The 53,416-nt window shown below is 33.8% G+C and overlaps 1 protein-coding gene across 2 annotated transcripts; it reads right to left on the reverse strand.

Annotated features, from left to right (window-relative positions):
* Positions 1–318: 318 nt before the first annotated feature.
* Positions 319–52,645, reverse strand: LOC128857968 (heat shock protein beta-1). Of its 2 annotated transcripts, XM_054093833.1 has the most exons (5): positions 52,243–52,645; positions 21,215–21,253; positions 13,912–13,984; positions 8,303–8,398; positions 319–1,021 (listed from the first exon to the last, which is right to left on the reverse strand). In XM_054093833.1, the coding sequence occupies exons 1-5, from the start codon at positions 52,419–52,421 to the stop codon at positions 827–829; spliced, it is 582 nt and encodes a 193-aa protein (XP_053949808.1). In that variant the 5' UTR covers positions 52,422–52,645; the 3' UTR covers positions 319–826. The 2 variants fall into 2 exon arrangements, with proteins under 2 accessions (XP_053949808.1, XP_053949810.1); XM_054093835.1 differs by lacking the exon at positions 21,215–21,253 and having other exon boundaries at positions 321–1,021.
* Positions 52,646–53,416: the final 771 nt, after the last annotated feature.

Genomic DNA, 53,416 nt, shown 5'->3' on the forward strand with positions numbered 1-53,416 from the left:
AATGCACCAAAATATTGTATTAACTCAAGCAATGTAAAAAAAATCAAATAAATTATGAAAATCGAAATAAAATAAATTTTTTTTTTTCATTTTGTAATTCAATGTCCTTTAACCAAAAAAAAATTTTTTTGTGTAATTTATATTCTTTAACACAACAAAAAATTTTTTTCTTACTACTTTTTTCTTTTTCACTTATTATCTTCTTCTAAAATTTAAATACACCAAAATATTTACTCTAGCAAAGTGAAAAAAATGCAAATAAACGCAATTAAAAATTATATTATATAAATTATGAAATTCAAAATAAAACACAAAACATTTTTTTTTCATTGTGTAATTTAATATCAATTTAAATACAAAAACAGTTTAGATTTTTCACTTCATTTTTCTTTTTCCTTTTTGTCATCGGGTTTAATACATTATAAAGTTCTTCATTATCAGTATTTGAGAATTGTTTCATACTTGCGCAAAGTAAACTAACAAATTCAAAATAACGTAAAAATTAGCGAAAATAATTATGTAATTTATAAGAAAAATTAATTAAAATATTTTTTTTTTGTTTTTAATTTAAGTAGTTAAAAGTAGTGTCCAAGCATCTTTTTTCTATTTTTTTGTTTTTCTGTGCTTCTGTTTTTGTTTGCTGCAATGACTGTTATTGTTGTTACTTGTCAGCTGCTTGCTTGCTCGGACATCTGCAAAAACAACTGCTTCGTCCGCTGTGATTATTGCTCGTTGTCGTTTTTATTACTATTATTATTGTTGTTGTAGTTGTTTTTGCTTGAGACAGTTGCTGCTACATAATCATTTCGTTGATTTCTTTGTTAATTTACTTATGTGCAATGGGGATCATAGTTTCGCCAGATGTGATGGCGGGCAGTGGCGCTTCCACAGTCAAAACGCCATCCTTGCTGAGCGACGAGCGAATCGATTCCGGATTAACGCCTTTGGGCAAGAGGAACTCACGGTTGTACTCCCTGTACACGCTCTTCGTGTCCGATTTCTCTTCATGTTTGGCATGCACCTGTGCAAAATGACGAAGAAATACAAGAAAAAGATAGAAAGAAAAAAACGTACAAAAACAAAAACCGATTAGTGAAAGTTTCAAGTAGGCGAAAATCAATAAAAGTCGTGTTCTTAAAAAATGTGTCAACATGTGTGAGAGAGAGTGTACGTGTATGCGTGTGTGTGTGTGTTTCTAAGTGAGTGGCGATAAGTTTTGCAATCACAATCATTGCAGACGTTGTATTTTATCTGTGACTACATGACAGCGTGTGGGTCATACTTGTGGCGCACATTAATTCATTTGGAACTCAAGTGTGTGTGCGTGTGTTAGTTATTTCGCCAACAAAATTGTTACAAGCAAACTTCCAACACTCACTTTGGGGATAATTGAATGGAGCGTATAGTTAGATAGGCAGAATAAAAAATACTTTATCTGTCAAATGAGAATAAGGGGAGGCGTTTTGGTCAAAGCAGATATATTTGTATGCGCATATTTACATACATACATACTATGTATACATCTGTATTAAGGCGCATAGCGGTAAAATTTATTAAGGCTTGGTGTGAAAGACAAGGAGGTTGAATCAAAATGAATAAAATTAAAGAGTAGAAAGAGAAATAAAAGAAAATTTCATTATTTTCAGTTGCACTGAAAACAAAGCTCGTTATGTGTAAAATCATTGAATTCGCTTCTGGCCAGGTACGTTCACGGCAGTTGCTTGATTCAAATTTAGACAGAATTTTAGCCCTGTTAAGGGGTTATGGGTAATCAGAATTTTCAAAAAATTGGACTTTTTCTACATTTTTCTTAAAAAATAGTGTGTGAAAATTTGAAGTGAATCCAAATACTTTTCGAGTTATTCAACAATTAACAAAGGGCGCTCAGGCGCTCCGGAGCGTTCGTATGCTGAAAAAATGGATGCTAACACTAGAGAATGTAATGGGTGGTAAAGTTTCAAGGGTCGGTGTTGATTTTAAATAAAATACAATTTTTTTAGGAAATTATTGTCATTTCTCTTTATTATGATAATATTGGTATGTATAAATTACGTGTGGAACAAAATATCGGCCAAATGGCTACCGCGGCCTCGGCGACACACCTCCATCCGATGGTCCAAATTTTCGAAGACGCTGAGGCATAATTGAGGTTCTATGCCGGTAATGTGCCGAATTATCTCATCATTTAGCTCTTGAGTTGTTGTTGGCTTATCGACCTACAACTTTTCTTTCAAATAACCCCAAAGAAAGAAGTCCAACGGTGTCGTTGACGTTTAGGTGTGGTTCACATTCAATATCGGCCCTTGAAATTTAACCACCCTTTAGAATGATAAGTGAGCAACAGCAAATCGGTAGATGACTCAGTGTAAGTTATTAAATAATCCGTATAACTCTACATAAATGGATAGCAAACTTTAACTGCGTTTTTCTCAAAACTATGTTTTTTGAACTGGTGTAACTTAGAAACCGCTTGGCAGATTTCAATACAATTAATACTGCTTTCGAAAAACATAAAAAACTTGTGCCTGATCGAAGGAGTTTTTTTTTATTTCTATTTTTTTTTCTCGAAAATCGGAAAAATATTTCTTGACGCCGCCATATTGTTAATTTTGAAAAAAAAGCTTATATGTTTGGCCATATTCATTATTATCCTCTTTTCTGAGCAAATGTGTATATTAATTAGCAAAATTATCGCAGTTGAAATGAGAACAATGCTCACGAAGCTTTTGAGACTCCATTAAATCCCGAAATGGTCACCTTTTGTTGTGGCTTACACGCCGGAGAAGTTCACAGGTCAGTTCTAATATCTAAATACTAAGTTGTGTGAGCAAGTCCTTTATTTATGTATGTATACACTTTTCTTTAATTTGCAACTTAAATTGCATTCAATTTCTTCTCTTCGCGTATGTAAATGGATAATTTTGCTACCCGAATTCGCAAACGCAATTTTTATGAATTTATTTATTTTTGGCAAAAAAATAGCAAACAATCGAATAGGAAAGAATAATACATATATACATGCATGCATACACAGGCACACTCTCATACACATGTACATTTATATTTACTCTGTTGCCAAAGCGAAATTGCTTTTATTTGCTAAATGTAAATATTCGCCAAATTCTAATGTAAATATCGGATTTTATTAGCTTAATTTTTCAGCTAAGCTCATATCCAAAGGTGTGGACTTTGGCATACGTAAATGTATGTGTATACATATGTATTGGAGCAAAACATATCCCCATTCTGTTTTCTGAAAATTTATTTTTCACGCAGCAATTGAGGTGTGAAGATTCACTTGGCTCATGACCAGCTTTTCACCATTAGCGAATTATGCTGCACGGTCTGGGATGCATCTGTGCGCTTTACATGTGTGAAGGTGTGTATATATGTATGTATGTACATAGCTTAAATATCACTTAAACAACTCTTCAACAATCGGCATATTGGAGGCTGTGCTGTGCACGCAGCTGAAAGAGAGCTCTTAAACCAAGAAAATCCAACATCTGGAAGTCAGCCAACGGCCGATAAGCCACATATGTAGGTCGCATTACGCCGATTTCTGATTAGGGAAAAATGGTCGAAACGTCTTCTAAAAGTAAAGACTTGAAGATGAAGGTCACTAATTGGGGGAGCGTTTTTTAAGTAGAAATTGCTTGTAGCGGCAGAGTTGTGTTGTGCAGATAGGTTTCCGGTTATAACAATGTTGAGAGAGATAACATCGTGGATGAGATGACCGTAATGCTAGTCCGGGAGGCAGATAAGTCTACCAACTGTTTTGCGATTAATTTATTAAAAATGTCACAAAAAAGCTATACCCCTAGCGAATGGCCTATGAGCCGACCACAGCGATTCTGAGGTATTTAAGTCCACGAGTAAACCCCAAGTAGCACTAAAGTGCCTTTTTGATATCATAATATAGACCACTATCTACCAAAAATTTTACAATTCAAAAGAAGAAAAACCATCTAGTGCTGTTGATACAGTGGCGGAGAGAAAAGGGGTCTAGGTTGGAGAACTGCCCCAGCCTATCCCCGGAAGGTACACTAAGGAACCTCAAACGCCTAGCCGCCTGACTCAGACATTTGTAAAGAAAGTGTTTCTTTCTCTCAGCGTTTGCAATGGGGATTTGCAAGTTTCTCCGCATGAGTTCCGATCGCCCAGTGACTGGAAAACACCGCTATGAGTTTGGAAATTGAATGGCGGGGGATCCCCAGCACTTTAAGCGTTTTGAGATAGCACTCGACTAGATAGAATTCCAGCTGTCTTGCGCTTTTTAAGAAAGAAATTGTGTAGTTTCTCTTTAACACGTTGACTGCCGAGCGAAATTTGCTGGTTATCACACAGCGCCGCAAGTGTGCATCACATATTTATATTTGAATTGTCATACATTATATATATATATCCTGTTATATGTTTTCAATTTTAAAATCAAACGACAGAAAATATAATTGACGCAATATTACACCAAAAACAATGCGCCGGCACCCATTGCCCGGCGCGGCAGTACAATGCGCCGGCACCCATTGCCCGGCGCGGCGCCATTGAAAAGCCATGCGCCGGGCAATGGGTGCCGGCGCGGCAGTCAACGTGTTAATAACGATCAAGAAGACACCGATTTCTGAGATGGAGACAATTAAAACCGGTTCTGTCGACCGTTTCCTGGTCAGCTCATCGACAATATCATTTCTCTCTATGTTCCTATGCCCTCGAACCCAGATAAGTGAAATGTTTGCTGCACATTCGATACGTTTTGGCCCATTTTTCTTTGAAAATGCTGATGTAAGCCATTTCCGTGAACTGTGGGCGCCCCAGAGACATATTGAAGAAAGATTCTTTGTGACCGGAAATCGGAGGCTTCGATTCTATTTATTACGCGTTAAGTTCGGTAATCGTATTATTTGCCATTTCGGCGATGTCAATTGGCTACCTCAAAACTGCCGTGAAGGACCGATCCTATGTTGCGCGAACAATCCATTAACAATTCAATTGGTTAAGACGAATATCGCGCAAGCCATTCGTGAGATTGAAGCAGAAACTGTCACCATAGTCTGGGAAAACTGGGTTAACTGGATGCGCTACTTACTATGAAGCCAGCCGGGGACAAGCACATGAATGAAATGAAATTGTTTGCTCTTTCGAAATAACCAATAATACGTCGAAGGAAATGGTTTTTATTAATTTTGTTGATAGTTTAAATGAAACGACTATATGAGTCACCCTATATGTATATACTTACATACATTCAAATACTATACAATACAAATTGTGAACAAATGATAAATCAGGGCGCGTAGACAATACTCGTACGAGCAGCATTCGCAGAATATTTGCAAAATAAAAATAAATGCGCTTGACAGGAGAATATTTCTGTTGCGATGTGAAGAGGATCCAATGATTTACGTGCGTACGTACGTATGTAAATACATAAGTTTGAAATAAATCGAGAAAAATCTTGAAAAATAGAAAATTCCTAACAACCGTATGCGACGGTCTGCTGGTCGGCTTGTTTACTTGAAAAATGTTTATGAGCGTGTTTGGTTTTCGACGGCCGTGAGTCATTTTCCAAAAATATACATGCCATGAACTCACAGAACACCCTGAATGTGTAGGGACAGCAGGCAAGGAAAATATGTATTGAAATCTGAATTTACGAGCGAAATAATATAACAAAACACTTGAGATCTGCACGAAATAGTCGATAGGCAAGAAGAAGAAAAAACAGAAGTCGTACGTGCATATGAATGTATGTACATATTTTTGATGAACTGTCAGCGCGAAGGCGACGGCTGCCAACGCGATCTTTCTGAAATTGTAGCAGAATAATATATGTATGTATGTATATATGTACAGTCACTCACACCTTATTTGAAACAGATACGATTTTTTTATAAAGTGTTCTATATTTCATAATAATTTGCGAAAATGGAAAAACAGAGGAGGCAGACATTTCATTTATTTTGTTTTATAATATTTTTAAAATACAATAAAGTGTTTACTCATTTCATTGTAATGCAAAAAAAAAACATACAAAGAATTCACGCCGCAGCTTAAATGATGTAATTCAAAACACAACAACTAATTATTTATAATTTTTAAAATTTTAACGCATTTAGTACTTTTTTGGGTATCCTGTATTATCAATTACAGTTTGAAGTCTACGTGACATGGAGTCCACCAAGTTTTTTGTGTTTTCTGGACTAATTTAGTTCCACTCTTGAAGTATCACCCTTTTAAGATCAGATTTGTTATGGATGACAAATTTTCTTATATTTGTCTTCAAAGCCGAACACAAATTTTCGATGACGTTCAATTCCGGTGTGAGTTTCAACAATGTGTGGACATTTAAATACTAACCATTTTTGTAATATTTAACTAGTGCTTAGGGTCGTTATCCTGATAAAACCGAAAGTCATCTTCAATTTGTAATTTTCTAGCTCTTTAAACCAAACTGTCTTGCAGAAGTTTTAAATAAATATATAAATATTTGTAAATATCTGTTCATTGTTTCTTCGATAAAGCTCAAATTCCCAACTTCATTTGATGGCGTCATGCATGCTCAAATCATTCACCGTCGTGTTTTACAGTAGCTCGCACGGGGTTTGAGCTCCGTATTGGCCTCGCGCCATGTAAAAGTCTGTCATCTGGGATGAATAAGTTTATTTTTGTCTCGTCTGCAAAAAATACGTCCGCGTCCTCCAAAATGCTGGGGTTCTATTTAGATGGTCACGCGCAAACTGCAATCTCTTACTTCTACTCCTTGCACTTACGAAAGGTTTATTACGGGCTATTTTACCATTTAAATTTGCTTCCCTCAGTAATCTCCGAACACTTTCTGGATGGCAATTCTTACCTAAGTCCTTTTTCGTCATTTCAGTTAACTTTGAAGCGCTTGTTGCTGGCTTTTTCTTCACTTTCTCTGTGAAAGTTTTATTTGGCGCCTGTCGTCCCTTATTTCCCACACGATTTTCATTCATAAGACTTTCAATAAGGTGCAGAACAGTGACGAACTTAAATATACAATTTCAGCTATTTTACGATGCGGCATTCCTTTTTTTAAATGCTTCAAAACTAACTCACGTTTTTCTATCGAAATACGCGGCCCCATGGTTAAAAAAAACGCAAGCGTACATAAAATTTAGTATTGCTTTATGTGAAACTCACTCGAATAGCGGCACTTTTAACTATATCATTTAAGGTGCGGCGTGAATTCTCTCTATATTTTTTTGCATTACAATGAAATGAGTGGACACTATTTTGTATTTTATGTTGAGAAATTAAATAAAATAAAATATCTCCATACTCTGCTTTTCCATTTTCGCAATGTATGAAGGTATGTTCATGAAGCAAATAATTTGAAACAACTGTTATCAAGTTTTGGTGTTCATGTATCCAAAAACTTTGCAAAGCAGGGGAAAGTGAGAGAACAAAATGACATTTCAAATTGAGGGGAAGTTGCAAGTATTCATGTGGAAATAAAATAGTGTGATGCTAAGCTCGTTATTTTGCATTATATTTACTTATTTTTTTTTTTTAATTTAATAAGAGGCAGTTTAATTGAAATTTTTTTTAATTTTTGTGATTTTTCCCGCCAACAAATGCCAAATTGCAAATTGTTACTGGTTTTGCGTTCTTGTACTTTTTATTTTAATATTTTTCTCTTTGACGAATTCTCGGAAATTAAGTTACTGGCAGGTTACTGGATAATTTTTACATGAACAGACCTATTGTGTAATATATGTTGTAGCAGTAACTAATCACCGGTCGTCTTCGTCTAGCTCATCTAACGGTAGGCCCAGGAAACATGCTATTTCGACAGGTTGGGCCCAGACGGAGAGGGGTGTTAGATGAGTGGGTTTGATGGGCCATGTGAAAAGGTGGTAAGTGTCGTGCGGGGTGTCTTCACATGCCATGCGTAATATATGTAGAGCACTTTACTATTGTAAAAAAATGGTGTCTGCATCAAATAAGGTCTGCGTGACTGTATGCACGTACACTTTATGCTATTTGATTTTTTGTTTTTGCAATTTGGTTTTTAAGTTCTGTTGTTTCAAGTGTCAACAACTTATCAAAGAAGCTTTCGTTGTGCGCAATTTGGCTTTATTGTTTTTTTCTAGCTATGCTGCTAATGCCATTGTATTCGCTGTGGCTGGTCAAACGTTAATTATAATTTCGGGTATTTGTCAGTTGTTCTATGAATAATCATATATGGATGTTTTTATGCGATTATCTCAATGATATTTGATTTTTTTATATATCTATGTGTGCGTGTGTGTGATTTTGCTAATTCAATGCCACTTACCATCAATTTCTGATCGACAGTCTTGACAACGATTTCTTCGGGGGAGTATTGGCTCACATCGAAACGCAACTTCAGCATTTTGTTATCGCCATCATCCTACGAAAAGAATAAACAGATAAAAATAACGTAATTTAGTAGAAATACCAAACAAAAACCAGTAATTGATCAATGATCTATTTTTTTTATTTATCCAAAAATTCCTACTTGATTATGAGCACACACACTGTATGAGTGGGCGTAATAGCTAGTTGGCGCTACAAAACAAAAACAAAACCACTTGATCGCGTCATTGTTACAATTAAACTATGATAAAAACAGCAACAAGCCAATTTTTTTGTTTTTATTTCTTCTCCAACTTCATGTTGTGTAGGTCGTTGCTTTTTACAACGCAAAAAGATATTTTAATATTGCGATAATAAAATTAATAGCAGAAAACTAACCCATCGTGATCGTCATTCACTCAATTATTTGTCTAATTTAATTCATGGCTATCGAATGATGCGATCACGCTTCAGATGACTAGTGCACCACTTTTTCGAGGTAATGTACAGTTTTGGTACCACTTTGGTGAAGGGCTAACTGTATTCACCTAAATACTGGACTTGTTTAAAAATAAATATGATTGGAATTTGCAAATTTCTTCTCTCCTGAATATCACAATGCGTATTTGGGACCACCGCGTAACGTCTTATACCGCGTTCATACGATCAAATTTTCCAAATTTAATAAGCTTCCGCCAATGCGTGCTGTTAATGGGAAGATAAAAAAAAAATATACCTGCTTTGGTGATTTGAAAGTTTACGTCTGAATTTTTTTTCAGAGAGGAGGTCACCCTACAGTGGCTTTCACCCTTTTGCACATTCGTGTGGTAAAATGTGGAATCCCTACATTCACTGCTGAACACAACTATGAAAAAACTCCGAACAGCCGATGGTTTTTTACAAGGGGTTTTTTCATGGGAGAAATACTCTGGTAAGCCGAGGGACGAACACCTTTTTCTATCATTTGGTGTTTCGTGATCGGAGATTCGAACTGCCGAATGGTGGTCGAGCTCCAATTCATTCGGCACCATAGCCAAGAATATAGGGGTTTAAAATAGACAACAAAAATATTTGTCATAAAATAGTACTCAGTCTCCTAATGAACCAAGACTTAAAATTCAACAAAAACGTCGAAAAATAGTCAAAACGGAAGACCCAAACCCATATGGTAAAGCATTCAAATAATTTTGCTTTTTAAGTTAAAATTTGTTATGGTAACATTTAGTTTGCAATTTCTTACCTGAGTGAAAAAAAGTTTAAAATTCATATAAAAATTTTAATATGCAACAACTTTTTTATGTCCTAATTTAAAGGGGACCCGGTGGTTTAGAAATTTCAAAAAATCATTTTTTTTTGTTTTTTCGATATTTCGAAAGTATAGTATCTTAAGAATATACTGTGGAATTTTCATGCGGAAATTCACAATATTATATATTAGCTTCTACAGCCCTTTAACTAGGTAGAGAGCAGTCCGCGCGTACCTGTAACTAAAGCTTTAAGCTCATTTATCTCGAAACGACTTCTTTCGGCCTGGTGTTGTAAAAAACAAAACTATTCAACCGAATCGTCTGAAATTTTAATATGTTGTTCACAACAACAGTGGCTATCTCCCGTACTAGAATCATATTATTATTTCAATTATTTCGTTATTTTTTTATTAAAAAACTGAAACCCCCGATTTTAAGAGTGTCAAATTCAAAAAAGCGCCATCAATTTTTTTGTTTTTGTTTTTTATTCTAGTAGCTGGACATAGCTACAGTCATACTGATTAATAATTTTTCTGGTTTTTGTGTTTCAGATAAATAGAAGAGCCAAAATGGACAACATCGTCCGGGTCCAATTTTTCGGGAGGGTCAACTTCAGCGCCATTTTTTAAATTATTAAAATAAAAATTTTTTTTCTTAATTTTTCTTGTAAAAAAAGTGAAATAAAAACCTCTAAAAATTTTAAAATCGTTTTTCATTTTTTTTTATTGTATAAAAAAATTTGGAAAATGCCCTAAATTGTCGAGTACTAGACCACCGGCACCTCTTAATAGCATTTACATTTTAGTATGAGGAACATATATTTTTTTTTTTTTTTTGTCTTTGAACTGTTTAGTTATTTATATACAGATTTTTTTCTGAGAATAAATTGAAATTTTCCGGTGAATAATTCTCTACGAAAGTTTTTAACCCTCTTGCAACTTTCCAAATGCCTTCATTTTAAAGGGGTCTATATGATCATTTCGTTAGAGAGATAACGGACTAAACTACTCTGCAAATTTATTACTCGCGAAATTTTACCAAATGTACCTAAACTACAGCCCATATTTCGCTCCGATTTGAATTTAAACCCCTTTTCTCCACTCAATCTAAAAATACTCAGGTAACAAATTGTAAATTTAATATGGCCTTAAAAACATTGTATCTGAGAATGCAAAACGATTTGGAGGTTTTACTATATGGGTATAAATATATTAAGACTTTCATCCTAAGTTGAAATCATCAAAGCTACACAAGTTAAGATTTTAAAACTATTTCATAGGTGAAAAATGGTGTAGAAAACAGGCATGATTTCATACTGCGAGTCAGGAGATCAACCTCAAACCAAGGCGATCAAATGGCATACAGTTATATAAAGTCCTAAATTAGCTCTTAGATGTTTTTATAATAAATATATTACTATATATTATATATATTATACATACAGACACTTCTGCATTTTGAGAAGCAAGTAAAAAGCAAATAAGTATGTGTGACCTTCTATCTACTAGCCAATACTATTAACAACAGTGCTGGAACCGTATAATAGTAGTAAATAAAATATATATTTATTTGCACTCAATTAAAATAATGCAAAATATTATAAATGTAAATATTTATTACAAAGCTGTGCCCATAAAATTCCATAAAAAGCTATACAGAGTGAAATATTTCAAACGTTGCATTCTTGAATATGTGATTATAATAATAAAAAACAATTAAAAAAATTGCTTTTCTCTTTTTGCAATATTTTTACTAAAAAAAATATACGAATTTGTTTATTAGAAAAATTCAACAAAGAAAAAATTTAAAATTGAAATCAATTACCGCACTCAACCGGGTTCCAAGCACATAATATTGTTTAGTTAAGAAATCCTTAAGTATTGGCATTAGAAGTGGAAAATAAAATAAAAACAAAAAAATATATGTACATTCGTTAAATACTTCATTATAAATGTGGCTGAATTTCATAACCGGACAGGCGCGTTATTTATTTAAATTTTATTTAAAACACAAAGCGCTATTGCCAAACAGGAAGCACTACTTAGTACTCAGTATTTTGTGCCTCACTAACAATTTTCTAAATAAACATTTGGCTGAAGATGGAATAAAGTTAGTAATCGAAAAATTCTGGGTAAAAGGTAATACTCGAAATAAAGTTATTAAACGGAAATCGAGCATATGCACACGGATAGGGATAGTACAGTATTCGATATTCAAAAATTGACTGTACACTAAAAACTAACAATTGCAAGGTGTGTGCACACATTGTGCCTGCTTTCACGTCACGCATGTAAAACTTGCCCCAGTGCTGCCCTGAATGCCCTTTTGCAATTACTTCCCATCGACTTTTCCGTCATTTCCATCGCAGCACACAGTGCAATCAGGTTAAAGGAGATTGGCCTCTGGAGACAATCTCTCAAGGGACATGGTAGCATTTTCGGGCAGTTAACACCGTACTTTTCCATACTTCAAACAGATCGCTCTATCCGCAAACTAGAGTTTGAGGGTCGTGCTAGAGCAATCTTTACAAATAGGCAGGATTGGATCGAGGAGAAAATCTGCACCGAAGCTTGCACCTCTGTCTTCATTGACGGTTCCAAGATAGAATCGGGAGTCGGAGCGGGGGTTTTCTCTAAATCAGCCAATTTATCTATCTCCTTTAAACTGGGAAACACTGCTAATGTTTTTCAAGCAGAAGACTTTGCGATCTTGCAGGCATGCAAAATGCGTTTTTTTCCTTATGTTGGTAGATACACATCTGTCACTATTTAACCGTTTTGAAGCGTTACCGAGCCCAAATTGTGCTGGATTATTTGACCAAACACCAAGTAAATACCATCGTGCAAGTACCGTATTCACCTAAAATGGCCCCGTGCGACTTCTTTTTGTTTCCCAAATTGAGGAGATCAAAGATAATGCGACGAAGGAGCTGAAGGCCATCTCTTCGTCGGCCTACCAGGGGTGCATGGAGTACTGGGTTAAACGTTGGCACATGTGTGTTGTTTCAGACAGGTCATATTTTGAAGGAGATAAAATAAATTTTGCCTGAAATTTAACTCTGATTTGTTTTATTTAAACATTCATTTTTTTTTTTTTGAATACAGTGCATTGAAATAACGGAATTGGCTGATTTTTTATCTAACCTTTTTTGTTTTTATGCTCTATAACATTGGAATGCGCAATTTTGCATTTATCTGTCACATTAAACACCCCTTTCAATTCACACAAAATAACTAAATTACTTTCGTACGTCTTTGTCACAAATTTTTAATTATAAAATTTGGTTAAATTTCAAGGACCGATGTTGAATGTGAAGCACACCTAAACGTCAAGTTTTTTTCTGCATTTCATTTGACATTTCTCAATTTCAGACTAACTCAATTTGAACTTTGGAAAGAGCAATGCGTTAAAGTTATTCAGGTTTATTATGAAAACGGGCATTCGAAGAAAATCATCTTCAGTGATGAGGCACATTTTCACCTCTGTGGATTCGTCAATAAGCAGAATTTCCGCATTTGGGCGAATGATAATCCAAGAGTGATTGCCGAAAACCCCACAAAAAGTGACTGGTTTGGGCCGTATTTTTTCCAAAACGAGGCCGGTCAGGCAGTTACTGTGAATAGTGTTCGCTATCGTGAGATGATAACGAACTTTTTATGGGACGGTATGTGGTTTCAACAGGACGGTGCCACTTGTCACACAGCTAACGAAACAATGGCTCTTTTGCGCGAAAAATTTGATGGCCGAATAATCTCACGTCGCGGCGATGTCAATTGGCCGCCAAGATCATGTGATTTGACACCGTTGGACTTCTTTCTTTGGGGTTATTTGTAAGAAAAGGTGTACATCGATAAGCCAGCAACAATTCAAGAGCTAAAGGATGAGATAATTCGGCACATTAACGGCATAGAACCTCAATTATGCCTCAGTGTCATCGAAAATTTGGACCATCGGATGGAGATGTGCCGCCGAGGCCGCGGCGGCTATTAGGCCAATATTTTGTTCCATACGTAATTGAGCCATACCAATATTATCATAATAAAGAGAAATGACAATAATTTCTTAAAAAAATTGTATTTTATTCAAAATCAACACCGGCCTTTAAAACTTTACCACCCTTTATTTTAATATTTAATTCTCCAAAAAATGTCTTATACGTTCTTTTCTTCTTTCTTTTTTAAATTTAACTCTAAGTACTTCTTTTAAGGCGGAAAAGTCAAAAATTCACGTTTCTCCTACAGATCTGCGCGCGTTATTTATTACAAAAACTTAGCAGTTCAATTGAAGCTGAGTTTAAAACAAATCAAATAAAAAATCTTACCTGAATGAGTGGTGAACTGATGTCAGAGATGTAGTTCTGTCTTGGTGCTGGACGGGAGAGCGAGTTTTGTGCGCTAGAACAAACAAAAAATATTGATATAAAAATTATGAGTAAAATTATAAATATTATTTGAGTAAAAAAACACACGGACAAATATATTTAAAACCACAAAAAATGTTGAAAAAGACACGCAAAATCTTAATACGAAAAAAATTAAAAATGAATGTGAAATATGCATATACATACATACATACAGGTATGTGGGCTTAGTAGCAACATGCAGCACGAAAATTAATTACAAATGGGATTTATAAAATTATTAGACATGCATACCTACGAGTATATAATTAAATACATTTTCGTGTTACTAAGTTTGCTTGCCATTTACACACGTAAAAGTATGCGCACAAATCAATTCGAAAACTAACAACAATTTCAGTATATTTATATGTAATTTATAATATTTTATTAATTAAATTTACCCAGTGCTGTGTGTGCGTGTATGCGTTTCATATGTGCGCGTGTAGGAATGCATAGCGAATCACAGTTGCGGCTATCAAATTATATTAACTGAATTTAAATTTACAAATCAAAAGCAGAAAAATCGCCAATTTATGCCAAATATGTATTTATGTGTGTAGAAAGAAAAATCATAAACACTCTGCCGCACTACGTTTACTATTCGGTACTGACACCAAATACTAGCATTTCTCAAACATTTATAGCTCAGCTCGAATTTGCTGCCTCACTCCACTTTTATCGTGTCTGATGTAAAAAACAAAAATAGAAATCACTGAAGAAGAAGACACCCCCAAATACGTGTGGCTCTTTGATTGTCGACTGCTGGCACTTCCGTTTCCGGCGTCACGTGAAATGCGTTGCCGCGTTAAATAAAATACCGTTTGTGATACTCATGTATGCATTTATTTCTATAACTTTCTATAGTGCTAAGCAAAGACAGACAGTTAACGACCCGCTCTGGTTCAATGAGCCATTGCCACACGTGTTGAAAAACACAAGCCGTCAAACTTTAGCAGCATCGTTGAGAGAAGAAGAAGTGGAAGTGAAAAGCTAGAAAGCAATGCAATGAAGCAAGCAGCTGTCAACAGTCGAAGGGAGAGTGAAGTACAAACATTAGCACCCTGCAGCAAAAATCTGCGAAAATAATATGAAATTCTAGTTTACTCCCGCTGCAAATATGGACAATGAAAATTAGTATGGTGGCGAGATAAATTTCTCCAATTGAGAAGATGCATTTGAGTGCAGTGAAGTATGCGATTTTTCAATAAGAGATTTATTTTTTTATTATTATGAACTTCACATATCGGGTGTTTTTAGCTGCATGAGAACTATCGATACCTATAACTATGGTTTGACAGCTGAGAAGAGCACACTGTGTAGACATTTCTGTTCAGTAATGCAGTAAGGTTTGGTTCATCATGAATCGTTAACGCCAGAAAAAAAGCTTCCAAATTGTAAAAATTTACTTTGAAAAAAAAAAAGAAATAAATCGCAAAAATTCATAGAGCGCTGGCGGCATCATCGGTTCTTATTTCTTTCGAAAGGAGCTGCAGTTACGATGGATAGCGAGATCTACGAGCCATACTGGCTGAATTTTTGTGTCCAAACAACGACAACAATCAATTTATTGAAGTATTCAAGCCACTATTGACGCCATACGGGCAGATTTAACATGTTCCCTGTCCGCTGAGCCACATATGGTTCAGTAAACGTGCGCCTGATAAGCACCACACGTGTTTCATGAACGTGCAGAAGCAAAAATGTCCCTCTACGCTCATGTACCATATGTGTTTCAGGTAGAAATACCCTACATCCGTTTTTTTTTTTTAATTATTATTATTACTAAATCTATCCTATGACTACAAAAAAACAAATTATTCAAAAAACCCTATTGGACTTGTCGGTCAATTTTCCATTTTTGTATTGGGACAGGGAACGTGTTAATGGAAAAAGTATACGGATATTGGACGGATGCAGTGAACAAAATATATATCTGTTTTGTAGTTTCATTTTAAGTTCTTAAGCTCTTAAAGAACACCCGATATAAAACGCGAAATATTGATTCAATAACTGAAGAGAACCCAACTCAAATTGAAAACTTAAATGTATGGTTTTTACTGCGCGATCGCAACTCAACCACGAAAATATAGTACGGCTCTACAAGGTCATCCCCATGACAGTACACGTTGCGCTGACCGCGAGTACCTCTAACATTAAAATCCTCCAAAGATAACAAACCATGGCCTTAAGAAGCATTGTAGGTACTCCTTAATATGTGAGCGACATCGAAATGCATAAACACTTAAATGTACATTATGATAAATATTAAATCAGCGAAGTAATTCGCAGATACCAAAATAGTCAGTCTAACCATGAAAATTTACTGACCATAAATTTACTAGACATTAGACGCCTGAAAAAATCTACCATTTTGAGCCGTTCAAATAGATTTGAGGAAGTGACAGCTGACACAAAAATTGCAACTAGCGGATCATGCCTAACCTGCTGCCTAAACCTAGACAAAAAGGGCTTCAGATTAATCTGTGGAGTACTTTCAGGGCACTTTGCCTGTAATAAACATTTCAATACAATAGGACTATCTAGTACTAGTTTATGTAGGTTCCGTTGTGATGAAGAGGAGTACAAGGAACACTTGATCACCAATTGTGAAGCATTAAGGGGCTTAATGAGCCATCCTCGTAGATATATGATTAAAAAAAAAACAAAAACAATTCAAAAAATGTATTGCATATTTGTGTACTATCTCTCTGTGACTTAATCTAACACAAAAAATGTATTCTGGTGACCAATTATTGGAAAAGGACACTAGGATGATCAAGACTACACAAATGATTAAACGGTGGTTGATGTAAGAGTGGTTATTTAATTGCAATAGAAAGACACCAACTAAATTTCCCATGGGGTATACAGGCATTCATTCACAACTCCCACGGGAGCACGCACCAAGTATGTAACAAATATTCAAATGCTTTAATCGGCGCCTTATTGACATTTCAATTTGTTTACCTCAGAACACGAAAAACATATACATATAAAATACAAATATTCATATGTATGTATGTATGCAGGCAGTGGGGTGGATGTCAATGTTTAGTTTTCTTTCCGTTAATTTTACATTACCACAGCTGCCAAACATTTGTTGCATGCAACTGCGACGAGTCATGCACTTGATGCTAAAAATAGCGCCTAAATATGTAGATGTGTATTTAGTGTTATGTTAGCCCCCCAAGGCATTGGCGCTTAACGGTATATAATATACAGATACGAGTGTGCACACAAGTCAAGGGGAAAATGCTAGAGGGGAGCGAACCAAAGTGGAAGCGGACGAGAGAGGACTATGCAGAATTATTGATGTAAAATAGTGTGGCATAAATTGTACGAAGCGCAGCAGATATTGCAACGAAGATTGAAAGTTGTATTAACCAACAAATTTTGCTACATATTATTTACAATCTCTCACACTACATTTTCCCCTCCTATTTTTCTCCGCCAGCTTCGACAGCTGTTGCCAAGCATTCGTTTGCTTGCGATGAAACGTGAAAATATTTTTCTTTATTATTTTTAGACTAAATTAATGTGAATTTCTTGAACAAAATTTGCTAACAAAAATATGCTTGTCATAGTTAGAGAAAGTATCTAGAATGTAATTAATGATACGCATATGACAAATAATTTAAATTCAAATAGTGAAATGTGCAAAATAATCATAAATTTGTTTAAAAAAATTGGGTCATGTTGATTAAATTGTACCTATAAGAAAATTTAAGTGGTTTGCAAGTGTAAGAGTTTAGCGTAAAATGTGTTGTATTGCAAAAATTCATCCAGCTACTTTATCTTTACATGGGCCATGGAAAATATGACACATTGGATTCAGTAAGACGTGCGATGATAATCTAAAGTAAATGAACTTACTATCTGTACCCTGCAGACTTTTTTAATTTTTTTGTTTTTGTATTCGTCTATTTATTTATTTTTGTTTTTTGATTGAAATTTAGGAGTGATTATACAAAAAAATTATAATGGATTTGAACACAAATATTTATGTATTTTCTTTTTTTTTTAATACATTTTCCACACGTGCGACTGCGACTTTGAGCACCAGCGGCGCATATTTTTTAAATTAGTTTTTATTTTATTTTTTATAATAAAAACTCAAAAACTAAGAACAGCGGGTAATCAAACTCATTTAAGCGATTGTGCTTACAGGCAAAGGAAATTCTGCCTGTAGATATGTTTGGCACTGTCTGGATACGACGACCCCGAAATTTTTGCATACTATTATAAAACGGTGAATCATTGGAAGTGATTATAAAAAAGAATGCGAAACGAATTTTATTTGAAAAGATCTGATTTTATTTGAATTTGTTTGTTGTTTTATCAGAGAATACTTTTTTTATTAAAATCCACATTTGCATTTTCGACAGGTTACGCAAATTTTCTTTAGTTTATTTCAAATTTCATTGTTTTCTGTTTTCGTTTTGTCTTTTTTCTTTGTACGACAGACAATACACAATTTGGTAAAATGGAATTTGGCAAAGCTGCCAAATTCTTGTTGGTTGTGCTCCGACTAATACCCGAAATTTCTTTTATTATTGTGCCATAGATGAGAAAGTGTATAATTGCTTTTAGTAAATGGATATTTAGAAAAAAATTTGGATTTCTAGAAATTGCTAATAAATGTCTAGCCCTCTAGAAATGGCAAATTAAAATTGTTTAAAGTGCATTTCAAATTATAAAGGTTAAATTAAGTGGAAACTAAAAGTTAGAAAACAAAAGTAAAAGTTTACATTAAAAACATTTATTTTAGTGCTTAAAAATACAAATTTGTATGAATATTAATGCTGTCTTCATGCGGACAATGTATGGAAGGTGCACAGTGAGGCAAAGTAGGGTTGACAAAGTGAATTTTTGTTTGCAATATTTGAAATGCTTTTTATGCCAATTTTTTCGTTAATTTTATATAAAATTTGTTTATTAAATTATTTCATTTTTATATATAAAAATGAATGTTTGTCTGTATGTCCTCGATGAACTCATAAACTACTGGACCGATTATTATAAAAATTGGTATATATGTGTATTTTTCCACGGAGAAGGTTTGTAGAATATGCTCATTGCTGCCACTCGTCATCAGGTGGCGCTGCAGAGTAGCAACTTCAACAAAATCAATAAAATGGTTTAGAATGAATTGAATATTTGTGTACTAATTTTTCTTTAAAGTTATTTTTCTTAAATTTATTTTAGTTGTTGGCGTAGCAATGCGCGCCGGGTACTGCTAGTTTTATATAAAAATTGTTTTTTGTTCATTTCGTACTTAAATAATTGAATAAAAACATTTTATATAAAATTTGAATGTTTTCGTTAATTTTATATAATTTTAATTAATTTAATTAATTTTATAACGAATCGAAAATTAACGAAAAAAATCGAATTTTATAACGAATCGAAAATTAACAAAAAAAAGTTGAATTTTATATAAAATTAAGTAATTAAATAAAATAATTGTATATAATATTAACTAAAAAATTCAAATTTTATATACATTTTTTTTTTTCAATTATTTAATTACGAAATTAATGAAAAAAAAAAATAAATAAAATGAAATAATTTAATAAACAAATTTTATATAGTTTATACTACAAAAAAGGTACTTTATAGTTTCAAACTTTATACAACTTTGAAAAAAAAGCTTCGAATTTTGTACTTTTTACTCAGAATTTAATGTTTTTATGCAATTTATAGACCATTTAATACTGGTGTGACAAGGTGCAAAGACAAGTTGAAAATTTCAGTAGTTTTAATATATTTTTTTTTGTCTCGCAAAATAGACAAATCTATCAGAGCGAATGAGGCAAGGTTCCAAATTGATTCTTCTAATAGAAAAAACGCTCAAACAAAAAGTAAATTATCGTTAAGAAAAGAAAAGTCTAAAAAAAGTCTAGAAACTAAAGGAGATTTTTCTAGTTTGAAGTTACATAAATAGATATGTATGTATATTTGAGAGTCAGTGCTGTCATTTCAACATTTTGTGACTAAATTTAACTTTAAAGGCTAGTACTAACTTGCCGTGAAAATTCGCAAATAAATCATAGTACTAGTTCGCATTTCACGTGAAATAGCTGTCAAAATCCATACAAATTGCATTGCCGGGAAATATGCGTGAAATCACTTATGTATCTCATGCCAGAGTAGTACTCAGTTCACGCCCTGAATACATCGCGCAACATGCCAGCAACATTTTTTTGCACCTATTAAAGTGCACATGCCATTTAAAATTGAGCGAAAACTGACAGTTCGTTTGCGATTCGAATACTCCGAAGACATCGCATTTTTAGGTGAAACGTCTTCGCAATCTTCTTTATATATATATTTTTTTTTCAATATATTTATGTGTTAATTTGAATATTATAGAACATTTTGAAGCATGGACAGTCTAGAAGCAGTTACCAGCTTCGACGAAAGTTTCGATCACCTCGGCTTGAATTATGTAAGATTTAGTATAAGCTTCGACATTTTTTAACATAAACAATATTACTATATTATGTTTAAAGCACTTTTCTTAACAAAATACACCAATTGTTTGCTTTTTTACATTTCTTCATTTTTCATTTGCCGTTTCTTTTCATTTGACAATCAATAATGCTAGCAACATTTCACGGCACGCCAAATTCACGTTGTTGAACTTAGTACAAGCCTGAAAGGCTTAAAGTTAAATTTAGTCAAAAAAAGTTCAAATGACAGCACTGTCTCTCAAATATATAAATGTATGTATGTATACTAATTGTGAGGAGCTCGGCCAAGCACCTAACAGAAGTATATGCGCCAATTATTTCTTCTTTATGTATACTAAACCCAAACGTTTTCTAGGTTTGCTGGCATATTTTTGGTATACCTATATAAGTAGATGTGTGTGCACTTAAGCACTCAAATACAAATTTGCATAACATGAAAGGTGTTTGACATCCATTGCATAGTCAGTCTAATTCTAGTGAAATTCCACAGTATCCAATTGATTTGAAAAATGAAAATTTGAATGACAAATTGAGTAATGGTACTGTTTTTTATTTTATATATTTTTTGTTTGTTTTGCTTTTGCGTGCAAAACAAGAAATAACTTTTTAAAAAATATGCGGTTTTTTAAAGGTAGCCACTTAAAATACGCATGCAAGTTGTGCCATCTGTTTAGTAAATTTATGACAAGCAGAAAGTTAAAGAAACAATTAAATAAATTATTATAGCCAAAATATTCGCTAGTATGTACCTGCTGCTGCTGGTTTTGGTTGTTGTCTTTTTAGTAGAACTGTTTTTATTTTATTTTTTGTTTTTTTGGGGAGAACGTAAATAAGCATTAAAAAAGCAATAGTTGAAAGAATAGTTTTTGTATAGATTTTTTTTTATTATTATTATTTTTTTTTTTGTAGAATAAAGCATATTTTATGCAAGTCGTAGTTCCGTTATTATTAATTTTGTAAGCATGTAAAAAGAGCAGAGAGGAAGAGAGAAAACGTTAGTTTAATATGAAATGTAAATATTTATATGCATATATATGTATATAATACTAAATTTACAATAACCTTTTGTATATATGTACATATGTAAAATAATATATTATGAATTATTTAAGTAATTTCTTTTTTATTTCAGCTCTACGTGTTTTAGAAAATTAAATATTTTTACAATGAGGGCGAGCTAATACATATATTAGTTTAGAGAAAAAGATATCCATTATTTTCTCGGTAGATGGCTGTAGTGACCGATATCTCGTAAATTATAGAACAAACAATAGGCCTTTTCCTCCCGCCAAGACTTAGCAAGTGGCGAATAGTTGAAGCAACTGGTACAAATGAAGATATGTCGGCAAGGCGGGAAGAAAGCTGTCTTAAATTACATGTGTTGGTAAGGCAGTGCGGCCTAATGACTATGCCCATACTCGCTAGCTAACTAGATAACTTTGTTGTTGCTTTCACATGCAAATTTTTCGTCAAGTTAATCGAGCATAGAGATTGCGAGCGGGGAAATGGCGAATAGAAGGGACCTAATTTAAAGTTTATGCTCGTTGGCAAGGTGACATTTCACACTAAAAAAAATTCGTTTGCTGTTTTTTGTTTGTTCCATTTAGTTGTGATTCACAAGGTGTTAACTATGCAAGTAAATAAAGAGAATTTTTGGTACATTTTACAGTTTTTCTTTGATAAAGGCCAAAATGCGAAAATGCAAGCCAAGGACGCTAAAATTGTGAATGGTATTGGTGCCGATACTGTAACAGCTAATTATGTGCAATTTGGTTTCGTTGATTCCTTTGAGATGTTAAAGAAAATGTCCATAAAATCAGAGAAATAATCGAAGTTGACCGACATGTTATTGGTCATAGCATCGCACGGGGAGCTAAAGATCGACTATAAAACAGTTTTAAACTCTTTGCCCAAAAATAATGGATTTTTTCTTCCCCAAACTAATATGTATTTATGCTACAAATAAAAAAAAAAAACAATACATTTTGCGGAAGAAAATTCCATCACACTTAGTAATATAACATAAGACCACTTTTGCTTCTCTAATTCCGGCTCGGGCTGCTGCGCCCTTTTAGTACTGCTAGCGCTGTTAAATTTCCTATGAGAGCAGCTCAATTGAGTTAACTCCCATCTGAAAGTGAACTAACATACTTTTGTACAACAACAATGTAATGGCAACTTATACCTTTAAAGCGCATTTTTAACTGTAGTTTAATCTAAGCTGCATTTAAAGCTCGATGGAAATAGGCTGTAAGATTATTTTCAATTTCACTGCAAAGATGTAGCAAATGTGGGAATGCCCTCGTTTTTAATAAACATATATACAACTGTTTATACACCTCCCCGCAACCCAAAGCCTTTTTTCTAAAACAAAGCATTCATTTATCGGCTACTTATTACTTGGTTTTTGTTTTCGCAATATTCCTATTAAATATTAATAAATTTGCGGAACGAAAAAGGTCGTTGCGCCTATAGCTGCTAGTACCTAGGATTTAAGTTGGCTTATATAATTTATTTTAAAACAAAAACTGATAATAATAATAAAAATAATTGTGCAGCGAAAGGCATAACAGAGTTCCCCTTTCGTTTGGTTTCTCGAATATCCATATGGTGTAATACATTGTCGTTTATATTAGTAGGGGAAACTGTCGTCCATCTCACTGATTGTAACGAAAGCAATACTAAAGATGCTCCAAAATACCTTCTATATAACTGTCTTGATTCTGAGGTCTTCGCTTTCCTTGAAGGATAATGTGGACCAGTAACCCATTCTGGTGTATATGAGATTAGCGTTGATCAACCGAACTAAGCAAACCTAACCTAAAAATACGGGGTTTATTTCAAAAGTAAGGCTTGCGAGTTTTACTCAGTGTTCCAAGCCAAAGTAAAAGCACTCAGAAAGAGCCAAACGCTATGTTGGGAAAAATACGAATTTATGTACGCGTTGCGTGTCTGTAGTAGCAGTCAAACTGACCGAAAACATTCAGCATACCTTCCAACTACTTCAAATCTGGCAATGAACTTGTTTTATACTGGGCGCTGGGCCACCATCTACTCATAAATTCATCAGTCTAAGTTCCAACCTACTTTAGACATTTTCAACTTATATCTTTTTACATAATTACTTCACTTAATTATAGTAGTAATAATAATAATAATTGGCGCGTACACTTCTGTTAGGCGTTTGGCCGAGCTCCTCCTCCTATTTGTGGTGTGCGTGTAGATGTTGTTCCACAAATGGAGGGACCTACAGTTTCAAGCCGACTCCGAACGGCAGATATTTTTATGAGGAGCTTTTTCATGGCAGAAATACACTCGGAGGTTTGCCATTGCCTGCCGAGGGGCGACCGCTATTAGAAAAATGTTTTTTTATTAATTTTGCTTTCACCGAGATTCGAACCGACGTCTCTCTGTGAATTCCGAATGGTAATCACGCACCAACCCATTCGGCTACGGCGGCCGAATGTAGTAGTGCCTTTAAGTTATTTTACTTGTCGCTAATGACAGTCAGTCGAAATGTGAAATTCATAAAATTGACGTCTAACTGGTTTTCAGGTTTTCAATAATTCTACGACAGTGATGTAATAACTGGCCTGCGTGATAAAAAGTGTTAAAGCAACTTAAGCTTAATGCATACAATTATCATTTAATACGTCAGTATATATACACACATACATACATATGTATATATACGTATGTAATTACATACGAGGTAACTAAAGCGCAAATATCTGGAGCAAAAAGAATGAATATTTTCAAAAATGTACTTAAGTGAGGAAACCAAGCTGAACAAAGGGCTAATTATGAGCAACATAATTATCATTTTTACCAACAAAGAAGTATTGAGCAAGCCCGAGTAGTCTAGAAAATTGTATGTGAGCCATGACAACACAAATGCGTAATAAAAAAATCATGAAAACTCGAGTTATTAAGTTACGCTTTCAGAAAAAGCAGGAATAGCTAAGCTTTTGCTGCTCATCCAAGATATGCCAGATTTTACTGATATATGTTTTTTTTATTCTTAATTTTTTTTTGTTTGTTTATTAGAAATTTATGAAATAACTCAGCTATTAAATTTAATTTTTTTGTCGGTGCATATGTAGATCGCATACTAATTACCTAATTCTTTAATGGCTGCATACAAATGTTTGTATTGTATTAAGACGTAATCGCATAAGCTACGTTTATGGCATTTTTTTGTGCAAATTTTTTTAGTCATGTTTCGGTTTATGATTAAGTCATACTTGAAAAATTTACGAGTGTATATGTTTGTATTTAAACACTATTGAAAATTAAAATAAAACAAAATTCCCTAACATTCTGAAGTAAAAGTTTGCATACTCGTCGTGTGTGTGGGTGAAAATCGTACAGTTATGTTATCTCTCTGCAAAGTTTCCCATGTTAAATCCTAAACTGTTAATAGTAGCCACTTTAGGCATCCATAGTAGTCTGGTCAAATACTCATTTTTTATAGATATTTTTTAGAAATTTTTTTTTGAGGAAATAAAATGCGATCGTTTTGATTTTATAGTATGTTATTATTGGCATCAAATAGTATACAAAAAAAAAATTGTTTACCTATTTTTTTGTAGTAGGTGGCACCAAAGTAAGCATCTTAAAAAAAGATAGGTGGCTGGTCAACAGGATATTATATTAAAACTTAATGAGCTAGAAGATTTTATGACTGAAAAAAAAACGCCAAAAACTCTGATCGAAATTTTTGAAATTTTTAATAAATTTTTTGTAAGTTCTGCATACTCGAACAAATTCTAAAAAAAATGTTATAAATCTTGTTTTTGAAATGAATTAAAATTTTTTTATAAAATTTGTTCGCTACGGTTTTAATTGACATCATTTTTAATATAAAAAAATTTGAATGAGCTACAAGATTGCATACAGGAAAAACTCCAAAAACTCTGATTGAAATTTTTAATGAAATTTTTTAAGTTCTGCATACTCAAATAAATTTGAAAAAAAATTTATAAATTTATGAAAAAAAATTTATAAATGTTTGAAAAAATTTTATTAGTTTTGTTTTTTAAATTTTAGTCAATTAAAAACTAAGTTGAATTTTTGATAAAATTGTGTCGCTACTTTTTTAAGTTAAAAAATAACTAATAATAAAGTAGCTTCATTTTACTACGAAATTGAATGAACTAAGCGCCGAACCGAAAAAATTTCAAAAATCTACCTCCATTATTAGAAATTTCGGTTGCAATTTTTTTTTTAAGTTTCTTATTTGAAACTACATACGCGAAAAAATTCTAAAAACAATTATAACTATTTTTTTCTATTAAGATTACATAATCGAAAAAACTCTGGAAACTGATAGATTGATGAAATTTTTTTAGATATTTTTTTAAGTTTGTATTTTCAAGTGTACTAAAATCTATTATGTATATATTGTACTAAAATTTAATAGCTGCAAAACTGCATGCGCGTATAAGTTGTAAAAAAAATGTACATATATCTTAAAAAATTATTTCCTACTAAACTTATAATTTCTCTTTTAATTTCAAACAAATTTTGTCGATCTTTTGCACATTATTTTTAAGTGGCATCATTTTTAGATATTATAGAAAATTTGAATTAGCTAGACGATTTCATAACTAAAACAGCACCAAAAACTCTGGCTTAAAATGAACTTTTTAATGAAATTGTTTTTAGTTATTTTTTAAATCTTTTTTTTTCAAAGTGATATTATATTATATCAAAATTCAGGGAGCTACCAAATTACGTTAAATTTTAAATTTTTTTTTTTTTTTTAATTTTTTTTTTAAATTGTAATGGAACTTTGTCAAAACATTTTTTTTTTGAACTGACACCAAATTGTTTTTAAATTAAATGAGCTGCAAAACTGCATGCAAAAAAATAAAACAAAAAAAACAGGTGTCCCTTTTTTTACATTAATTGATATTTTGTCCATCCCTCCAACATTCCCAAAAATTTGTTTCTTTGATCTAATACAGTTTTTATACAGAATATAAACACTATAAACTAGAAAAATGCAAGTATTGCCAACCACGAACTGTACGAATTTCAGTGACACTCACTGTACCTAAATAAAACAAAATTGAATTTATGATTTGTAGAGAAGACAACTATTAATTAAGTGCGCGCGAAATGGAATTAAAAATAAATTTTAATAATCTTGCTTGAGCATTTGAAAATAATTTAGTTTTTAAACTTTTAAAAATGCCAATCACAAAGAAGAAACGACAACAAACTAATTAGCATGAAAATTCCAACCGATAAAAGATGAAAATGAGGCCTTATTGCCTTTTGCGAAGCCCATACAGAATTGAGAGCCAAATTCTTAAACGCAAACATTGAAAAAGATTACTAATTCACACATACAAATAAAAATATGCATACACATATGCAGTGAGTAGTACGTATACGTACTCACATAAGTAGACACAGAGCTAAGTACTTAACCCATTAAAAGTTGTTAATAAATTACGCTTTCCTCACAGCAGAAATTAAAATTGGAATTCTGTGTCACGACAGCATTCAAAAAAAAAGGAAATGTGTAAGAAAAAACAGCTTACCATAAGCAATTCAAATATCATTGTTACACATTGCTTTACAAAGCACACAAAGCAAAAAAAAGTAAAAAAAAAATACAAAAAAAAACTACCAACCAGTCGTCAGACAACGGTCGCCAGCCAATTCAAACTCGGCGTAGGAGTAGACAAGCATTCCTTCCTCTAATCAAAGATGCAACAGTTTGCCTCGAAATAAGAGAAAGAAAACACCAATAACGGTGAATGGTGAACACAGATGTGTCCAATGAAAGATTATAGTAACGGCGCTGACATACTTTCATGCTTATTGCGAAATTATTTTATTTTTTCTTCTTACATTCCACGGCAAAGTTAAATTTGTTACTATTGCAATAATTTCTGACTTTTTATAGTCATTTGGAGAAATTTGTAGAGGAACCGCTTGATAGTTGCTGCACGATAAGACATTCACTTCCTCCGCATCTAGTAAGTAGTGCGCTAAGAGAAGGCATCATAAAGTTGTAGACACGAAAGAAAGGGCAGTGGCAGCATGAAAATATGTAGATATGTTCGTTGTTGATGTAGGCTCGATTTTAGTTGGTTGTGCTAATTTCAGAGAAAACTTCTTAAGAAGTATTTTTTTCTTATTAGTATTTTTTTTGTCTCCAGCTTTTTTTAACGAGTAATAGATACCTCAAACTTTGATCTTCGAACGGTATTGAATTGTTTGAAAAGTAATAAAACTGATCATAGCGGATGAGTGATAAATTGGCTAATGATTTAAATAGGCTGGGTATGCCTTTGCAAGAGCTTTAAAAATTACCAAGAGTATGTCATTTTTTTCAACGCCTACTTAACTGCGTTGTGCAAAAGCAGGCTGCAGTAGCAGAGTTTACCATTTCTAGACGGCTTAAATTAGGTAATGGATAACGGTTTGTTTTGCTTCATGAGGCTTGCAAGACAGAAAACAAGATAAATAAAGCTAACCTGTGGTGCCACAATAGGCCTTCATTTTTGCCCTTTAAGCCGCCGGGAGAACTTCTCCTTATTTCTTCTTAAATTAGTGTGAACTTTTCAAACATTTTAGCCGAATCGTGATTTCCACAGTACTGACGTATTCCAACTCATTAAAAAAATTGTCTACCTAAAATGGTGAATCAACGTCTGGATAGAGCAGGACAGTGGCATAAAAAGTTTGAGATCTTCTCTTCCTCCTCCTCATTTAAACAGCATCTGGACGTGTGTCGTGCCCCGTTATAACGAAAATCAGTGTGCTAAGATTACGCCTATTTTGGCTTAGCAGAGATTCGGTGCGTTTGGCATTAAGAATCGGCCACAATTGTCGGGCGATTTTGCAGGTGGGTTCAATATGCCATCTCCCATTCGCTGCACTTTCAATTTTCTCATAAATATGTAGCTCAGAAAACTGTCAGCAGTCAACTTGGCGCCAAGTCTCGCTAGTTCATTGGCCCTGCAGTTCTCCTCAATGTCACAATGGCTAGAAACCCATGTTACCTTTGGGTGAAATGACTCAGCCATTTCGTTAAGAAATGTGCAGCATTTCATGGCTACCTTTATGGTTATCGACTGTTTTGTGAGAAGTTTTATCGCCGAATGGCTATCAGTGAAGAGTAAAGAGATGTAGGGCATTTCATGGCTACCTTCTTGAAGGTTGTCGACTGTTTTGCTATTAGTGAAAATGTAGATATCACCTCCCGGTATGACATCACACTGTACTTCTATTATTGCCATCAATGCAGCCTGAATGACACTACAGTACTCTGGAAGCCGAAAACCTAAAGGAGATTGCCAGATGTTCGGAATATGGTATACACCTCCGTCCACTCTACCTCGAGCTTTGAGCTATCTGTGTCTATAGGGGTGGACTCGCCTTGTCTTGTCTTATATCGTCCCGCTCCCACCTTTCCCTTAAGGGTAGGAGGGTCGTAAAAATTGTAATGGCAATTGTAGGTGGCAGTGCATCCTACCTCAATTTTTTTTTTAATTTCTGAACAAGATTAATGATTGTCAGGTGTTACTGAAGTGGGGGGATTTCCCCCCTCGCCTGAGGTGTGTTGAAAAGAGTTATTAGCGAATAAAAAATGTAAACTTAATTTCAATATTACTTCAGCTGATTCTATTAAATTCACTATGAATGGACTAGCGGCACCATGAGAGAGATAGAGAGAGAATGCAGGAAGGCATTGGTGCTACGAAGTACTCGAATGAAATCAGGTGCGATTCTTAGCTGACATTCTCTATAGCCAACCCTTATGGCTTTTCTAATTGCTATATTCTTACATAATTTTTAATAAAACAGAGTGTGCAAAAAACATTTTTTCGAAAGTGGAATAAAAGTAATTTGCGTGCAAGTCTTTGGGAGCGCCTCTGTAGTACTATGTTTACGAAAAGGTTTTCCAGCTGTCATATTTCGGAAAAGAGTAATACTAGTATTTGTTTGCATCTTTAGATTAGTAGCTACCAATATTTACTTAAAAAATTGTAAAACTGCAAGAATTTAAATATTTTCTACATCAAATGTAAGGGGTTCCTGCCTTGTCACTTTATATGATTTGCGAATTTCGCTAATATTTTTAACTTTTTCTTAACTCAACCTTTTTTCGAGAACTAAAACTTATTTCGGCAGTGATTTGATTTTAAATGTTTTTGGATCTATATCAATTCGAACTAACATTCCCACGTCGGTATACAAACTAAGTTTTGTATAGTATTTTTTCTGAGGTGTATAAATGTGCATATATATAGACGTATATTTATTAGCTACAGTTCTAATCTATGCTTATCATTGCCGTTTCCGAAAAACTACTTTCACATATGTATGCATGTACATATCGTACAATATTTAGTATATACCTGGAAATTTCCTAAAACCATCAGCAATTAACCGCTTCAAAATTATATATTTATAGTAGTAATTTCCACTTAATGTGAAATTTGTTTGTGATTCCAGTAGTTAAAAAAACAAAAAAAAAAAAAAAAAAAAAAAATAAGCAAATGTTGTAATTAACACCTTTGAAATAGCACCTACGGTAACAAGGCAATGCAGACATACCCGCGCTTATACACAAAACAATGTACTTATGTATGCTAGGGTGCGGAGCTCTCCATTCTAAACAAAAGTAATATTTTCCCTTCGGAATTATAAAACTTATTATAAACTATTTTAAAAATGGGGTTTACATGTGCTAGACCGATTTGGAAGTATCGCCAAAAAATCGAGATTTTTTATAAATAATATAATACATAAAACTTCAAAAATAATATTCTTTTAAATCACCCCTATTGATACAAAAATGCTTAAAAATTGTATCAAATTACAAAAAATAAAGAAAACATCGATTTTTGTAGTTATCTTCAATTCGGTGCAGCTCCCGAAATTTACATATTTTTCGGAAATATATTTTGACGAAAGTCTTAAAACATAATACATATTATAATTCCTTGAAAAACTGCACCTTTTTCCGAATTATTTTGACAGTAGTCTTAGAATATAATAAATTTTATAATTCCATGGAAAATGTGCAACTTTTTTCGCGGAGGCACCCTAATATACGCACGCGTGTACATGAACACACACACAGAATTATCAAATCTACGTGTATATGTATGCAATTATAGTATGTATGAATGTGTGAAGACGCACAAAAATCTAATCACCTAAAAGACATCCACGTACCACAACTCTTTGCCATAATACGATTACGTATGTGTAGGTGCTCCACAAATTCTTGGTTGCCAACTCATTTCACATGGGCGTTCTGTGCGTTGGTGATTCGGTGCAACCACGCTGTCGTCATGTCTCTGATTTTCGCCTGCACAGAGACAATCGGACACACACACAGCTACTCACTTATTCACTTATGGGGAACGAAAGTCTAAATCGTACACATGGCCGGAACATTATTTGATATTTTGCCTACTCTCAACACCAAAAGACACTCGAGCAACGTGTGGACCACTTAATTCTGTCACCAGCAGAGTCGGCGATTGCTGCTTTTGCTTGCTGGCATATCTACATATTATTCATTTTTACGCTTATTTCAGGTAGCGCAACGGTTATTTGTTCTTGTTTATTTTTTAACTTCCAATTGTCCAACCGTTCTTTACATTTTCGTTTACTTGATTTGTTTGTTGAACTTCAGTACCATTCAAATTTCAAATTTCCTCATCGCATATTTTATTTTCTTTGCTATTCTAAGGTTTCGGTCGTGGTTGGTTATATTGTGCTTTTATGTGCGTATTTTTTTGTATGAGCTTTGTTGTTTTGCTACCTTTTGGCGCTTTACGCCACAGCCGGTGGCATTACCACCATCCCTTTTCGAAATGTACAAAGCTATACGTTCGCATGTTTATACGTATGAGTGTGTGTATGTGTGCAAGTATTTATGTATGTACATATATTTTTATACTTGTATTTCGTGCTCAGACTGTTACGCTCTCTTGCGCTCTCTTGACTTGATTTTCTTCCATTGCTACTCTTTCGACGATGATGTCATCGCATTTTTAGTTTAAATATAAATTCAAATAATAAACTTTCTTGCCTTGGCAGCTACTGCGGCATATCTGTATGTATTGTTTTTGTTATTGTTATCGCAATATTAACAGGCACTTTTGCGCCATGTACCGAGAATTCTTCTTGCATACATATTTATGTACTCGTATGCATGTCGTGCCTACGTAGGTGCCTTATAGGAAATCGCAGTCGTACTGGTCTATTCAAAATTAATTTCATACGATTGCTTGAGGCTGTACCATACAATAGTATCTATTATAGCCGTAATATACATACATACTTACATACCTACAGCGATATTCAGAATACTGAGCGTAAAAATATCAATAGAAGCTGAGCTTCTCATTTAAATTTCTTGTGCTATGTTTTTGTTGTAGTATTGCTTAACTGTGAATTGCCGAAATTGTCAACTATCGAGGTCGTCTAACGACAGATCCAAGAAAATTATAATTTGGAGCCAGACTGTGTAGACATTAAATGTCTCTAAAATGAGGAAAAAAATCGCGAGCAAATTGAGTGTGAAATTTGAAAGTGGGGAGAAGCACCGAATAGATTTCTTTAGGATACTCATAATAAATATATACATATGTAATTTCATGACCCATATATAGTAATCCTGCTGTACTAATTCTAACGTTTACTGCCAATTCTACCGAAACGACCCGGATTTATATTCGGCCAAGGACTGCCCCTCCAACAGCATTACCCATACTTGGATGGGGAATGTTTATGCTACAACAACAACCACACAGTGAGTTCATTCGATCTGCAGATATAGCCATTTACTTCCATGTACAAAAGTTGTGGAACGTTTTGTATGGAAAAAATTTAAAAAAATGTCAAAAATCAACGGTTTTTAGTAGTTCTTTGCAACTTTTTTGCACTGAAATTGAATGGACTATGAAACTGCATGCCAAAAATTATTCTGAAAATTCTGGTTAACAATTGAATGTTTGCAGAATTTTCATAATTTTTGCACAAAGTTTGGACAAACGATTTATATTTTTTATTTATATGTAGAGTTAAATAAGAGTTAAGTTATTTTATATAGCTAACCTTTTTTAAAAAATTATTAGCTCTAAATAAACAAAGTAGCCAAAACTGGTAAAACTGTCGCACAACTATTTTATTGTCCATACATATGTACATATGTAGGTACATATGTATAATTCTCGGTTCCACATGCATGTATGTATGTACTGTACTTTTCATCAGTTTAAGCCGACTGTACTAATTCCGACTTTTACTACCGGGTATGATCACACATTGAATTCGATTCAAAGATGTATATATATATGTATGATGAAGATGTATATATATATATGTGGAAATATGGAAAATGTTTATTTAATTGAAATAAAAAAGACAATTAGAAATCTCAATGAAAGATTTATGCAAATTTCTGGCGAAAATATTCTTTTCCAAATGGAATTGAAAAATTGTGTATTTCGTTTTTTATGTTTGTTGGCAATATAAACATGTGTAAAGAAACATGTGCAAGTACATAAATGAATGTAACACGAGCTCATAAATACATTCGCACACGCACATACATATATGAGTTTTTACCACTCTCTCGCGCATGCCAATACGGGAGTATTTACATTTTCATTTCGCGCCACTGTTCGATGTTATCTACGCCAAACTTTGGGTTCGACCCAGTGTTCCACAATTAATCAATTAGTAAAAAATGTATATGTATGTAGGTACATACATACATATATATATACATATATATTATATACATATATGCACAAACGTATGCATAATTCGATGCTTGAAGTTCATTATTTAAACGAAACTTGTTTTTCCACTCTCCTTCGTAGTGTATTTATTTACTTTTTCGCAAATTGGATAATAGAGTGTTTATCTGTATGATCTCATCACTGACGTGCAAATATCGTATATTGAATAGGTCTATAAATAATTTAACGATAAGCTTTGACTTATTGCTATTTCGCTGTCAATGCTTGTAGGTGTGTAGCGTCGAACTATGTAGGGTTAACAGTTGATGAGTTAGCAACACTACGCAAAATTGAGCCATTCAATCTTAATAGGCAGCAGACTATTCATACGTACAAACGCTCTGTAGCTTTGCAAAGCCAGCGCATTCGCAACTCTCCTAAATTAGGTAGCTACCTGCGAAGAAGTAACATTTCTTTGTAGACATTTAATATCAGCTTGCCTGCCAGAGTAAAAATATATTGCCACAGTGCCTTAACTTTAGTTTACATTTGACTATCACATTTAAGTGTCAAAATTTCCATGATAATTGTTATTGTGCCTGCATCTGAACGCAATTACTGCAAATTTACGGGCCCTAACATAATATGTTATGTTAACAGTGATAGGTGTATTGCGACTGTAAGGTTAACATGCAGACATCTCTGGTAGCCAGCAGTTGAAAGCAAGCCGCAAATGTAAATAAGATTAGCTTTTTGAGTTAACCCTATTGCGGAGGAAACGCTTGAAATAAATGAACCTCAGCATAGCTCTTAACTTGGTGAAAGTAAGCTATAAGTGTGATTGTAATATATGTACATACATCCATATATGTGACTTCAAAGCCTGTGATGCCTCCCCCAAGAAGCAGGCAATATTTTCTACATACGAGTTGAGCTACAGAGCTAGAGACACATGATACTTGCAGAGGTAAGCCCTGCACCAGATCTTATCTGGACTACAGGTCGAGAAATAGATCATGGGAATTGTCATTGAACTATTTCTCAATGCACCATGCGACAAAAATCGACTTTTTCTGTTATCCAAGAAATATTTTATACTAGCTTTAACCCGCGGCCCCGCTCGCGTAGGAGTAGTTTTGAGGGATTTAGGATATGTAGTATACTCGTATAAAAGAATGACAAACAATAGTTTCATATAAAATATTTTTTTATTAATAACCATAATATTACAATACCCGGCATCCGTTGCTATGCCTCGTTGAATAAAATCAAAACAACCAATCAGAAAAATATCAAGCAAAATTATTTTTATTAATTTTCTATCTCAAACCGTTTTTGAACTTTGCATTTGGGTCATAGTTGAACAGCTTATGCGGATTATAAAGTCTAGAGTGTGCTATAAATAGTGGGAAATAGGAAAAACTAAGATTTTTTAGATTAAATTTAAACAAATATTCGATTATTAGTGACGAATGAGAGTGATGGCGCGGCCTGGGGGCTGTGGGAAGGGAGTTCTATCATAAAAACATGCCTATAACCTTCATTGGGTGAAAATATGAATGTATAAAAATGTTTACGTCATTTGGTGTTGTCGTTTCGTAGTGATGCGCGGACAACGTACAGACATTCACCTTTATAGTATAGATGCACGTGGAATTTTGTCATCAGTTTTAAAAGAACAAATTTTCGAAAAATTGTTTTAAATACTTATGACTCACTCTATAATATTAATATGGAAATTGAACGAAAGAGAATCTATCCAGCTATTAGAAAAAATTGTTTCTTTATTTTTCACCAGCATAAATATAGACTTTTTATAGCATCCATTGCGTATACTTTATTTCATAGGAGAAAAGTTCAACTGTTTTTAACATTTTAATAGAGCAGCAAAAAGAACGAAGTTATGAAAGTATTCCATATATGTATATGTGCCGGCGTTTGTATATGCGCATACGTCACGCTTTCAAGTGAACATTAGAAATATTCTTAAATGACACCACCTTTACTAGTGTATTCACCTGATCAAAGCGCAAGTAGGAGCACTTCAGCCCGAAAGCTACTGTAATGGCTATTTTTGTGCTATTCTATGCGCTCACAATGATTTCATTCAAAGTAATATACATACATACATATGTATGCACCTACAAGCATACCTGGTCATAATTGATGGTAATAACTGCAATGCATATTGGTTATACTGAATTAGGCAATACCTGCCATGAATGAATGAGTAAGTGAATGAATGAGCCAAGCACTTCCAAAGGCAATTCGCCATTTATGGTATTGCCAATTGTAATAAACAAGCTGGAGGAGAATAAATACTGTACATTTGAATTTATATATACTGAATGCGACTTGCATGACTTATAGCAATAAGTATTAATTAACATGTTGCATATTTAATTGAAATTTACAAAACAAATAACCAAATGTATGCACTTTGCATAAGTAATGGGCCAAAGTGGTTGCTTAAATGCAAACAAATTTTACACTATTAGACCGTATGCGATTGTCAACACTTCGAAAGCGTCTAAACTTGAACTGAATTGCCAGTTGTTACAGTTAATCGAAATCGCTTTGAAGTTGTTACTTTGTTGCCGCCGGTGCAGTGAATTTGCAACAGGCGACAGAAGAAAAATATAAACTCAAAACCCAGACAGATATTCGTTTGTATAGAAATTTGCAATGTACACATCTAAGCGCACATGCATGCATGCACACTCACACACATATGTATGTACATGCAAAACGTTTCGATTTGCATAAATGTGAGCTTATGACGATGGGTGCTATTTTTAGACACTGTCTATTCACATTTTACTGAATTTCGCTCAATCTGCCTTTCCACTCTTTCGACCACAGTCACATATGTACATATGTAGGTATGTACATGAACCTAGGTATGCATGTATGCATACAGCAATACCTCTATGTAGTCACGCAGATGTCATTGCGTTTTCGGGCTCGTAAATCAAATTGGTACGCGCGGGCGTATGAGTATTGCGTATAATTTGCAAATCGCATTACGGCAAATATGGCTGGCGATTATCGCAACTGTTTCGCATGCAGTCACAGCTTCCATTAGCGCATGATGCACGCAAATATGAGTACAGCAGCTTGTCAATGCGATTTTATTAGCTGTGACGAATGGAAACAATTTCAAATTTCAATTATTGAAAAATGTACAAAAAGAAAGTGGTGATGGGCTAAAATTGCTAATTTCGTTAATTTTATTTAAAATTAAGTTTTTTTTTATAAAATGATAAATATGCATATCAGTTATTAATACTTTAAATGGAAATGGTGCAATTGGTTGGGACTGTCTTGTTTGGTATATCACTGATGCTTTGAAATATAGAAGTTTAATTGTAAATGAATGCTGTTCAAGGTAAAAACAAACAATTTGTATGTATACATATATGTATGTCTCAATTTGTTGTATATTTTTCCTACAGACGACCACAGAGTCATTGTAGTGAGTTCTTAATTATTATTGTTTTATTATAATCATTGTTAGCGTCAAATCAAAAGAAAATAAAGAGTATATCTCGCTATCTATCTTTGTCTATCTATCTAATAAATAAATAATTAACGTAAACTGCAAAAAAAAAATTAATTACATCAGCTGTGGATTTTTTTCACACGTTAAGAGCTTCACGAAGTATATCAAAGAAATTTCATACGCTTTAAAGTGAATTCGTAGATTAGCAAATGTTCTAACTCAAATATTATCAAATATCATTTAAATTTAAAAATTAGTATGCCATAAATTAATTAACTATATCAAAAATGGGATTTAAAATATTTTACTTAGAATTTCGTAGAGTATAATAATGATAATAATCATTCCTGCCGAACGCAGCTAAATTAAAGTTTTGCAAAATTTAAACCTTTTTCCCTAATTTTTCATATGTTTTGAGTTTCCCAAAATGAAAACTTTTAAAAATTTTGAAATTTTCAAGATTATTATTATTAAATTTGGGTGCCAAATAAGCAAATGTTCAAAATTTTTGTAATTTTCTAATTTATTCAATAATTTCTGAACTTATTTGAAGGGGTATGCTTTCCCCCTGGCGGCCGCCGTAGCCGAATGGGTTGGTGCGTGACTACCATTCGGAATTCAGAGAGAACGCAGGTTCGAATCTCGGTGAAACACCAAAATTAAGAAAAAAAAATGTCTAATAGCGGTCACCTCTCGGCAGGCAATGGCAAACCTCCGAATATATTTCTGCCATGAAAAAGTTCCTCATAAAAATATCTGCCGTTCGGAATCGGCTTGAAACTGTAGGTCCCTCCATTTGAGAAACAACATCAAGACGCACGCCACATGCTTTCCGTAAAATCTGATATGTAGGAATGATATACATTTTTCAACTACTCAACTAGGGAACTTAACTAAGAAAGAAATTTTAAAATATTTGGTTTGAAAAAAAAAGAGAAATAATAATAAAAATGTGGAAAGTAAAAATCAGGTGAAAAAAAAAAAATTTTTGGAAAAAGATATTAAAAAAATTAGTTAAAATTGTTTTTGGTTTTTTCTTTGTTTTTTTTTTATTTTTTAATTGTTTACTAATATATAAAATTTTGCATTACATAATTTTATTTTAATTTCTCATTTCCTTTGTAAATATGTCAAAGCTAATGGCACACAGATTTATATTTCATTAGACACAAAACACAAAAAGTCCAAAGCCTAAAGAAATCGCAGATGTAAAACGAATTTACCCTTCAAATAAGCCTCGGTCATACAAATTTAAAAAGGGGTGTATACATACATACATTCATTTTCCAATCCAAAAACACCTAGCTGAAAATGGCAAATGATAAAAAAAGTTTTGTATTTTTCGCCTCATTCAGTTATGGGTCATATAATAGCCTAAAAATCTTGCATAACCCTAGCTTTTTCATTCTCAACTTAAAAGGAAATTCATTTACCTTTCATTTACTTTCCTGTTCATACTAAAAATAGTTCCTACTGTGCTAATGTCTATGATTCAGATTAAATTAAAAATCCGCAGATTCAGTACTCATCAAATCGTTGACAGCTCTCGATTCCATTCCTCATATGGTTTCCATTTTGTGAGCGGGTTTAACCTCAAAATACGGTCCCCAGGTTTTAATTGCCACTCGTTTATATCATTATGTATATATGTAAATATTTATATACATATGGCCACATCACAGACTTAAATAAATCAATCAGTTTATGTGCGTTAAGACATTTATTTTAGGTTTTTAGTGTAGCTCATCGAAACGTGCCTTGATTTCAAACAGAATCTACTTGTAACTTCCTACAAATTTCGAGTCAAAAGCGTCATCACAACAACCAACCACCTAATAACCAAATTAGTTGTTTGTAGAGTAGCGTCACAATAACCTTGACATGCATACATGCATAAGTATATACTTATAATGAGCAGACACACGCACACACCCACCCAACTTGCACTTGACATATTTGCTTCGTGGACACAACAAATTGACCTGTAATTCCAGCAAACTTTCAAATGAGTCACCTACACAATTCCTGCCGCTCTCTAAGTATGGACACACACTCATGCATATCTATGCATGTTTGTATATCTTGCAAAAATTCTAATGAAAATTATCGTTGACACATAACTCTCACGACCTATGACCCACTGCGCTGGCACAGGATGCGTCATGCGTCTGCAGAGGTCAAGTGATACTTATATTATATACATAATAGAAAATACTATCTACATACATGCATACATACATATGTATGCATGTTTGTGTCATTTTAATAAACATAAGTATGCTTATGTAGATTCCGGTGAAACTGTCTGTACACCAGAGTTAGTCATATCTTTAGTTTTATAATGAATTTCTTCTGTCAAATCTGGATGTGATGACGTTACATAAAGCGCAAATAATTTTCCTTCACAAAATAGGGCTGATCTGTTGATAATTACCAATTATAATTGGTCGATTATGGCATTGTACGAAGCCCAAAAAGGTAATTTAATACCAGATTTTTGATTAACTTTTTTATTAAATGAAAACAATTATTTTGATGGAAAGCTTTATTTTGACCTATATTCGCTCCATTGATTGTCTGTTTGTATACTGCAGCTGTGTCAAATAGTGGCTTATATCGAAAAACAACTGAATTTGAATATTACAAAGTGTTCAAAAAAGAAATGTGTTCGATTAAAACATCGGAGTTTATATTTTCAACTTTAGCTTACTAATTACATTGCGTTAACCGCGTCAAGCTGCTGATGAAATTCAGCCGGCACGCAGGTGTAGCCAGAAAGTGAGAGCACAGATGTCTAAATCTTAGATGCCTCATGGATACCTAACGGACAATGCCAAGTAAGGACGCCGACCAAATTCGAGAAAGCTGCGGCTTTGTTAGCCTCAGAAGTTCCCTCGAGCGTCCCCGATAACCCAGCGCTCGCTGAATTGACACGAGGCCCAACCTTCCAGGAGCAGACCACCGGTTCTCAAGGGTACACCAATCCTCTAATTTTACGGCGTAACTATCCCGAGGGTCCACTGCTTACCACACAGAAGCAATGAACTCAGGGAAGTAAGCAATCAGCAGAGGTAAGCAATCAATCCAATGCCGCAGTTAAAGACTACCTCCACTTGAAAAACACCACAGTGGTTCGGTAGCCTAAATTTGAGCTTGATGCGGAGCTCTTCGCAGAATACTACAAAAAAACTTAGTAATGAGTCAATTTAAACCTCAGTTTCAACAATGAAGAAATTTGTACGAAGGTCTTGTTGAGATTACTTGACGTTAGCTGTCCGTTTCCAATGGGGTTCATACAGTGGTTTCGCATCAACGCTTGCTATCTTAACCACTGTGGGCGTACACATTTCGACTGTCTAAAACTTTTCAGCTGTTTACGCGTTTGCATGGAAATTTAGGTCAATTTTGTTTATCCTAACCAAACAGAATCGATTGTATGCGCCGACAGTTGGTACATACTTTACTTGCATGAAAGCACATATGCATACACACATAAGTGCGCACAAAAATACTCCCCAGAAACATAGAAACTACATAAGAGGCTTTTCCAACTACAAAGTGCTTGAGTGAATTTATGGAACAGAGTTGATTGGCAGATTCTACCACCACAGAAGTTTAGGATATTGGCAATAATTGTTTAAGCTAATATACATAGTATGTGCATACATAAGTATATAAGCGTTCCATTCGACTAAATTTGCAGAGCTGGAAAATTTTTAATTTCATATCTTAGAAATTGATATTTTAAGAAAAACATATAAATACTCTTGATCACTCCTAAATTTCTGCTCAATTCAAAACTGAATCCAAACATGAGCTGAATTAACTAAACATTTCTCTGGAGATTTGAGCTATAGTAGTAATGTTTATTTTTTGGTTCTAAACTCTAACTTATAGTTTTTCCGAAAACAATTGTTTGAGCTTAGCCTACATTTCTAGAAAGTTTTTTGCAAATAGTGGAAATTTTTTTTAAGATGTTACATGAGATCTCACGCTATATTACAACCATAACTTTTCCGCTCAAATCGAAATATTTTGGTATTATTTGGTATAGATATGAATTGTGAATAAAATGCAGATACCAACTTTTTCACAGTTTTAAGCTTCATCTTCTCTTTAGTGTACACACAACTTAGCCTAAATTAGTGACCCCTATTATGCCAAACGAGCAGGTTGAAAATGTTCACTCTTTCCCCTTCTTTGAATTTTAGAAGAAGAAACGTCAGCTAAGGCTCAATATTGCGCATTCATGAGAACTGAGTAGACACAAAACGTAATGACTGTAAGCAAACAGCTTTGTAATGAAGTTTTTCAAGTCTATTTACCATCAATCTAATAGTTACCAAAGTGTAATAGCAGCAGTCAAGCATGACCTTGTCGCTCATTTCATGAATAAGTGGGGCGGCTCTCAGAGCTGTATATGCATTACCGTTGTTTATTTAGTATTGAGTTGTACTCGAATAGGAAGTGGGCGAGTAACACTGGAAGCATTTTGGAAATATGTACATATGTACATACACACTCATTCAGTGCAGCTAGCATAATATAATGCCGTTGCTTGGAGCATGTTAAATAAAATTTATTGCTGGCCATAACACACGCAATTGGTGTTGCTACAAATGATGTGAAAACTATGCAAGGATACGCGAAGTATTGGCACATTAAAATGTGCAGGTTTGTATGTACGTATGTATGTGCAAAGCTTCGAATAGTTAGAAAACTGCATTGCTGAACAAAAACTGAAATTGCTCTAACTTTTTAAAACTTTAACCAAGCAAACAGTGGAAACTGATGAAACGTAACAATAAACTCGAATTAGACGAAAAGGGAGAATTAGCCCTTCATTGCTCGAACCTAAAGCGCTGAAAATTGAAAGTACATATTTTTTTTTTTTTTTTGGAAAGTTGCATGCCAGGCTAAGTAATTTACAGTTATTCTAAAATTCTTGTTCACAGTCTAAAGATTAATTTTTAATACAACACATATGATGTTTCTTCAAACTGGCGGTTAGGAGTAGCTAGAATGTTAAAAAAATTGATCTTATTTTGCAATTTCATAAAGTATAATGTCTTAAAAATATTGTATGCAAATTTGAAGTGAATCCGACAAATACTTTTGGAGCTATTCAAATTAACAAAGGGCGCTCGGGCGCTCCAGAACGGAAACTTGAGACTTCACCTTGAGAGACCGCTCGGTAGATTTCAATAAAATTTACACTGCTTTTGAAAAACATAAAAAACTCATGCCGATGGACGGCTTTTTTCAAACATTTCGATTTTTTTAAACAATTAATTGTCGGTTTGTTTCTCGAAAATCTCAAAAATATTTCTTGAGGTCGCCATATTGTTAATTTTGAAACAAAGCTTCGTTCAGGCACGAGATTATCTATTAATAAAACTAATTTCTCTTGTCCGATTGATTAAAAATGAATCTCCAAGGACTTGTGATGATCTCCGCAAGAGACTTCTGGAGAAACGGGCTCCATAAAAACAGCGATAACTTTTACAATTATTAATTTTTGTTTTTAATTTTGCTAAAGTCATGTCGAAACATGCTGTATTAATGCTATGTTTTTATTTTTACAATATAAAATAAGGCAATTGACTAGCAAACAAAGATTATTGAAAATTATCATTTTTTCTGGCCTCTGACTACGCCGAACTCTCTAATTTCTAACTAAACGATAACAAGACTGAGCTATAAATATGCATACATATCTACATGGGAATATGTAAGATTACATATTGTATAATATCTGTGTACTTTTGAGAAAACAACTTAAGTCGACTTCGCTTTTTTTCTTTCAGGCATTAAATTGCTTGCTTTTCTCAATTAATCATTTAATCATCATTAAATAAATTAACAATCATTTATAGCTATAACTTAAGCAACCATCATAATAAAAGTTAAATAAAATACAGTATTTTTCTATGATATATCAGAATATACATATCAAACTCAAAGCAAAACTTTTAAGGGGGAAGTCTACTGTGACAAGGGAAAAAACAGGCTTATTTTCCGGATTTTATTTCTAACAAAATATTGCTCGTACATAAAATCTATTTAAACTCTTATCTTTATTATATATTTAAGTTTTTGAAAAAAAAGTTTTAAGTCAAAATATTCAAAATGGCCGCTGTGGCACTTCTGCAAGCGCAGGTCCGCTTTTCTTAGGTGCCTAAACGGTGTACATGAAATCTTACGTTTCGGTGATCTAAAACAAAAAAACAAAATATTGTTATCATATACATAGTATTGACTCTCGTCTGACGTAGGATTATGTCGATAAAAAATTTTGGCGTTGAAAAAAAAATTCTTGAAATTTTTTTCTTTTTTTTTTGGCTAAAATTGATGTTACTATTGTTTATAACAATTTAACAAATAGCGATATCAAAAAAATCCTATGTCAGACGAGAGACACTATTACAGAGAATATATAATTAAATTTTTAAGCTGATTCATTTATCAGAACTCGAGATATCGTGTACACCGTATACAAAAACTTAGTTTCGAGAAAAATGCGTTTAAAGTTTCAGTATAGCAGGTACGCGCTCGGGAAAAGGTCGAAATTTCAACGAAGAAAAATTTAGCCAGCTGTAACACATATTGTACCTTATTTAAGAGGGTTCAAAGTATTTTTTAAGCTAATAAAAAAAAAATCGATTTTTTGAAAAATTCACAGTAGACTTCCCCCTTAAGTCGCATAAGTTGTTCTGTCGAAATTACGCAGATATATATGTATGTATATATGTACATACTTCTCCACTGAAATCACCGCGTCTAATTGATTTTTCTGTTTTGCTTTTTCGCTACTACATATTTGAAATTAAACATCACCTGCGAAAACGACTCTGAAGAGAATCAGTTATATCATCGCAATAATTAACGTAGGCATGAATAAATTTGACGTGTGTGTGGCTTATGTCTTGCATCAATGGTGTATATATGCCTGTACGAATATGTTCGAATGTGTGAATTGTTATCGACAGCTGTTATGCAAATGCTCCAGCAACACCTACACCCCGCCTGGGGGAATGCCTGCTATACGTCAGCTTTTATTTATCTTAACATTAAAGAGAAACGAGAAGTGTGTTTAATAAAACTACAGCGGACTGTTATTGACTTATACACTGTTACCTGGTAATTAAAGGTACCAGCTAATAAACACATGTGCATATGAGTTAATAATAACCCGAAAGGGAATCTTACCACTCAGTACCTTGCTGAATTTTTACACAGCGTTGTTGTAGGGAATTCCAAAGTGAAAAATTCGTAATACAAATAAATGCAAAACAAATTTCAAATTTAATTTTTCCTAACATTAGAAATTCCAATTGTTTAGAAAAATCAAACAAGGAGACAAAAACGAAAAAATTTTTTTTTTCTTTTTAGCAAAATAATAGGAACAAAAAATGCATCCATGTGTATGTGTAGGTAAATAAATATTTTTTTCTTGCTCCATAACTCATTACCAACTCGCTTACCTTTTTGAGTAGTAAAGCCTTTGGCTAATGGGGTTAGCATTGCGTTGAGTATACGAAAATTTAAAGCGTTTTTCTGTTTACATTGAGACATAAATATAGCACCACGCTTTGTTTACATGAAAAATATTCACACTCTCTGCGTAAATAAATCATTAACACAAGGCAATGAAAATTACTAGTAAATTTACATAGCCACTAAATTTAATTTTCAATAAGTACATTAATTTGAGGCAAATCTTGCTTGCGATATTTATTTGCATACACCTGTGTTCACAATAATAGTAGCGCAACAGATTCCAAAGTTTAAAATATTTGTTTGTTTTTTATTTACTTTTTTTTCTCTTTTTAATAAAAATATAGTTCATAGAACAACAAAAACCTCATAACTCAAAGTTTCACGCTTTGTACAAAATTAAAAAAAGAAATGTAAATATTCCATACAAATTCTAAACTTTTTTAGACACATTCTGGGTATGCAGTTTATCCATTCTGGTATAAAAATTTGCTCTAAAAAATTATCAAAAATCAAAGCGACTTGTAATACCAAAAATGCAATGGGCTTTACAGCTGCATACTCGATTTTTTTTAATTTTTTGGTAAATTTTTTGAAATCTAATGAAAATTTGTTGATTTTTTTTATTTTTGAAAAATTTTAAATTTTAAGTTATATGGTTTTTATAAAATTTTACATACAAAGTACATATGTACATCGCCAAAACTTTACAATAAGTCGCGCTACTATTATTTTGAACACAGGTATAACTACATACTCTGCACACAACTCGTTGCGAAAATCTGCTGTTTCTCCAACCGTAACATAAAATTTGGTATACAATTTTATGACTTTTGGCTCAACACGAGAAAATCTCTAAGAAAAAGCTGATTTTATGGTGCAGATACCGCTTGTTCTCATTTTTCTAACGCCTGAGGTCATTAAATAGAAAAACCTGAATATAAATTTTTTCATAAAACACCCTACTTTTAGAAGTAGGTACTTACATATATGCAACACAATCCAGCATTGAAAGCATGCTCGGCTCAAACAAATTATTCCCCTACTCTTTATCTCCCTGCAGAGCTTATGAAGCAAATTTGTGGTGGAGAATTAATGCTAGTGGGCAAAATATTTATACGTTAGTCACAGAATATACCAGAATGTGCGCTTAGATAAACAGTACCGTTTTGGTTTATATGAGGATTAAAGCATCTTACCCCTCCCTACAGGGGTAATTGAATCTGATCAAACTGGTGAGCTATCTTATCTCATAAACCTTCCAAAATTTCCTTAACTATTATGTGCATATGCATGTATGTACTTACATTCGTTAAGTAAAAAAACAACAATATTACATGACGCCTTTTTTTCGCCAAAACTCAGCAAGTGGCGAATAGATGAAGCAACTGGTAAAAATGAAGATATGTCGGCAACGCGGAAAGAGAGGTACCTTAAATTACATGTGTTGGTAAGGCAGTGCGGCCTAATGAGCTATAGCCATAGTCGCTAGCGACGAATCTTACTCTATAACTTTGTTGTTGCTTTTGCATGCAAATTTTTCGTCAAGTTAATCGAGCATGGAGATAGCGAGCGGGGAAATAGCAAATAGAAGAGACCTATTATCTACCTTCCACACAAAATGTCGGCGCATACAGCTAGAATCATTAGAATTATTGTACATACATATACATGTACGTGGGTTTCCCTTGCCGTAAACTGTTCAATGAAAAATACAACACTTATAAAAAGTTATTAATCACTTGCATACATATCTCGCTGCAATTTTCACACACGCATATATAAATAAAAATGTGAAAAAACAATTGGAGCTCGTCATCAATGAGGGCATTACACCCGTTAGCTAATACAGGTGAATTTCTGCGAAGTCATTCTGTATACATACACACATACATATATAGTTTTGTAAGCAACAGCAAATTAACAAAAACAAGAACCTGTATATATGCTAAGATAATTCTTATCTGCGCACACTTTAAGTAGTTATCGGAGTTGGTAAAAAAATAACCAGGCACTTTGACATTTCTGAAGAAAAAGCAGACGTATGAATGTGCATACTTAATATTTGTATGTATGTATGCCTGTAAGTCATATATAAAAAATATATAACGTAAATAAAGCAGATAAGACAAAAGTGTTATATTTGTAAATACTGAAAAAGCATTGCAATTATTGCCCAATATACGTTTGCAGGAAAAATGCTATGAGATAAGAAGTATTAGAGCAGTGTGCGTAAGTATGTTTGTGTAATTATAATACGAATTGAGAAGTCTACATGTAATTCAATGCAAATACTAATTTTTGTTCTTTACTTTACCAACGCAATCAGTACTTTTGTGGAAGCACGAAAAAATATGCTTATTTTATGATAGCATAGATTTGATTGAAAAACAATGTCGCATAATCATAGTCAAGTTAAAGCCGGCTTTAAAAAAGTCAACGCATAATTTAATTAAAAGTATAATTTATCTTAGAGCCATCTCTAAAATTGGCGTGACAAAACACTGTCATTCAATCTGCTACTAAATTGTCAAGCAGGCAATGCCAAACCTTCGAGTGTATTACTGTTATGAAAAAGCTCCTCTTAAAAACTATTTGCCGTACGGAATTGGTTTAAACTGTAGGTCCCTCCATTTGTGGAACAACATCAAGACGCACGGCACAATAAGGAGGAGGAGCACGGTCAAACACCTAACAGAAATGTACGCGCCAGGAAGTGCGCAGATTCAAATCTCTGAGAATGAAACACCAAGTTGTGAAAGCCTACACTTTAGGAGTTTAAACAGTATCTTGGTTTTCCTATGATAAAACCTAAAAATGCACAGATGCGAATACGTGCGGTATTTTAAATAAATTTTCCTATGGAAAAAAGTAATTTCTATAAATTTTAAATCTTAAACTGTAACCATGCTGATCGTCCTGCTAGTTCAGCTTTCATAATTCACGTACACCTGTGTTCACAATAATAGCAGCATGACATATGGCAAGGTTTTGACTATTCACTATTAATTTTTTGAATTAAAAAAATAATGTAACTCATACTACAACAAAAATCATATAATTCAAAATTTTAAGCTTTATACAAAATTAAAAAAATTCAAATATTTTCATCAAAATTTCAAACTTTCCAAACAGAATTTTTCCAAGAATTCTGGGCATGCAGTTTTATAGCCCATTCAATTTGGGTATAATATTATGCCAACTTGAAGTGCGTAAAAGTTCATGTTGACTTTTGATAATTTTGTTTTTTTGTTGCCGGTGTTATGCATTTTCTTCCATATAATGAATGCTTGACATTTTTCTTATATGACGCAAAGGCACCAGATAGCCAAACAAAAAGCTTTTCAAAAGCCAACGCTATTTTTAACTACTACAAATTTCAACGTTATTATTGTATAAAAATTCAATCGACTATAAAACTGCATACTCAAAGTTTTTCAGAAGTTACTGCCTAAAAAGTTTGAAATTTTGCCGATTTTATTTTAATATTTTACAAAGTTTACTTAAGTCATATGTTTTTTTTTCTAGTATGCAATATATTAAAAAAAAAAAATAATAAATAAATAGTGAAATATTATTAAATTAAAATAAATAAATAGTAAGAACTTTGCCATATGTCGTGCTGCTATTAGTGTGAACACTGGCATAGGCACACATTTAAGCAAGTATGTATGTATATACTATTATAAAGGGTGGTTAAATTTCAAGGGCCGATGTTGAATGTGAACCACACCTAAACGTCAACGACACCGTTGAACTTCTTTCTTTGGGATTACTCCAAATAAAAGGTGTACGTCGGTAAGCGAGCAACAATTCAAGAGCTAATGGATTAGATAATTCGGCACATTAACGGCATAGAACCTCAATTATGCCTCAGCGTCAACGAAAATTTGGACCATCGGATGGAGGTGTTGGCCAATATTTTGTTCCGTACGTAATTGAGCCATACCAATATTATCATAATAAAGAGAAATGACAATAATTTCCTAATAAAAATGTATTTTATTCAAAATCAACACAGGCCCTTGAAACTTAACTCCCCTTTATATGTATGTATATCTGCTTGTATAAAAATCCGCATGAGTTAAAAATAAAACTTCAAGTACCAATATTTTCACATACACATACACGCTTTACCTACCGCTCAGTATGTGACATAAAAAAGACAGCACATTTAGCATGAAAAAAATTGGACTAAATGCGTATGACTTGTACTTGTATTCTCTGTGGATTTCCGTAGACAATTCTTCTGCCTGCCAGATTCCATTTACTATAATTCGAGTGCTGCTGTCAAGTGCGGTAGCGAGCAGCAACCCAAAAGCTAAGTAATTTGTTTTTCTTTTTTTTTGATGGACAGTTGCTGCCGCTGATGGTGCTATACTTTATAAATAGATAAAATACATAAGTGCAAGCTAAAAAGCATACAGACAAGGAATTTGGCAAAGTCGAAGGTATTTTTATTGGTTGTCGATGGTAGCCATCTTCTGGTACCCAGGCATATACGAGCATATGTATAAATGTGTGCGGTGTGCTAATAATTTTTTGTAGTGCTTTTATAAGACCACTTTGAGTACCTTTTTAAATATTATTTCATGCACTCATTTCTTCTTCTCATTTTTGCTTTCGTGCACCTTACATTTGCCTATGGCATATTGTTCTAATGAAGTTATTATCGCCCAGCGAGCTCTAACAATTTTTCTTTGCTGCCTCCAGCCATAATCGGCTGTTGACAGAAAGATTCCAGGCAACATGAACCACTGATTTTCCGCTTACTTTTTTGCTATGTACATACATACGTACTATGTACAGTTGTATCTTATATGTGCTAGTATGTGCGGGGATGCGGTGTTGGCAAAGAATACTTTTTCAGCAGCAATGGCTTCTGCTCTGGAAAATGTAGCACATCACCGCGAAAAACGTGGTGCTGTGTTTTTTATTGCATATATAAACGTATTTGTACTGTATAATTGCAATACCCCGCAGGAAATCCAACTGGTACGCTTCTAGTCTATTCTGACCCAAAACTATTGAGTTTTTTCGCTTGTCTATTAACAAGGAATGAAGAGTTTTATAAGGGGCTCCAAGAAGTATCGAGTATACTGCAGTTAGGGTACCCCATAAAGCAGACAAAACAATACACAGCGACTGCTAGAATATTACAACTTCTCTACGATATGTAAATCGTTTAGAAGATTTTGATAACCGGCAGGTCCTACAATTTACATACGAGTGAATTTCATTAGTATTTTCGGGCAATTGCACTGAAATTCACTCGGTAGTGGATTATAGAACCTGCCCGATTATAAAACACGCTATCCACTGAATATGAAAAAATTTATAAAAAAAAAAATATAAAAAAAAAATTAAAAAAATCGGCCTAGATGAAGCCTCATTTTTGCTCTTTTTCATCTAGTGAGCATGTAGTTACTAGCGTACTAGTTGCCATTTGGTGGAAAAGTGGTAATAATGAACCAGGACTTGTTTGGCCAATTTCAAATATTCTCCACAGGGTGAATAATGGAAGTCATGAATTTTTAATTCTTATTTTTTGTTTGCTGTTCTATTCACGGCGCTATGTCGTGCGGCCAAGTAGGAGGCCGTTGGTACAGAAAATCAGTCAGACGTGCCAAGCTTATGTACAGTGAGACAATTGTGCCGAATAATCGTAATAAATTAATGCACAAAGATGATGTTTAGTCAACATTACTCTCCTACCACATACTATTACTCGCTAAATATATACTTAAAAGTAGTACAAAATTGAAAAATAATTAGAGAAATTGTTCCCACTGAACCTAATACTTTAGCTGAGGTATTTAACTTGTAAAGCAACATTCTCTTATTTCACCTGAATATCTGACTTCAGCTATTTTCAGAAATGAACAAATGAAATTTAAAAAAATAAAATAAAAGTAGAAAATTTAAATTTAAGAAAATGTCATAAGTAAAAGAAGCAGCTTGCATAGTGGATGCATCTATGTTGTTGTTGTTTCTTTTTTGTTATTGTTACAGCATAAAACTTCCCCATAAATGTTTGGGAAATGCTGCTGGAATGACAGTCCTTGGCTGGGTATAAGTCCGGGTCGTTCCGGCTATGTAGAACCGACTGCCATGGGAAAGAATGGAAACCATTTTCCTCCTTTTATTTGAGTTTTGGGTATTTCCATTATTTATTTATTCAGTAATGTCTGACAAAATTCAGAACAGACATTTCAGAGATAAATTCAAAACTTCAATGCAAGTATTTTAGAATATTTACCCATTCCACTATTAAAGTAAAGAATTATGGTAAATGGTGGTATGGAACTCCACTATTAATCCTTCGTTTGACACCATTTTTCAAGCCTTGGGTTGGGCACCCGGTACTGGCCTATTTTCATCCTCTTCGAGGATCCTTTTTAAAAGATTATATACATAAATCGTTAGAAAATTAAATTTTAGGAAGCTATCTGGAAGCTCAAGTCGTTCAATTACTTTTTTAGGCAGTTTTTTAATTTTTTGCTGAATTTCAATTTGAACACAATTTTTAGATTCGCCGAAATGTCACTTTTTAAACAGCGATGGAAAAATGTTGGCAGCATGTTGCAAACTTTTCCACAGCCTGAGCGGAATACAATTTTGTCATGAAATCATTGTGAAATTTCACGAGTATTTCCGACACTAATTTTTATATGGATTCTGAGAACTCTTTCGAATGAAATAGCAACAGAGTACTATGCCTTATAAGATACCATTGGCCTCAGACTTCAATGACTTCTATCTGTATGATGAACAATGATTTCTTAAACTTCCTGTGCACATTAAATGAATCTTAGCTGATTCTGACTAAATTCTCTTCACCACGTCGTTCGTTGTTCGATTTTGCTTTTAAAACTGATTCTAGATTTTTTTCCTTTAAGAACAGATCCTAGATTTAAATTTCAAAATCTTACGTTATGCCAAAAGGCGCTGGTAATGAGAGAAAGATTTCTAGGGTTAAGGCCTCTAAAGGCGAAAGATGAAACTAATAGAATGCAAATGTAAACAAAAATTGCTCAAAAGCCTGAAGAAGGGTGAAAGGGAGAAAGCGACTTATGACTGAGGTCATTTCTATTTTTCTAAGTTATGGCGGCCAGCCGAATGGACTGATGCCGACTACCATCCGAAATTCAGAGAGAACGAGGAGGAGGAGCTCGACCAAACATCCAGAAAGGGTTTACGCGCCAATTATATATATATATATATAATTTATGGATAACACACACCGATATCACTAAAATTAAAGTTAAGCTTTAGTTAAATAAAATATTTATCCAGAAAAGAATTTGCTTCACAGTACTTGTCACTAGTAATGCGGCAAAGCAAAATAGAAATGTCTCTGTGCCACCACAAAAGAGTTAGAGAAAAAGAAGTCCATTGCTGTCAGCTACAATTATACATAGATATGGTATATCTGCTGCGCCATACCTACCACCTGCACGCTTCATCTTCCCCTCATTTGAGCTCCAAACTCTTCATGCCGTGTGAGAAAGTGTGAAACCAAAGTTCGCAGCAACTCAGGCGGGATTTTCGCGGTGCCACACATTATTTCACTTGAGCACCAGGGAAACAACATACAGACATACACATGTCAGCGTGGCAAGGTAGACAACCCACACTAAAGCACTAAATTAACGGTATACAACCGCGAATAATAAAGAGGTAGACCAATTAAAACTCACATAATGCATGAAAAATTATAAGGTGTCAGGTTACAAAAAACAAAAACCTAACCCAGTAAGTAGCCGATAATAAATGCCTTTACTGTTAATTGTTGTTGTTGTATTGAACTTCTTCTATTTGTATATTTGCTAGATCCTGCGCACGGATGTCGCAAATGGCGCACATATGTAATTATGTACATTTGTGTTGCACTTCCCATTCCACACAGTACGCGCACAGGAACTGGAACCACAGAAAAAGCGATGGCTTAAAGTTCGTTGTGGTACACTTTTTACGTTTTTCGTGTTGCGCATTAATATCAAAAAAAGCTTTATCTTACACACTCCTACAAATATTTCTTTTATGTACACACCTGCTGGACTCGAAGAAGTTTGCCTCGCGCGACATCAGCTCATGCCGGAACTTGTTCATCTCCTCTTCCATTTTGCGCATTTCCGCGTCGAAACGCTCACGAATGCTTGAGAATTCTGTATCGATAATGCTGAAGTCGCCCAATTTGATGGGGATATTCCTCTTGGTAGCATCAGCCATTTTCTTGGTTCCTTAACACAAATTTATTGATTCTTCACGAAAAATGTATTGTTTGCCGAAACAAATTTTTGTTTTTATGTTTATATGTTTTACTGCGTTTTCACTTGTCAACTTTGCGACTGTTCTTTCGGTTTTTGTATTTGCTTTTGCACAAATTGATTATCGCTTCACACAATTAGGGGAAGTTATCACTTGGATTTCTACTCTGAGACTAATTTGTATCTCACTCAGTTTCTGGTTTTTATTCATTGGCCGATACGTTTGCTTTCCACTGCGCACTTGAAGATACTTGGGTAAAACGCTCAAATTTGCTCAGTGTGAGTGCGAGAAATGGAGAGTGCCAGAAGTTACGCTCAAATGGTTGGGTTGCATTTGGTGGTACGAAGAAAATAAGTATGGATATGCGAATGAATATAAAGCAGGTTTTTGACATTTTTCAAGAAGGGAGATTTTTATGAATTACTTGGGTTTTAATACATGAATAAAGCATACACGCATACCAAAAATGTTAAGTTCATGAGATAAATAAACAAATCTTAAAGGTTTTCGCAAGCGTTTAAAAGATCTTTTAAAGAATATCGATGTGCAGAGATGAAAAAATAAATTAAAATCCAGGTTTTATACTTTTATTTGGCTATGAGAGTTAACCACAATAGCGCAAAGCAGCTATTGGTTGACGGATGCCCGGTGGAATTTGTCGAAAGCTTGTGCTACCTCGGCTGCATCATCACGGCAGAAGTTGAAGATGTCAACTGCAGGCTAAACAAAGCAAGGGCGGCATTCGGGCGAATGCATACAGTATGGGGGAGTTCGCAAATCTCCAAGCACAATAAACTACGAATATTCGGCTCATGCGTAAATTCCATACGAGTATTGTTGTACGAAAGCGAAACACGGCTGGACTCTAACACCATTACACAGAGGCTACAATATTTCGTCAACAAATGCCTCCGCATCATCTGAAGAATATTCCGGCCAAACAGCATCAGCAAAGA

The sequence above is a fragment of the Anastrepha ludens genome, chromosome 3, assembly GCF_028408465.1.
Source record: "Anastrepha ludens isolate Willacy chromosome 3, idAnaLude1.1, whole genome shotgun sequence".
Taxonomy (NCBI): Eukaryota; Metazoa; Arthropoda; class Insecta; order Diptera; family Tephritidae; genus Anastrepha; species Anastrepha ludens.

Excerpts from the sequence above, each read along its gene's own strand:
- LOC128857968 (XM_054093833.1), bottom strand. The coding sequence starts at position 52,421 with ATGGCTGATGCTACCAAGAGGAATATCCCCATCAAATTGGGCGACTTC. Across the intron at positions 21,254-52,242 it reads AACTTCTTCGAGTCCAGCAG|TTCTACTAAAAAGACAACAA; the intron begins GTGTGTACATAA and ends AAATAAAAACAG. Across the intron at positions 8,399-13,911 it reads TCAGTTCACCACTCATTCAG|GATGATGGCGATAACAAAAT; the intron begins GTAAGATTTTTT and ends TTCTTTTCGTAG.